This window comes from Mauremys reevesii, linkage group 3, assembly GCF_016161935.1.
Source record: "Mauremys reevesii isolate NIE-2019 linkage group 3, ASM1616193v1, whole genome shotgun sequence".
NCBI lineage: Eukaryota > Metazoa > Chordata > Testudines > Geoemydidae > Mauremys > Mauremys reevesii.
Window position 1 is genome coordinate 199,885,356 of NC_052625.1, and position 72,089 is coordinate 199,957,444.

Consider the following 72,089-nt stretch of genomic DNA (forward strand, 5'->3'; position numbering starts at 1 on the left):
AAGCTAAATATGTACTTAAATGCTTTGCTGAGTAGGGATAGCGTTTAGCACATGCTTAAAGTTAAGTATGTGCTTAAGGGCTTGGCTGAATCAGGGCCTAATAATGGAATTGTTGGAAACAGAGGATTATTGCATCCTTCTTAGCCAGTATATGTTATTTGGGGCAGGAACTGTCTGTGCGTGTGTGCTACTGCCTAGCACATTGTGTACTTACAGATAATAACTTGCTTCTTTCTAACCTGTGTGCACAGCTCGGCAGCCATCTAGCATTAAAAACCACCTTGCAGCCAGGAGAGAAAATAAACGGGCATGAAGTAAGTTTTAGCCTGTACGAGTGGAAATTGCAATTCCTCTCGGAGATGTTTATCAATAACAGTTAGCGCTACAGCTACGTAGCATCTTCAAAGCACTTTACAAACAGCAGCCTGGACTCCCTGGGCTCACCAGTGCTCACTTACCCAGTAGGGGACAAGAATTCCCTCCATGGCAGGAATGGCTGGGTGGGGTTCTCTGGCCTGTGCTGTGCAGGAGGTCAGGCGGCTTGGGGATCATAATGGTCCCTTCTGGCCTTAAAAACCTAGGAATTAAGCCTTGCAGTGTCCCAGAGGGATGGGTGATCATCATTATCCCTCGCTTTTAGATGAGGCACAAGGAAGTGACTTGCCAAGCACACAGAAAGACATTGTCAGAGGCAAAGTTAGAACTCAGGATTTCCTGGCTTGGAGTCCTGTAGTCAGCCAATGCCTGTCTCAACGGGCCAGACCCTGCTGCCTTGACCTGGCTAAAACGCCCACTGGGGTCAATGGGGAAAGCTCTTGAGTTCAGACAGCTGCTGGATTTAGATAAGTACATCAGAATGGCCATCCTGGATCAGACCAACGGTCCATCTGGCCCAGGATCCTGTCTTCTGACAGTGGCCGATGCCAGAGGCTTCAGAGGGAGTGACTAGAGCAGGGTAGTTTATCAAGTGATCCATAGTTATTTTCCTGCGAGTTCAGCTGCTTTCTTCATTCTAGCCTAAAAATGCCAACATTTATTATCCTCTCAGGGTTGTAACTGGAGCATTGTACTGCAGAGTCACCCACCCACCCCTTCTCTCAGCCTAGCAAGCGGATAGCTGAGAGCCTCCTTCTCCTGGAGGATCCCCTGCCATCCTCTGCTAACACCCTTTTACTTCACCCTGCATCAGACTGGCCATCAGTCCAGTGGAGGAGGGCTGCAGCCTGCTCCCTCTGGAGCCTGCCAGGGCCACCCTGAGTTAGCTGGAGGAATCACTGACTCTCTCCCGTCTCCCAGGCTGACCCCTGCACTCAGAGCTCTGGGCTGGTTGCAGGGTGTTCCTCCTCCACCAGCATGTCAGGCTAGTCCCTCTGATATGGCATCAGGGCAGCCTGTCTCGCTAGATCAGTCTGGCTCTGTATAAAGCAGGGTTCCTGCTCCTCTGCCACAGGGTCAGAGTTTTACAGATCTCATCAAGGCAGCAATTTGTACCTGCTCATTTGCATTTCTTCCCACCCTTTACCAGGCAATCTTCAGGATTATTTAGCATCTTCTTCCAGCCTCTGAAACGCCACCAAAATCAGGGACATCCTGTCATCCTAAATCAGGGACATCAGAGCTCATTTCCCCACTCCAAGCAGTGTTTCTAACTAAGAAGGAAAGCAATATCTGCCACGTGAATGTCTGCAGAGCACACATCCATTCCAAATAGATCCCACACAGACTGACTGGTGAGTTGACATGATGCACTGCAGAATGAATCCTTTTTGGATGATTCCCTGCTTTTCTGCTGCAAACTATTCCAGGTGTGTTGAGATAGAACACACCTGCTGCATGGGCTGGTATGTTCTAACACACCCAGGATGCTTCATGTGCCATATACAACATGGCCTAACATTCCAGCGGCAGTGATTGGGTAACAGAGATATTGACATGATTGTGAGTACTGAAGAACACAACATTTACAAAGGGAAGGCCATTAATGATTAGCTGAGGTCTACAGACGGTAAGAAAAGGTTCTGAACTACGTTAGCTCTGGTCACTAGAGAGCATGAACTGGATGGTAGGACTCAGTAAAGCAGATATATAGACGACCTTGAAACAACCGGGATGATCCAACAGAAGGGAATGAAAGCTCTTTCACATCTATTTTTATTAGTCGGTTACATGGTAGGGGGCAGTCCTATACAGCCACCTATCTGGGGGATGCACCTTATATACTGTCCCTTACACTATGCTTCTCATTGATTCCATATGCTGGCACTCTCACGGAGCTCTAATCACAGGGAAACTGGTTTCTGGCTGTTGTTGTAGGACTCACAATTGGTTTTCATGCTTTTTAACTAAAAAACCCCAATCCCAACAATGTTGAATCCAAAGCAGGATGCTGCACCCTGAGTGTATGTAACATTCCATGTACCGTACCATACCTAGATTTTCAAAGCATGCAACATCGGCCTAATTCTGCTCCCATTGAATGGGAGTTTTGCCATTGATGTCCATGTGAGCAGAGTTAGGCCAGCACTGAGCACCATATAAAATCCTACCCATAATGCACCACTGAACACCTTTGTCGAAGAAAAACTCAGTTCTCGCTTTTTTTTTTTTGCAAAAAAAAAAATCAAATTTATTATTAAATACTCTAGAGACAAGAAGAGAGAGAGGTCAGAAAAACTGGGGTTGCCCTCCCCAGATCTCTTCTCTCTTCAATTACAAAACATATAATATCTTTCTAGCAGACAATGACAATGGTTATACATAAGCCTATTCGCTATCTTATTTGTCTGCAATACTAGAACAAAAAACAAGACTGCAATTCACAAGGTCAATGACTCTTTCACACACATCTCTGTGTACCACACCACTTACAGCATGCAGGGTCACGTTAACTTCTAACATACATTAAGATCCCTTCAAACCTATATTAATTAATTCTTGGCCTCCACACCTTTCTCCTTGTATACTTGTATTCCTGTTCCTACTGCAGTCAGTGGCAAAGCCTCCGGTAATTTCAATGGGAGCAAGACTGGCTTATTGAATGTCACTGTATATCCATATGGCATCAGATTCCTTGTGTCACTACTTGAGTATCCTTCCATACTAAAACGTATGTGGTCCGGAAGTGTGCAAATTCAAATACAAACCATTGTACCAGCTTTCCCGTCAAAAATGTTCTGTCTTCTTCCTCTGTACCAGATACCTACCTTTGTAAATGACAATGTGATAGTGCATAAATGGTATTGACATTAACAACTACAAATAAATATAACCCTGAGCAACAGAAATTGCGCGCAGTAGGGAGGAGATACAATTCATAATCATTAGAGCTGAGTGAATAATTCACTCAGAAAATGAATTCAGTGATTTTTTTCCCCTGTTATTCTCCTCAACTGTCTGAACAAATTGTGAAATTCTTGAAACTATTCCTGATTCGATATTATTCATGCAAATTGTTTTGGTTTAAAGCAAATGGTTTCCTTTGTTTGAAGTGCAAATACACAGTTAGGCTGTGTTGTTTGGTGACAATCACATGGTATTTCCTCTGTTCCCTCATTGGATAACTTATGTAACTAATGGAGAGTGCCTTTCAAATGTTGACATTTACAATTATTAATTTGTGCTGTGTTGGTTAGTTAACTAAGTCACTCAATCAGGGAAGTGAAAAACGTTATGGGGCTGTATAAAGAATGGAAAGAGTACAGAAAGCAAGTGTTACAATTGAACACACAATCTGACGTTTGCTTTTGGCAGATAATCAAGTATTGAAGCTAAACATTTGCTTTGAAAACTCACAAGTTCACAGAAAGTTGAGCACAGTCGAACCAGAATTCTCTTTCAACATCAAATAATTAGTAGAAATACAAGGGTTTGCTCATCTCTGATAATAGGCAGCAATTATGTAGTACAGATCCTCAAAACACGTTATGAATATGGACTTACCAATAAATGTGCTTAACACCCATGAATAGGGCCCAACCAAATTCATGGCCATGAAAAATGCATTATGGACCGTGAAATCTGGTCTCTCCCTGTGAAATCTGGTCTTTTGTGGGATTTTACCCTATACTATACAGATTTCATGCGGCAGACCAGCATTTCTCAAATTGAGAGTTGCAGGGGGGTCACAAGGTTATTTTAGGGGGGGTACAGTATTGCCACCCTTACTTCTGCGCTGCCTTCAGAGCTGGGTGGCCAGAGAGCAGCGGCTGTTGGCCAGGTGCCCAGCTCTGAAGGCAGCGCCCCACCAGTAGCAGCACAGAAGTAAGGGTGGCAATACCATACTGTGCCACCCTTACTTCTGCACTGCTGCTGGCAGCAGCTCTGCCTTCAGAGCTGGGCTCCCAGCCAGCAGCTGCTGCTCTTCAGTTGCCAGCTGTCAGGAAGCACCATCACCAGCAGCAGTGCAGAAGTAAGGGTGGCAGTACCACAACCCCCCTCCACACACAATATCCTTGAAACATCCACCCACTTAACTCCCTTTTGGGTCAGGACCCCTACAATTATAACACCGTGACATTTCAGATTTGAATAGCTGAAGTCATTACATTTACGATTTTTAAAATCCTGTGATCATGAAATTGACCAAAATGGATCCTGAATTTGGTATGGCTCTACCCATGAGGAGGGGGAGAGTTTTAGGGATAGGGAAACAGAGGCAGAGAGTGGAAGTGACTGTTAGCCACGTCTCACAAGGGAAGTCATGTTACTGCCAGTATTGGAACTTAGGAGTTCCTGCTCCCTCATCCTGAACTCTAGCCCGATACAGCGAAACAGGTCACTATCCACTAAAGTCAATAGGACTATTCTCTTGCTTCAAGATAGCACGTCCTTCTGTGTTTTGTTGGATTGGGACAGAATGTTCAGCACCTTCTTGCACTGACCTTCTCCGCTTTGCTGTGGGATCAAAGTAGAAATAGAAAGAACTCCCATTCCTCAACAAAAACCCTCCCCCACCCCCTCAAGAGCATAAAGCTAAGGCTAACTCTTTTGTTATGGCAGAAGTTTACCCATCTGAGGCCTTCACCACCACGGAAGCTCCAACCAGGGCTTTAAATGGAGCAAGTGGCTTTGTGTGGATCCTCACTAGGGTGAATTTCACCCTCCCATGTTTTATTGTTGTGTTAGGGCAACCAGACAAATCTGTAGACAGGGAATTGTAGTGGGGAGGACTGCCCCACTCCCTGTGAGAGTGGGCTGCGGCAGGCCAGGGCGCCTGCGCAGACAGAGAGCCAATTAGCGCCCAGTTTGGAGACAGCCAATCAGGGCCAGGCTCAGACATCTATAAAGGCTGCTCAGGAAGGGAGCAGTCAGTGTGTCCCAGGCCTTTGAGAGGAGAAGGTCAGTCTCCAAAGGTGGAGACTAGCACCGTGGACAGTGCAGTGCTGGCCAAGGCTCGGGGAGGCTAGAGAGCTTGAGCCCATCGCCGCCAGGCTGCAGGCCCTGAAGGGAAGGGCCTAGCGGGTGCAAGGGGCCATAGAGGAAGCGGCCCAGGGAAGCAGACAGATGAGGGGAGAGAAGGAGGACAGCGAGGCTGCTGCCAGAGGGTCCCTGGGCCGGGACCCAGAGTAGAGGGTGAGCCTGGGTCCCCTTCCCCCTTGCAGTACACCCAGCCAATGGCCATAGGGAGCGGCCATTATACTACGCCAGATCCCTGACAAGAGGGACTGGACTCAGAGGGTGTGGTTGGACATAGTGGCTGGAGTGTAGGACTGCTGATCACCAACCCCCGGAAGGGGGTGCGGATGGACTAAGGGGCACTGCCAGAGGGTAGTGGCCTTGAAGACGACGACGCTGAGCAGGCAGCAACGCGGGTCCAGAGACAGCAACAGAGGGCAGAACGACGGACGGGACACCACCAGCAGGAGGCGCTCCACTGGACAGAGCTAATTCCCGGAGTCACCAGCAGGAGGTGCCAGGTTGTGGGGCCCACCCCGTTACAGAATACAGAAAGATTTAGGAATGATCTGGAAGCTTTATAGACAAACACCCATTGAGAAGACCATGTGTTCATCAGATCCATCAAGGAATCAAAATAAGCCCCGTGCGCTGATCAAGGGCTTGGATTACTTAAGACAAATGCCTGTCTGTGTACTAAATCATTGCAGATTGTGCATGACCACCACATGAAACATCCCTTCAAGATGTCCCCAACAGCCTCCAGTCAGCTACAGAACACATTATAAAACAGCAATTTAAGTTACCTGAAAATCACACCTTCTATTTTGGGGCTTATTTAATAGATTACAGGCTCTTGATTGAAAACGTAAAAAAATTGTTCTTACGGGGCACTTTGGCAAAATGATTGCTATAAGCGCATTAAAGCTTTTGCATTGTCTTTGACATTTCAGGTTAGTAAAGGATTATATCTATAGACCGTGGTAATCCCTGTATACTTAGAAAATACATGCACGACTCTCCAAACGTCAGACATCTGCCCCATTGTGCTGCACATCTGCCATTCCTGCGGATTTTTGAACAATTTTCTTTGATGAGCAGGTTTACTTCAATGCACGTCTACAAATGAGAAAAGCTCACATTCCCGTCTGTGAGTGTGTCAAGTCTGCAGTTTTATAGCTTAACATTTTTATCCAAGAAAAACATGCAGTTGGTCTATTTGGACATCACTGTTCCACATGCTTTCTATACATATAAATATAAACCTTTAGTTAAAATATGTTTTTGGAACCAACCTTTTTAAAGTAAAAAGTAACATACAATTCTTAAAACACTAACTGCAGCTTGGGCGTAGAACACAAATTATTAGTTTAGCATTTTCAGCAGCACAATACCAGCCAGCCCCTATTTTTAACTATTGACTAATTACCAGTAGATCTTAATTATATGGTGTGCGGAGGCACTAATAAGTTTACAAATCTGCCAACAACACTAAACACATATGTCTTTACAAACATTAGCTTTTTTTCCCCCCTTTAATCACTATGGCAACAGAAGATGCTGGAAAAGGCTGTAATTGTGACTAATTAGAACGGCGCCGTCTTAGCACACATCTCTCACAAGGGTGGAGGAATGGCCCAAAACAAAATGGGGAACGGGAACCAAGTGAGCATCAGCGGAGCTTGGAGCTAGACATGGAAAAATGGGGGAAAGGGTGTCTTTAAAGCTGCTAACCACTCATCTTTTTTGCTAAGAACTTGCACTCCGGTTTCACGGGGACATAAACGTCTGAAGACGTTTTATCATGGAGTTCTGCTTAGAAAATGATGGCACAGCATGGCCCACGGTTTACCCTAGTACTGAAAAAAGGAGCAGATGGAGAAATACATGTGAGTTTATTGACCCTGAATCCTACCTGAAAATGTCTCATTAGCCACAGCGTGATTCTCCTTCCCTTGCTTTTACTGGGTATACCCCTAGGGTGAAACCTCGCCCCCACCCTTCCCCCAAGTCAATGGGGGTTTTGCCAATGTCTTCAATGGGGCCAGGATTTCACCCCAACTCCGCTTCAGTGGAACTGTTTGTGGTGTAAAGTACTCTCGTATAAGGAAGAGTGGCAGAATTCGTCCCTATGTGATTTTACTGTGCATATTATATCACGTGATTCGCAGTCTGTATGTTTCATGACACAAGGATCAGAAGCTCCAGGAGAAAAAAAAAGAACAATAATCAATTATATTATAATTACTGGGGCTCAGAACATCTAAATGCCTTTGAGGATCTGGGTATTCAAAAGTGCTCCTTCACCCAAAGAACCCTGATCCTGCAAAACACTTACTGCAGGTGGGGAACTGTCACTCACCTGCAGGGGGGCAAAGCGGGGGGAGGAGGGGAGGGTTGGCCCTTGAGCAGGGCTGGGTGGCATAACAGCAGAGCCCCTTCCAATCCCATGCACCAGTTCTCAATGTCACTCACACGTGGGGCGGCTGGACAGTTAACCTGGGCCCCCTCCTTAGCAAAATTCTGGTTGCCCCCCCAGCTCACCTGTGTAGTCTCACTGGCTTCAGTGGGACCACTAGTGAGACCAAAGTCATGCATGTGATTAAAGAATTTAAATTAGATCAATAATTTGCATTATACTTAATAGATCCCAGAATCTTAGGCTTATATCAGGTTTTGTGTTCTGCAGGAGCCTTAGATTGCACAGGCCTCATGACAGTAACCACTTACTCACATGAGCAGGCCAATTGACTGGAATGGGACTACTCATGTAAGGTGCGGGTGACCAGACAGCAAATGTGAAAAATCAGGATGGGATTGGGGGTAATAGGAGCCTATATAAGAAAAAGACCCAAAATCAGGACTGTCCCTATAAAATTGGGACATCTGGTCACCCTATGTAAGGTATGTAGGCTCCTAACTTCCATTGACATCAATAGGAGTTAAGTGCATAAGTACCTTTTGAGGCTCTGGGCCTAGGCATTCATTAGCATAAGGAATGGCTCCACCATCTAGCCTTATACATGGACTAGAAAGCTATTTTCTCTACCAATTCAGGCCTTCCCCATTTCTCAGACATTGATACATTTCTGTTTCGAATAGAAATAAAATACCAGCTTGTGGTCAGCTTCTCCTTGCACTGGCTTATCGTGTCAGAATCTCTTGATTTGCACACCAGCCTCAGCCACAGATCGTGGTGGGACGTTGAGACTGCTAGCGGTAGCTATTTAAAGGCCACTGCTCCCTGCATATTACACTAGTGCTACTGTATGCTGCAGGGGCTTCTGGGAGCTCCTTGTTATCATTTTGCTTCCAAACCAAACTGGAGTTTGTGGAGGTTTGCCTGTCTCTGACAGAGTCACCCCCTCTTTGGATGCTGTTAAATCTCCTTCGCTAGACAGGGCTTCTGCATTACAGAAATACTTTTGAAGAGCAATTTGGTTTTTGCCTTTGGAATGTAACATACATCAAATGTCAAGTAATTCCCATTTTTTTCTGCTGGGCAGGAATATGCCCATACTCTTTAAAAGACCTATTTCTAACTACGCAAATTGACCGCTATGCTCTGTTAACACACACAGCTATTTGTCAGGAACAAAGTTTGCATATTTCCAGCATGTGGCAATTAATATGACCCTGATCCAGCAAAGTAATAGGACTGTGTAACCCACACACCTTCTGGGTGTGGTGTTGTCCCCCATGTAGTGACACCGAGACCACTTAGAGAGAGAGATAAAATAAGCCTGCTCTACAGCCTTAGCTAACAGCCAGTTGGCTTTTAGCTCATGTGATAGAGGCTCATGCACTATGCTCCAGAAGTCCCCAGTTCAATCCTGCCTGCTGGTGACCAGAGTCTGTTGGCTTTATAAGTGCTCAGGTGCACGAAGTTACTCATATGAGTAATTCTTTGCAGGATCTGGGGCCAAATTTGTCAAGTTCCAATGACGACTTCTTTGGTTGCGTTTATGAGAAAGCATATTTATTTAAAGTTAACTCCTTGGCCCAGCCCACTTGGCAAGCATGTGTACCTGCCCCTGCTACACAGGGTTTATTGCAGGTTCAGTAGGCTCATTTTTGCGGGAGGCACTAATTTAATGTTGCTTGAGGAGTAGTGCAAACTCTGAATCAGAGAAATATCAAAGGGAGGAATTTACAGCTGAGGATTTTTTTGAAATGTAAATTGTTTCAGTTATCTGCCGAGGACAAAGTTAATCTTTGTAACCCCAGATATAAGCAAATGATGAAGGATTTGCATTCCCATGTTAAAAATTTGGGGCTGGATTTTGTTTCCATTTACATAAACGTTGATCCCCGGGCCTAGAGTATCTCCACTGAAACCAGTGGAAGAGACCCCAGTTTCATGACAGTGTAAACGAGAGCAGATTTCTGCCTTTTGTATCGATTTTCTATACGCAGTCTGTGCCGTAGGTGATTGAATGTTTATTTTCACGTAGTGGAAGAGAGGGTGCTGTTGTCAATGGCATTAATGAATTATGGAAGTAGTTGTCACCTTTCAGACTTTTTCCTCACTGAATCTTTGTTAGCAAATACCACACCTTACAATGAGTGTGGGATACAATTGAAATGGGTACAATTCTTTACTTCCAGTGGTGAAATTACAAAAGCAAATCCACACAGAATCAGCATAATTTTCCTGAATAATTTAGATTAATTATGGACAAGCCACACATTTGCTTTTGCGGTAGCAGGCTGAACTCGTTACTCTGACAACTTGAGGAGAAATTTCGGTTTCTTAATTAATGGTTTCAGAAATACTGTACCCGGCAGGAGATGGCGGAAACTAGAACAGAATGGTCAGATATTGTAGGGATGGGCATGGTATTAAAAACTTTGATCAGACGGACAGACACTGCAGATGAACAGAAAAAAATGAGATGATGACAAACAGAGCATGACTGAACTGAAGCATAATAATATATAATACTTAACTCTTAGGGCTTGTCTACACAGGGAAATTGACTGCAGCAGTGTAGACAAGACCTTATGTAGCATTTTTCAACCATAGTTGTCGAAGTGCTTTACAAAGGTGGGTAAGTATCATTCTTCACTATTTACAGATGAGGAAATGGAGACACAGAAATTAAGTGACTTGCCCAAGGTAAAATTAATGAAGGACATAAAAGAACAGAGAGATGTGTGTGTGTATTCATGGTGGCGTAGGGTAGGGGATTAAAAAAGAACATTTCCTAGTCCCTAATCCAGAGGTTCTTAATACCCATGGGAATTTTTACTAAAATAAGGACTATGGGCTTAATACTGCTCCCAGTGAAGGCAAGGACAAACCCCCGCAATGACTTTAACGGGTGCAGCATCAGGCCCAAACATTTTAGCTCTACTCAGAACACAGGGAGGGAAAAATCAGTGTTTTGTACATGGAAAATGTCTTCTAAATGGAGAGTGATGGGTGGACCACAGTGAGCAGGAGAAGCTTCCGAGGTGTATAAGAGAAGAGCTGAGCCAGAGAGGTGAGAATGAGGATCCTGGCCTTGATTTGGGACAAGAGAGGAAGCCAGTGAAAGGACCTGGGGATGGGTGGGGGGGGGCATGACACGGTCAGAGTGGCAGGAGGGGAAGGGGATTCCCACTACAATATTTTCAAAGAATGTGAAAAAGAGACAGAGAGGAAAGTTAGTAACCTAGGTGTGAGACAGGGCTGGCAAGAAGGGAGAAAATTATACCGGGGTCCCAAGCACAGCCCTTCCCCCCCCCCCTCAAAAACCATTTGTAATGTCAGTGTAAATAAAGCGAAATGGGAGGGGGTGGGGCCCCAGTGATTATGGTGTAACCGAGCCCCAAATTTCTCTCAACAGGCCTGGTGAGAGAAGACTAGTGCATGGGCCAATGTTTCACCAACAGGGACAAAGAAGGACAGGCAGACTTTGGAGACACTGTAGTTACTATAACTGCTACAGCTAGCAACTATTTTCTTGTTTTCCAAGAGAGATCCAAGCAGGTTAGGCTTCATGCAACATCCTGTCCTTATTTGATTTACTAGAAAAGGTCATGAATTTAATTAACAGCTCTGCAGCTGCAGTATTAATTATGGGACAACGCTTGATTCTGTCACTTGCATGGGGCTGGTTGGGTTTCACCACATCTTCAGTTATTAACATGGATATGGGGATGAGTAGAGTTCACTGTCCAGAGGGATATCATTTTGATTATGGTATAAAATCCTGTTCCATGGTCCAAATTCCACTCAAAGATAAGTGTGGGCAGTTCCAAGTTGGATCAATCATCTTGAGGAATGATATCAGCATACGACATTCACAACAGCTATTGACACAGCAGCCAAGTCGACCGCTTCCATGCATGCAGTGTCAACGTGGAAGGGAAGACGCTCATCTGTGATACTGATTGGTCTTCATTCAGTTTCACTTACTGAGAAGTTAGCTGTGCTCTGAGGGTGGCAGCCAACCACCTGTGAGAACCAGTCATGCACTTCCTAGCCAATTGAAGCCAGTGGGGAGAGATTAAGTCTATTGTTCATACTGCCCTTCAGGAGCTGTTAGTGGTCATTAGGCCCTTGCTCAAGAAACTACCTTGGAAGTTAACAATCTCATTATTTACCCACCTGCCTCTAACCGTCAATGTTTATGGCAAGTAATTGAGAAGGGGGCTGCACAGCAACTCCATCTATGCTTGGATACCTACCGTTTCTCTGATCCCCGTCATTCCAGGTTCAGACTGGGGCATACAACTGCAACTGTTGCTCAGTAGCTGCTTGTCTCCTTCTAGCAACGGAAAGGGAGAAGATGGCCGTGGCAGTCCTCTTAGATCTGACAACCACTTTAGGAACTGTTGACCAGATTATTGTTAAGTCCCTTGCAGTATCTTGTGGAAGAGGTTGGAGGTGTTCTCCAGTGGGTTTGTTGCTTCTTCTCAGACAGGTCCTGCATGGGAAGCGGGTGGTGCTGTGCAATTGCTTATGCGCCCTAAAAGCCCTTCATGGGGGAGGGAGGGTGTCCCGATGCCACACCCAGGCTGGAGCTCCCAGATGCACCGAAGGACACACTCACTGCTACACTTCCCAAGGGGTGTAGCATACATTCCCCTCCACGGCTGGCCAACTCTACTGGCTAATGTAGAGGTGGGTGAGATCACACTTGCTTCAGGGAAACTTGTGCCCCAGGAGGCACAATCAAGGAGCTGTGCTTAAGCTCCAGTTAGTGAGGGATGGGGCTGGTGGGCAGGGGTGGGGGAATGGGACGGGGCGACTGCAATTTTGGCTAGGTGGTGAGGAAGGAAGGCTTCTTGCCGCTTTCCTCTCCCGCACTGGACAGTCCAGTCTGGCCCTATGATTGCGTACCTGATGTCGCTAAAATTAACTGATTGTACAAGGAAGGTATTGCATGAAAGCATGTTTCTGAAGCAGAGATACCGGTTCCTTCTGAGGCACTATAATGAATGAAAACTGTTGCCGCTCTCAGGAGATTAAGAGAAGAATGAAAATAGCTAAATAAACTGTGTCAGCACCGTGAAGATCCAGATAATCAGAGCAATCGCAGTCTGCGAAGTTTTGGTAACACTCACAGTCACGTTTCCCAAATTTACAGGAACTCTTAAATTCACCAGGAGTTGTACGGGTGCCCTGTACAATTAACGGGGACAGCTAGGCCCCTTAGAACGCGCTCCACAACAGTCACTAGGCGGGAAGCCCCCTAGGTTAGCCAATGGGAGACGCTGACCAGAGGGGGGGTGTGCTAAGCTCTGCCCCTCTGTCAGAGATAGGTGCCGAAGTCCAGGTTGAAGGTCCCAATGATTGTTCCGTTGTAGATAAACACTGGGGTAGGGCCCCCATGGGTGAGCTGGGAGACCCCGGGACCAGTCCCCCTGCTCCAACGTCTCTTGCTGTCTTTATCCAAAGTGGAACAGATTTCAACAGGAGAGACTGAGGGAGCCTCATATCAGAATATCCCAGAACTCAGTGATTAGAGAACTCTCCTGAGAGATGGGAGAACCCTATCCAAATGCTTTCTCCCTCTCTCGCAATGAGGTGGGAATTGAATTGGGGTCTCCCACATTCTAGATGGGTGCTCTAACCAATAGGCTAAACGCTATAAGGTGAGCACCTCCTCTTCTGGCCAGATTTTGAAGGGGGCCTACCGGACTGGGACCCGGACGGCAGCTGAGTACTTGTCTTCTTGTGATTCGTGAATTGCTCTGGGGCTTAGGCAGGAGACGGTTTCCTGGATAGCTAGAGCAAGGCAGCAAAGTGCATGCCCAGAGGGAGAAACCTTGTGCCAAGGGAACTTTTACTCTACACAAGGTAAGTGCTGAGTGACTTTAGGCACCTACCGACTTCAGTGGCAGTTTTGTGGCTCACAGTGGAGGCAAAACTGGGACTTAGGCGACTAAATCCAAGAGTTAGGTGGCTAAGTCTGTGGTTTAGACACCTAAGTACCTTCATGGATCCCACTCCCACTGACAGGGCCAAGGCTAGAACCCATTTTACCTGACTCTTTGGCCTATCCTATAATCCCAAAACAATCCTTCTTCCTAGGAAAGCGAAACTCCCTCAAAACCAGCAAGTTTCACCTCACCTCGTAAATAATTTATATGGGATGAAGTGAACTGAGAACCAGTCCCCTGTGCTGACTGCTAGCCTGCATGCTGATCAATTATTTTAAGACACCAGTAGAGGCTAATACAGACTCATTAATCCTCAGTGATATGCTTAATAATCAAATGCATTTTTTACATTAAGAGTCAAGGACAAGCCTATAACATTAAAATGAAAGGCATCCGGAAGCACCATGCTTTTTGAAGCCTTAACCAAATATTCTTCTGATTCCTTTGGATTCGGTTCTTAGTATGACTGAGCTGGATTTTTAATACATAGTGGTTTGCCGCTGCTGTGTCTTGCCTAACACCACCAAGTGTTGTTGAAGCAGTGTTATTATGGTGAGGCAAATAACAGTATAAACAGCACCTTGTTAATACACAGATACTCTCCCTATGAGGTATCTGTTCTTCTTGATGTGGGCATGTGGCACTCAGTCAGGCAGATAGAAGCTATGTAGGTTAATCGACAGGTTAATTGACCACTGGGTGTCTTCTAAGTCAAAGTCATACTGTATCTGTTTGGTTTACCAACACCTCCAACTTTCAATACAGCAGAGATTCTCTCTCTCACCACGGAAGAGTGAGCTGGATTCTCCACTGCCTCATGCCTGAACAACAGAGCCCCCTGCTAAGTTCCAGCTGAAGATGCGTTATTGTTGGTGCTGATGCACGAGGCAGAAATAAGAGTTTGATTTTCAGACGTTGTACTGAACTGAGCTTGCAGTGCCATCTTGTTTCACTTGTAAACTGCGTGGGGCTCCCTCAGTCTCTCCTGTCAACCTGTAAACTGAGCAACCCTGGAAATAATTGAGGGGAAAATTATATGATGCACAAAGATGTCATTTTTCTGACCCTTGCTACAATGTTTAAAATAAACTTTTTAATTATAATTATCCATAACATTAGCTGGACTCTGGGCCAGCTCCCCAGCTGGTGTAAATGGTGTACACCAGCGCAGGTGCTGGCCCATAGATGGCAAATATATATATCTACAGAGACAGATTACAAGTGATTTCCCCATCACCTTGCTTTTTAGCTTTAAACAAACACCAGTAACATAATCAGGGCCGAATTGTGGCTAGCCCTGTGCAGGTCCCCAAGGGTGAAGGGGCAAAGAGTCTCCCTAGCGCCCGGCTGCAGCGACCATCCACAATGAGTTTGTAGAGTGCAGCCACAGTTCCTGGCTAGTGTGGCCCACATAGCTAGCCACATGGGACTGTGTGCCCCTTCCCTCCCTCCCGTGGCACAGGATGGGGGAGAAGAGAGCATGCTGCATCCTTTATCAAAGGTTGACCGTGCTGTTGCATCAATGTGCCCTGCCTTGGAATCTCTGGGGGATTCTGCCTGAGTCAACTAAAATTCCTCCCAGGCTTCTCCTGCATTCTCTCTCTCGTCTTCAGTCCCACAGTGAGCACGACATCTGCCCCAGGTTCCCCTTCCAGCATCTGTGGTTTGGTAATCACATCTTCCTCTTTTATTAAATGTTTTTCTCTTCCTTGTTTGCAGTGTTGTTGTAGCTGTGTTGATCCCAGGATATTAGAGATACCTTTTATTGGACCAAGTTCTGCTGGTGAGAGAGACAAGCTTTCGAGCTACACAGATTTCAGAGTAGCAGCCGGATTAGTCTGTATCTGCAAAAAGAACAGGAATAATCGTGGCACCACAAGTACTCCTGTTCTTTTTGAAGCTACACAGAGCTTCAGGTGTGGAAAAGGTACTGAGAGGGTGACAGCTAAAATACAAGGTGGCATAGATTGTTTAGCATAACTAGTTAACACAGGCTGTAAGAGGCTATGCAAAGTGAAGTAGCCTGTTAAACAATTCTGCAGTCATAGAACAAAAAAAAAGGGGGGGGGCTGTGAGTTACAGACTATTGTAATAAGATATAAATCCAGTGTTGTTATTAAGAGCATGATTTTTAGTGTCTAGCAAAGTTGTGAATTTAAGCTCCCAGGCTCGTCTTGAAGGTGTCATGCAGGTTTCCTTTGAGGACAATGTCAGAATTGGAGTGATGGTTTTGTGAAAAGTGTTCACCCATTGGTGATATGGTGTTTTTGTCTTTTATCATTTTTCTGTGCGAATTCTTTGTTGCTTTTGAAACACCCTTTGGAGATGGGGGGAAAACGGACTATACACCGGGAAACCAGTGAAACAGAGAGCTGTCAAAATGCACTAAGTAAATAATGGGACAAAAATAGAGAGATTATTTATTTTCTCTAATCTCTTTTGGGTAATTTTAGGTAGCAATAATAAGTAAAACAGTTTCAGAAAGAAAGAATTTTTAAATCAAGTTTCTCTTTATGCATCAATAGATAGGATCACTTATTAGGAAAAAATGTCTCTGGATGCTGTCAGCTGACAAGAATGTCCCTGTTCTATGGTCCATCATGCTTAGGGGGAAGACAGGCTATGTCTAATGAAATGCTTCCCTAAACATGGCCACTAATATACGGTAAGTGATAGTTTTCTCCCCCTCCTTAGTGCTCCTTTTGTCTCCTTACCCAACACTTGACTTCATGCCATCTCTATCCCCCTCACTCCTTTGTTGACTTGGAAGATCTTTTCTCCTTTATGCAAAACAACTTCCTACTCCTCCTGCAAATCTCTCCTTAAAAACCACTTCTCTCGGTTAGCCTTCCACTGTTGCCCCCCCCCCCCTTCATTGTTGCCTGCCTGTTTCCCATGCTGGATCTTAACTGTTTGAATTGCTTTTGTGTCAGTGAGATTGTTAAGGGTCTTGGCCTCCTTATGTGTCAATAACATGCAGCAGGCACCTATAGTGCTATATAAATAATGAACACAACAGAGTACTTTCTGTGCATCCTTTTTAAAACGAAATGTAACCAACTGCAATATGGTATAAAGTAGAAGTGTTTCCACTCACCTTTAAGACTGTGAAACAGTTTAATCCACAATAAAGATGCTTCTCAGCAATAACAGGTGTCAGGATCCTTAGTCCTCAGAACTGGCCTGCTGATTCTCTGGTTTGCTTTTCAATTGCAAGGCGGAAGAATGATCCCCAAATATAAGCATTTCTCCTCTGAGTGTAAGTTAATTTTTGTCAGCCAAGACAGAGGATTAGGGTCTCAGTGTCATTCATTTCCATATTCATAGTTCTGCCTGGTCTCATAACAGAGCTTAAGTCAGCAGAAAGCAAGAAAAATCTTGTGGCCTTTGAAGTCTGTAGCATGGGGTCCTGCAGTATTCTATCATGTTCTCTTTGTTCCAAGAATGTTTAATACTATTGCTCTCCACCTAAAGAAATTTTCATTAGGTTCTCATGTAGTACTAATGACCTCTGACCTGACCCCATACACAGAGCGAGTGACGGCCTAGCCAATATATAAGGCTTTTCTTTTCACTTCCTATCCTCAGGTTCTCTCTCCAGTGCCAGCTCATCTGACTATTTCAAGAGCAGCAGTATGTTTTAGAACTTCATGGAACTTTTGAACTTCCCATGAATCATTTGAAAAGGGCCGCAGACTTGTTTCACAGATCCCTTTCCTACCACACTTCGTTTAATATTTACTACAGTTCTCTCACTAGTCTCAAGTTCAAGCGATTTCTCTCCTCTCCTCCATTAGCATTTGTGAGCCACCATGGCTGAAGTATTATCTTTTATTGGACCACTTTCTGCGTGTGAAAGAGAAAAGCTTTTGAGCTTGCAGAGAGCTCTTCCTCGGCTCCGTGTAGCTGGAAAGTTTCTCTCTCTCACCAACAGAAGTTGGTCCAATAAATGATATTACGTCACTCATGAATATAATGGGTCCAGCACAGCGACAACAACACAGCAAACTTTGTTTGTACTTTTTCTTAGTTTCCTCCCCTTGAGATTAGCTTTGCGGTGCGCAAAATGACACATTACCACCACATTACCTGATCCTTTTGGCAAATCTTCTCTGGTATTTGTCACCAATGTGATTTCAGGAAGAGAGAGAACCGAACATGCAAACACAGGTCTTCGGAAAGAGAGAAGCACCTGCCCACAAAGAGAGCAAGAGAGACATGGAGAACTAGAAAGGGAGGGCATGCCTATGGAAACAGATGCAGAAAATGGAAGGGGAGAGTATACCAAAGGGGAACATACAGGCCCGTACAGAAAAAGCAAGAGAGGGAAGGGAGGAGAGACTACAGGAGACAGTGAACTTCCAAGAAGAGAAAAATGCATCTGAGCATACAAAAGAGCCAATATAGGGATGAAAGATCAAACATGGAATAAAAGCAAGTGCAAGTAAACAGAGGAGATGGAACCAATGGCTAAATTTCTCCACAAAATAGGTGTAAAGAGAGGTGCACCCAACCCCAATCCAGGAAAAGACTAGGGGTCTATCTTTCATTGTAAACAGGTCTTTTGAAGCATCCTGCCTTTCATGACCAAGGTCAAGGCTAAGGACAGGAAAACCCTGCCCACTCTGGGGGTGGAGCTTCCCCGGGCTCTGCCTATAAAGTCTGAGCAGGGAGGCGGCTCTTTTGTTTGCTAAGAGGGGGGGGTGTTTTTTCTTTTTTGAGAGGTGGTGATACTGGCCCAGGATTGCTTGGGATCGTTGGAGAGGAGGATGAGCTGGTTGGAATGCCTGCTCCAAAATATTGGGGGTAGGCTGGTCAGTGTCCTTGGCAATGAATGAGATGGCCACCTGGTAGCCCCCAAGAGGTGGAGGAAAGGGTCCCCCTACCCACTCAAGCTAAACAGCAAGTGATGGACTAAATGGGGGAGCAGAAGGCTGGCTTTATGCTTAGGTAATAACAAGGGGATTAGGAGAACCAGGTGATGTGAGAAGCACTGGAGGCTGAGGTGCATGGCTTTGGGGTGCCATGAGGTAGCTGAGGCTGATTTGTGAAGGCACCATTGGGGTCTGGGATGGTGGAGGTAGCTGGGGGCCAAAGAATGGCTGAAACCACCTGGGAGTATGTATTTGGGGGGGGGACAAGGGGTGGCTGAGGTGCTGGGGGACACTAGGGACTTGGGGGTAGCGGGCACCAGGGGAGATGGTGTCTAGGAGGCAGGGGAACTGGGCTCAGGGACCTGGTAGCCTGCAGTACCCTGGTTTGGTAATGGGGTGTGGGCAGCCTGTGCAGAAGGTCCCAGGGCATCGCTAGGGGTGGAGAGTAGCAGGGCATCAGAGGTGTGGGGCTGGGGTCAGGGGGACCTGGGTGTGGGGGGTGTAAGGTCCCCCAGTGTGGGAAAAGGCAGAGCAGAGAGCGAGTCCCATGACTGGGTCAGAGAGGGGCAGGTCTGCTGAAGTTGGGCAGGGCAAGTTAGTGGAGCTGGGGAGGGAGCAGCAGGGCTGGGGCTAACATTACTGAAACAGTAAGATGTGGGAGGGAGATTGCTAGGTCCCAGGGCTAACATTACTGAAACAGGAGGTAGTCTGGCTGGGTCCCTGGTGCCAGGAGGAACGGAGCTGGGTGCTGGGGGGATCCTGAGTGCAGGGGTTAGTTGGAGACTGGGGGAGCAGTAGGTCCTTGGTGCAAAAGGGCTGGGGTAGGGGGTCCTGAGCTCAGGGGTCCTTGGTGCAGGAGGGCTGATGTGGGGGTTCCCAGGGGAGCTCAGGGGTCCTTGGTGCAAGATGGCTGATGTGGGGGTTCCCTGGGAAGCTCAGGGGTCCTTGGTGCAAGATGGCTGATGTGGGGGTTCCCAGGGGAGCTCAGGGGTCCTTGGTGCAAGATGGCTGATGTGGGGGTTCCCAGGGGAGCTCAGGGGTCCTTGGTGCAAGATGGCTGATGTGGGGGTTCCCAGGGGAGCTCAGGGGTCCTTGGTGCAGGAGGGCTGGGCTTGGGGGTCCCGGGGGAGCTCAGGGGTCCTTAGTGCAGGAGGGCTGGGCTGGGGGTCCCGGGGGCGCTCAGGGGTCCTTGGTGCAGGAGGGTTGGGGTGGGGGTCCCAGGGGTCCTTGGTGCAGGACGGCTGGGCTGGGGAGGTCCCGGGAGCTCGGGGTCCTTGGTGCAGGAGGGCTGGGGGTCCCGGGAGCTCGGGGTCCTTGGTGCAGGAGGGCTGGGCGGGGTCCCGGGAGCTCGGGGTCCTTGGTGCAGGAGGGCTGGGCGGGGGTCCCGGGGAGCTCGGGGTCCTTGGTCCAGGAGGGCTGGGCGGGGGGGTCCCGGGGGAGCTCGGGGGTCCTTGGTGCAGGAGGGCTGGGCTGGGGAGCCTGGGGTCCTTGGTGCAGGAGGGCTGGGCGGGGGTCCTGGGGTCCTTGGTGCAGGAGGGCTGGGCTGAGGGGTCCCGGGGGAGCTCGGGGGTCCTTGGTGCAGGAGGGCTGGGCTGGGGGGTCCCGGGGGAGCTCGGGGGTCCTTGGTCCAGGAGGGCTGGGCTGGGGGGGTTCCGGGGGTCCTTGGTGCAGGAGGGCTGGGCTGAGGGGTCCTGGGAGCTCGGGGGTCCTTGGTCCAGGAGGGCTGGGCTGGGGGTCCTGGGAGCTCGGGGTCCTTGGTCCAGGAGGGCTGGGCTGGGGGTCCTGGGAGCTCTGGGGTCCTTGGTGCAGGAGGGCTGGGCGGGGGTCCCGGGGACGCCGTGGGGCAGGGGACAGCGGAGGCAGGGTCTGCTGCTGCTGCGGCCGCTCCTGGGCAGCGCGGGAGCCGCGCTTCGCCGGGCGGGCGCTAGGGGTCCCCCCTCCATCCTGCGCGGGGCCCGGCAAGCGCCTCCCCCGGAAGCGGCGGGGGGGAGCCCGGCGAGGGGGCCGGAGAAGCGGGGCGAGCGGCGGCGGCGGCGGTGGCGGCAGCAGCAAGATGGCGGCCAAGTCGGACGGCGGCGGCGGGGCGCGGGGTCGGCTTCGCCCAGCTGCACAACCTGGACGAGGCGGCGGCGGCCGCGGCGGGGGCGGCGGCGACGGGGCGGACGAGCAGGGCGGCAGCAGCTCCTGCACATCTGCCACTGCTGCAACACCTCGTCGTGCTACTGGGGCTGCCGGAGCGCCTGCCTGCGGAGCCTGCTGGGGCGCGCCGGGGGCCGGGCCGGGGGCGGCGGCGGGGGCACGGACCCGCTGGCCCCGGGCTCCTCCTCGAGGGGCCGCCGCACTCCCGGGGGCCCGGCGGCGGGGGCGGGGGCGGCGGCGAGCGGCCGTGGCTGGACTGCCTGTGGATCGTGCTGGCGCTGCTGGTGCTGCTGGGCGACGTGGGCACGGACCTGTGGCTGGCCCTGCACCACTACGGGCGGCGGGACTACGTGTGGTGCGGCCTGACCCTGGCCTTCGTGCTGCTGCCCTCCGTGCTGGTGCAGATCCTCAGCTTCCGCTGGTTCGTGCAGGACTACACGGGCGGCGGGCTGGGCGCCGTGCAGGGCCTCAGCAGCCGCGGGCCGCCCATGATGGGCGCCGTCGGGCGCCGGCCGGGGGCCGCCGGCACCGCCACCCCGGGGGCCCAGCGCCTCTGCCGGCTCTCCGTCTGGATCTGGCAGGCCGTCATCCACCTGCTGCAGATGGGACAGGTCTGGAGGTACGGGGGGGGGAGGAGAGAGAGAGAGGGGGTCGCCCCCCACCAACACCCACACACATACACTGCGGGGAAGGGCTTGCAGAAGGGGGTCAGCCCCCCACGCACACGGGAGGGGGAAAGGCCTGGGGAGGAGGGGTCACCCCTGCACCTACACGGGGAAGGGCTTGAGGATAGGGGTCACCCCTACTTACATTGGGGAAGGGCCGAGGGGAGGGGGTCATGACCCCACTTACAGTGGGGAAGGGCCGAGGGGGAGGGGGCGTCATGACCCCACTTACAGTGGGGGGGAAGGGCCGAGGGGGAGGGAGCGTCATGACCCCCCAACACATTGGGGAGAAGGGCCGAGGGAGGGGCGTCGCGGCCCCCAACACATTGGGGGAGAAGGGCCGAGGGGGAGGGGGCGTCATGACCCCCCAACACATTGGGGGAGAAGGGCCGAGGGGGAGGGGGCGTCATGACCCCCCAACACATTGGGGGAGAAGGGCCGAGGCGGAGGGGGCGTCATGATCCCCCAACACATTGGGGAGAAGGGCCGAGGGGAGGCGTCATGACCCCAACACATTGGGGAGAAGGGCCGAGGGGGAGGGGGCGTCATGACCCCCCAACACATTGGGGGAGAAGGGCCGAGGGGAGGGGCGTCATGACCCCCCAACACATTGGGGGAGAAGGGCCGAGGCGGAGGGGGCGTCATGACCCCCCACACATTGGGGGGGAAGGGCCGAGGGGGTGGGGGCGTCATGACCCCCCACACATTGGGGGAAAGGGCCAAGGGAGAGGGGGAGTCACGACCTCCCCCCACACATTGGGGGGAACGGCCAAGGGAAAGGGGGAGTCACGACCTCCCCACACACATGGGGGGGGGAGGCCTGGGGAGCAGGGGTGTCATTCCTACACATGCATACAAGGGGAGCAGCAGGTGATGGGCCTGGGGAGAGATGGGGAAGGGAGGATTATGGGGGTAGAGGTGACTCCCAGGCAGAGGAGATGATGATGATGTGGGGTGGAGGTCATTCCCGCACAGGGAGAAAGAACTCTGTTGTATTGCTCCTGTGCCAGAGGGGAATGTTCCATGAAACATAGCTGGGGTTGGGAGGTGAAACTGGTCAATCCCCACCAGGGTTAGCTCAAGGTATGGGGAAAAGCAGTCCCCACCACATATGGACATAGTTTGAATGGATTATGTGGTGTAAATAGGGATTAGCACATTTCTGCCCCTGGGACAATTTCTGGGCCTGGATCTGGGATTGGGGGGAGAAGTGGGTTCACATCCTTACCTGCATTCAGGGTGAGCTCTAGGGTATGGGTCTGCAAGTAAGGGAAAGAGGGGAAGATGTATCCCCCAGGGTTAGTCACACTCAGCAAAGAGGGGGAAGCGGGTCGTTATTTGGAAGAGGGAAAAATGTAGTGAGATGTCCTGGATAAATCTTTGGTAATAGGAGAGAGACACCACTTCAGCAGGTGTAGGGGAATTGGGGAGTGTTTTTAGATCTCTGGTGTAAGGGACTAGAGGTCAGAGATGGGGTTTGTTCCCTAGAGGGAAGCTATGGGTGTGTGTGTGGGGGGGGCGAGGAGGTGAGAAGGTAGGAAAGACTATTCAAGGGAAGGATTTGGATAGCAGGGGAAGCGGGGATAGGGAAAGGAAAATTTCCAGGGTTGGAGTGGAGGTAACTGTTTTGGGGGTGAAATCTCCGGGATGACTTTGGAGGTCAGCATACCCCCAACAAAAATTTGGGAGGGAGCATGAAGGGGTTCCCTAGAATGAGCTTGTAAAAATGAACTCCACAGAGATAGGATTTTGGGGAAAGAGGTGATCTAAGGATAATTGTACCGAGCTATTTTGCTACATGTCCTCTAGGACAACTCTGTGTGTATGGAAAGGGGAGACTTCAGAAGTGAGGCTGGAGGATGAGAGGCATGGATGAGAGAGGATGGCATGAAATCCCCAAGTTGAATGCGGAAGTAACAAGCATCCAGATCACAGACAGTATTTGGGAAGGAGATTTGGAGGAATAGGGGTCCGATAGGGCAAACAAATGGTTAATTTGGCCTCTTCACATATTTTCCAGAAGAGGCTAGATATGTGGGAAAAACTAATGAGACATTTTATGTGATGGGGCACAGGGGATTCAAAGGGCTTGTTGCTGATGGGGTTAATTTTATCCCTGCACTGAAATCTCCAGGATAAATCCTGTAGATAAGACATCAAAATGGATTTTAGAGGATTGTATTTTTGTTGGGATGAGGGGGAGGAGGCAGCAAGGGCTGGTGAGATAGAAGGCAAGTATTTTGTGGATGATGATGTATGAGTAATTGAAGGGGTTAATTTTGCTGCTAAATGAAATTTCTGAAAAAGTGGCTGAAGTTGAGATGGAGACAGCACGTTTGAGGGGGTTTGATGTTTCTTCTTAGCGTAAAAATCCTGAGGTAAAATGGAGATAGCACAGCAAAGACATTTTTTTTTTTGAGGAGGGGGGCAGGGAGGAATGTGTGGGAAGGTTCTCTGGAATCGCTACCTAGGAAATAAGCTGGTGAAATCATGCAGTGCAACAAACAACATTTCTGTTCTGTTGTCTTTTCAATGTCATTTGCACTTATTTAAGACACATTCCCCCTCAATGGTTGTGGATATTTTTGCAGCCATGTCTAGGATGCGTGGGTGGGGATGTGTTAGGAGGAAGAATCAGTTCACAAACCTTTTCGCCTCCTTCCGCCAGCTGTTATCCCCAAATGCAGATCACATCGGCAGAAGCAGCTTGGTGCAGATGCTCCTTTGGCAAATTGGGGGTCTCTCATCATGCAGCCAAGCAAAATAAGCGATTATGTATTAAAACCAAATCCACAACACATTTGAGTGAACAGTGGGGGAAAAAAAAACAAACTATGCTGCTTAGAGGCTCTGGTTGTGCATGGAAGAGATGATGTGTGTGTGGCTTCTATGAAGAAAAGAGGCTTAAGTTGCCCAGATTTAGCAGTGACTTTTCACTGCAGAGGAGGATTTCAGTGCTGGGAATGTGCAGGGCTGGGACTGCTGACACAGGGACTGGGAAGGGGCTCTCCAGACCAAGTCACGTTAACTGAAATAAGAGAGCTCACTGTGATCCTGCCTATTACCTGAATCACATTCAGATCTTGCTAAACAGTGCAGTGGACTGAAGCTGGATCTCAGTGTCTGACTTAAGAAAGCAGAGAGAGCTACGAGTGAAGGAATTTGTGAACTAACCATTGTGACTATTTCGAGGGTGTTTTTACGCTTCTGGCATGGCTGTTGCGACTGTCATGAAAATTAATCTTGAATGCAGTGATGGGACTAATACTGGAAAGCACTATTTTAGCAGTATTTGCCTGCAGCTAAATCGTTTCATGCTGGTAAGAAGTTTATGTTAAGGGAGGGAGCGGGGCAACTTAAACAATGTAGGATCAGAGTATGATGCGCTGGGCTTAGGTTTCTTCATGAGAATGGATATGAATTGTGCAAATACAGTACGTAGTAAGATCAAAAATAAATGTTGTGCAGAAACTATCTGTTGCCCTGCAGCATGGAGGATAGGGGGAGTAGTACTGAATTGTATAGAGATGCCGTTCTGAATTTCCCAGGGCTCTTTCTTGGTGAATGTCACATAATTTGTATTTAATATGTGGGGATCAAATATGGTTTGTCATCCTATAGGGACTTCCTTTCCTAAACATTGATGAGACTTGCAAATAAAAAGATTCATAGCTTAAAATTCCTACAGCAAGCATACAAGCTTCTATTAGAATGAATCTGTTGGGTTTTTTTGGGCGGACATTGGAGCATTAATATCTCCATTATGTCTTGGAATTGTGGAGGCAGTATCTAGCAGTTTCAGTACAAATGAGGGAGGCCTTTTTGGAGATTTGTCCCTTATTTGGTATTTTTGTACTTGCAAAATCACATGCAGAATTTAGGCTTTGCCAAGAGAGGTTAATGAAAGCGTTGATGGGAGATGGATTAATTTGGATTTCCAGATTCACTCAGTTTGCTTCTTGCTAATATTTTTATTGTCCCAATCATTGCATGAGCAATATGGTTTTAAGCTCGTATCATTACAAATGTGCTCATGTAGCTATTTCTACCTTATTTTAACAGTCTACAGTTTTTACTTTTCATCTTAATTTCTTAGGTAATCTTGAAGACTAGAACATTTCAGCCAAACTGTTGAAGTAAAGGATGCCAGTCATGCATATTATGCTCTTTTGTGCTTCAGCACTACAAAACTGCAGAAGGGATGTTCATTGAGGAAGAATGTTGCAGTGCTGTGGTGTTACTTGAAATAGACTGGATGCAGGGTTATGCAGGGTTGCCTTTAAAACTTCCCAGGGTTGTTGCTTCCACTGAAGTCATTCATCTGTGTAAATTAAGGAATAGACATTTTGACTTGAAATATTTAGCATCTTGGCTAATTAGCTGTATTAAAAGTGCTCAACAATATTATTTTTGTATCTGTACCTCTTTCTAATCACTGTTGCAAGTAGGTTAGTGGGTCATGATTGCATTCCTTAAAATGTACAAGGTTTAGTGTGTAAACTGTGAAACTTCATGTAGCACTATACTATTAGGTTAGATCTAGGAATATACCAGTAAAGTCCAATGGAATAAGAGTAACCTGAGACTGACAGGTCTAAAATGAAAGCTGATCAGTTGAAAATCCTATTCCATTGTATCTCACAGAAATTCTCAGAAATGTTACCTTACATGTAATGCATTCAAATAAGTTTTTAAAACAAGAACAATAAATGTACATGTTATGAAGAATACTGGACTGTAAGAAAACCTTGTGGTCCTCTTTCCCTTGACATTAAAAATTTATGTTCTACATGTGTTATGTAATCCCACAATCGCGGTAAAGACTTGACTGTTTTCTTCACTAGTTGATATACCAAATGTGGGAAACTCTCATGTTTTGCAGAAGGTTGTGTGGGATATGGAAAGATAAATATTATTTGCATAGGTTATCAAACTAATCTATCAAGGAGCTAAGTTTATGCTTCAACAGTTGGTTTAAATGGAATATTTGCTGTTAATGTGTGCATGATAAATGAGGATTGTTTTAGTTACATTAGAGAATTTTGCTCTAGAATTAGTAGTGTGACTTAAACACTCGCTATATTCAGGATACAGTGGATTAGAAGTGTTTCTAAATTATGTCTGCAACTCCTGGGCTTTTAGACCATGTCTGGGTTGTTTAAGATGGGAAGATACCTATCTGTCAAACGACCGGGTAGCTGGAAGTACCCATCCATGAATCTTGTCTGATTCTTCTGTCTTGAGTACTCAGATTTCTAGACATTTTCTGCACATTTGCTGTCTTTTCTGGCAGACTTACATATTTTGCTACTTTTCTGGTTAGCTTGTCTGGCAGCTGAGTTCTTCCTCTTTAGGATAAGCTGTGAAACCCTGGCTGTAGCATAGAGTTCTGTCAGGCTCTGAAAATGCCCGACAGAGGGAAGAAGCACTGGGGTAAATGACAATGCTGTGACAAGTCGAGTTGCACATAAAACCAGATATTGCAGAGAGAAATTCCCCTCTTCCATTGAAAAGGACCTCTGTGTGAAATGACTCTACAGAAGAGAATTCTGAACACCTACCTCTAATACATAGTATGGGATCTCTCACCTTAAGGAATCTGTCTGCAGACATCATTCACGTTGATTAAACAGCACAAAAGGCATTGATGCCTAAAACAGAGGACATCTAGGCTTTTAAAGGGAACTAATCACCTGAGCAAAAGGAGACTCTGCATTGGCTGTTAACTGGTAGTGAGGCTTACTGCCTTGTTGTGGGTTACCCACTAGAGGGGGGTCAAATCACAGATGTTGAAGCGGATCTGATGATATTCTAGCCTTTGGAGAGAAGAGTTTTCCCTAGCCTTATCAAAGGGTGGACTGCACCTTTGCCGTGTGTTCTGGACTAACTCCCCTCCCATACAATCATATAACATCTCTTTGGCAGCAATGTAATTTGCATATGTGGAAAAATACTAGTGTGTGTTGGGGGTGGGGTGAGGGAGGTGAGAGACCTTGTTCAAAAGAAGTGATGTGGTGGTGGTGTTGTCTTGAACCTATCGTAAAGAAAAGACAAAACAGAAGCATTTCCTGTCATGTGTGGGACAGAGCCTTGTACTGGGCAAGATGGTGGAGGTATAGTATGGAGAAATCTGAATCCCTCAAATACCTTATTTTCTCTCTTCTTAAATGCTTGCTTTATTTCCCTTGAATCCTGACTTGATTTTTAGCAGCCACTGTCTTGAGAAACGGTAGGGGAGAGAAACAGAAGCTTTATACCATCTGAAAGCTTTCAGCTGGTGTAAAGTTTTTATCTAACAGCTCATGAGAGAGAGAGAGAGAGAGAGAGAATAAAAAATCATGCTTGAATTAAAGGGGAAGGTGAGAGAAAGGAGCTTGTGGAGAATAGTGACTTTTTTTGATCCACTGTCTAGTGATCTTCCATGAATAGAAAATAGTTTTCAAGGTTAATACTGATTTTTTTTTTTCAAGACCAACAAACTTTTTCAAGCATTGGAGCAAGGACTAGAAATGGAGGAGGGGGAAAATTAGATTTCGGACCTTCCTAGCCTGTTAAAATGGACTGAAGATTTTGGTTTTCTGTGAAAGTGGTATTGATAAATCTAAAATTCCCCTTGATTGCATATTCTTTGATGGATCCATTGAAATATCTACTCAGTTCAGTAGCCATCAGCCAAGGTTGCCAGCAGGCGATTGTGGTAGAAGGCTTGGAAGACAGATGGTTACGCTAAAGTGCAGCTCGTTATTAACTAAGATTTCTGAGGTTTAAGCCGTTGGGGAAACCCTAGAACAAATAGTTCCAGAAGCAGTGTTTTTTTTTTTTTTAAAAGTCTTGTTCTCTTCAAATAAAATGTACACAAATGGGAACAAGGCATTCATATGCACAAATGAATAGTTTTCAGATAGAGTTTTGGAAGGAAAAAGGTGTTATTGAGGAGGAAGACCTGCGCAAGAATCCAAAATGGAGCCTCTTAATAAAATCAGTGTGGCTACTACCTGTGCACTACATTTACAATATGCATATACTTGAACTGATCAAGTGTGTGTATATATACACCGATGCTGTGTTCCTTGTTTTAGTAGCACTGTGTATATGATTGTTGGTATTACATAGTGCTGTGGGGCCCTAATCAGATCGGAACACCAAGATCTATACATACATATAGTAAAAGACAGATTCTGCTCAAACAATTTACAAACTAGACAGAAAGGAAGTATTAATAGCGTCTCCCTCCTTTTTAACAGAGCGGGAAATGAGGCACAGAGAGATCGAGGGCCAGATTTTGAACCCATTACTCTTACTGAAGTCAGTGTGAGTTAGTGCTCGCCAGTGGAAGTAAATATTCAAGTCCTACAAAAAGGGTCTGGCTGCTGGGTGTCTAGAGAACATGACCTATGAAGGAAGGCTGAAAGAATTGGGTTTGTTTAGTTTGGAAAAGAGAAGACTGAGAGGGGACATTATAGCAGTTTTCAGGTATCTAAAAGGGTGTCATAAGGACGAGGGAGAAAACTTGTTCATCTTAGCCTCTAAGGATAGAACAAGAAGCAATGGGCTTAAACTGCAGCAAGGGAGGTTTAGGTTGGACATTAGGAAAAAGTTCCTAACTGTCAGGGTGGTTAAACACTGGAATAAATTGCCTAGAGAGGTTGGAGATCTGGAGATATTTAAGAGTAGGTTAGATAAATGTCTATCAGGGATGGTCTAGACAGTATTTGGTCCTGCCATGAGGGCAGGGGACTGGACTTGATGACCTCTCGAGGTCCCTTCCAGTCCTTGAATCTATGAAAACCCAAATCTCCTGAGTTCCAGCCTAGTGCGTGAACCATAAGACTTTCCTTCCTCTGTAATTGTGTTCACACACATTCTGTGTTAGGGTTGATGGCTCAAACCCTAGTCTGAGGATTTAGATACTTTACAAATTAGTCACCTGTCCGCATTTAGGTTGTCATCTCTATTCCCTGAGTATGTTTTCCAGACCTGAAGAAGACCTCTGTGTAAGCTCAAAATCTTATCTTACTAACAGAACTTGATCCAATAAAAAGTATTGCCTTACCCACCTTCTATCACTATTCAATGCAGTCTGATAACAATCATGTATGATGAGATTCCAGGATGGACAGGTAAAATGCTGAACTGATTTGTGTGATTGACTTTCACGTGTCAAGTGCAAATTTGCCCCTGTGACTTGCATTTCCCATCTGCGTTTTCTCATGGTCACTATTTGAATATTAGCTTTCCTAGGGTCCTCTTTCCCGGAGGCTGGCTTGGTTGTAGTGCTTCTGGGACTGGGCTCATCGAATACCTAGGATTTGGGGGGGGGAGGGTTAGATGGAGCACGTGTGTGGATTATGTGTTTCAGCATGGCTTGTCTAGGTACTTGTATAGTTCTCAGTGCAGTAGTATCTGAATGCTTCACAATCATTAATGGACTTCACATTCCTACCACCTCTGAGTAGAGTGGCATCCTGAGTAGAGTGGGGAATTGAGACACTGGGTAGATTTAAGTCCATTGCCCAAATGACCCACAGGACATATGTGGCTGTCAGGAATTAAAGCTACGTCTCCTGAATCCCAGTCTAGTGACCCATCCACTAAAAAAGTCCTTCCTGCCACTCTACAAGTGTCTTCTCTCAGACCATTTCTACACTGCTGAAATTTACCATAAAAATTCCTACCAGTTCACCAGAACCAGTATTAAAACCATGAGGAGCTGCAGGGTAGACAAGGACCCTGAAACTATCTTTACCACCCTTTTAGCTAAACCTGCAGAAAAGCAAATCTAATCAAAATGCTGGTGAAAACAGGGCTGCCTGCCAGCATCTTGTCTAGGCGGCTGCTCCTACCAATTCAGCTGAACTGGTACGGGAGCCAGAGGAATTGGTCAATTTTTTCCCCATAGTGCAATAGTGGGGTCAACTTTAGAAGAGTCAGCCTGTTTGCTCTCCCACCTGAATGATGAAAGGTGGCATTTACAACTATCTAAAGCCAAATCATTTAGCAGCTTTCTCTGGAGTTAAAGGGGAGAGAGGTCTTGGGTTAGCTAGAGGTGGGAAGTTGAAATTTCCTGCCATGTGTGGGACAGAGAAAAAGACTGAGGCTGAGATATTTTGTACTTTTTAAAACCACATGAAAGGTGCTCAGAGACGGTGGGAATGGGTGTGACTTAGAATTCTAGGTAAGCTCTTGGGGACAGGGAGTCTGTGTGCACGTATGTATGTATAGTGGTTGGCATTTTGAGTCCCCCTTCATAACTGATACACATTAGTGAATCCTGTGTGTATCTCAAAAGGTTTGGGAGTGACAAATGTCCTAAATCAGCAATTCTCAATCAGGGGTCTGGGCCCTGTGGAGGGCCGCAAGCAGCTTTCAGGGGGGCCGCCAAGCAGGGCCAGCATTAGACTCGCTGGGGCCCAGGGTAGAAAGCCGAAACCCCATGGCATAGGGCTGAAGCCCAGGGCCCTTAACCCCACCCCCTGGGGGGAGGGAGAGCTCAGTGGTTTGAGCATTGGCCTGCTAAACCCAGGGTTGTGAGTTCAATCCTTGAGGGGGGAACTGGTGTAAAAATCTGGGGATTGGTCCTGCTTTGAGCAGGAGGTTGGACTAGATACCTCCTGACGTCCCTTCCAACCCTGATATTCTATGAAGCCAAAGCCTGAGCAATGTAGCTTCAGTAGAGCCCCTGTGGCATGAGGCCCCAGGCAGTTGTCCTGGTTGCTACCCCTTGACACTGACCCTGGCTTTTATATTCAGAAAACCAGTTATTGTGGCACAGGTGGAGTTTTTATGCATATTGGGGGGAGGGGCTCAGAAAGAAAAAGGTTGAGAACCCCTGCCCTAAATGAATTTATAGAATTACATTGTATGGGAAAACGCGTACCCTGTGGCTCTCTCTGGTCCTTCCATGCTGGTAGGAAGTGGAGGAATATTTTAACCGTTTTGCAACTGGTTCCTCACTGCATCTATGAAGAAACTTGTGGTAGTGCTGGAAATGCATTTTGCCTGCCATACCACACTCAGCAGTAAAACATCTCAGGAATGGTTTGAGATTGGGATTGGAATTTATCCCAGTTATGTCAGAGCCAGGGAAAAGAGCAACAGAGGCTGATACTGTTGAAGTAAAAAGTGTTGTAAGCAGAAGGCATTTAAAAAATATGAACAGTCTGGTGCAAAATGAGTAGTGGGAGGTGTTCCAAAAATAAGGAGAAAGTAGTTTAAAAACATGACTAAAAAAACCCCTTGAATCTTGAATGCCAGAGAATATTGCAGTTAGTTTTGCCAATATTTACAACAGAATTGTAAGCGTCCATTAAAAATACTAAGAGTCCAAGATACGGAAACGAGATTAAGGCAATTGGCAGGATGGCAGGATCCCATAAATAAGGATCATATTTCCAGGGAGGAATTTGGTTATACTCCGAGAACAATGGCTCATAGTATCATTAAGGGAAGGAAATGTAGACTGTTGGTTAGAGCACAGGACTGGGAGTCAGGAATTCAGTGCTCTTTCCCAGCTCCACCACTGACTTGATTCGCTTGCCCAAGGTCACACAGCATTTTCTGATTAGTGCTCTGTAATTTTAATAAAGATATATTTTTATATTCCTTTGCAAGAGGATTTTATCTGGTGTTTAGGTAGCAGAAATTGGACCTGCTCTTCCTTTTTCCTTACTGACTAACCTAAATAAATAATTCCAGAGATCAAAGGTCAGACTTTCAAATTTAGGCATACCCAATTATGACCATATAGTTGCATGTACCTAATTTTATACACACATACGTGATTTGCATGCATAAGTAAAGTACACATATACACCTCTACCCTGATATAACTCTGTCCTTGGGAGCCAAAAAATCTTACCGCGTTATAGGTGAAACCGCGTTATATCGAACTTGCTTTGATCTGCTGGAGCGCGCATCTTCCCCCCACCTCCCCAGCACTGCTTTACCATGTTATATCCGAATTTGTGTTATATTGGGTCACATTATATCAGGATAGAGGTGTATATGTGTGCCTAAATTGGAATCTGGCCCATCCTCTGCATACCTCACCCCCTGGAGAAAGAAAATTCAGTTTGATAACCAGCCCTATTTTAAGGAGCATTTATGAAATCAGCAGGGGATAGGAGAGAAAAGAGAGACCCTCACTCAAACCAAAATTTAATGAACTTCCTGGATTTGTATAAAAGCATTAAGCAGCACGAAGCTCTGTATCGTAACTCTGCAGTAATTTGGGGCCCTTTATGGTTTGAATGGAGGGATAAAATGGAACCTGCAATTACACTAATTCTTTCTAATTGAATATTTTGATTTTACTCTTCCCCTTTTAAAACATACCCGTGTAACTACTAACATTCATAAAGCTGCAGGAATATTTGTTTCCTCTTTTTGGTGAGCAGTGTAAATGTACTTTTTTATTGGACATGCAGTTCATTTTCTTATTGCTAGAAGGGCTTCCCCAGTATAACTGCTTTGGAAAGTGGTGGACAATGAACATTTCTCTGCTCATTTTAACTGTGCTGCCTTCATCACTGGGCTGTCTTAGTTTACCATCTGGCGTAGAGGGGAATGCTGTGCTGCGGATTGAATGCTTTGAGTCCCTGCGTGTGGACCTGACATGATTTTGTCAGGTATCTTTTTAATTAATTTATTATCCACGCAGGGCTTGTCATCAAGAGCTGCAGCTATTTTTTTATATCTCCAGGCCATGTTCAGGGCAGGCAGACAAGATCAGTGACTTCAGCCACGTAGACTTAGTTTGGGGATGAGGATAACAAAAGGACATGCTAAGTCTTGCTTGAACAGAGCTTGGTAAAGGTGAGGAGTTATAGAGTTGCAACTACTTTCTCCCAAGGTCTGTTGTAAATTAATTTAATTCACATCTTTAAGGAGACTATGTCTTAATTTTTTGGAAGCAAAAGTTCGGTATTGTGTTTTGCTGTAATTGGCAGTTGGACAGGCACCCGTGAAAAAGTTAAAGGGCGAGATCCTCGGCTGATGTACGTTGACATAGGTCAGTTGAAGTCAGTAGAGGTATGCCTTTTACACCCACTAAGGGTTTGGCCCAGAATGGTTCTGTAGATAGGTAGTTCATCATTAGAATGGTGAAAGGAGAGGGAGTAGGGTAGGGAGTGGGATGAGAGGGTAAGTTTAATTGATAATTGTATTATTGGATATTTATTATTGGGTTTTGGAAATAACCATTTTCAGTAACATAAAATGAAAGCTTTTAAAATGTAAGTTCATATTTTCAGCTCAAGCATCAAATAGATTTTTTTTGACAAATTAATATAATTGCTTTGTATATTCTCTGTATTAAATCTCTGATTTAAAGAGAATTTTACTGATATTTATTTCATATACACACCAGCGACTGGATGCTATGCTGTCCAGTAACTGTCTTTTAGTCCAGTGGTTCTCAGCCTGTGGTCTGCAGACCCTTTGGGGTCTGAAGACTGTTTGATTTCTAAAGGGGTCTGCACCTCCACTTGAAATTTTGTAGGGGTCCACAAATGAAAAAAGGTTGAGAACCATTGGACTTTTGATTCAATAAACTGCTTATCTCATACAGTTGTCTTTTCATCTAGTGTTGGTGGTGTGTGACTGCTGATTGAAGGCACAACACTGTAATTCATTTATTAATAATTATAAATGGAAATAATTTGGAGCAGCACAAAGCACTGACAACAGAAATTGATCCGCCCTTCTCCCAGGGGAGCCTTACAACACAAGTCGTATTCTAAGCAAGGAAAGATGAGAACTTGCTTCACTTGCAGTGTAAAGTCACTAGCATGTTGTCATGCTAGTGGACTAACTTCAGTCAGCAGCAAGAAATTGTTCTAATCTTTCTTTTCTTGGTGTTTCCTGTGTTGAGGGGAACAATTCTTCCTTCCTTCATATTTTTTAGAAAACAACCAAGAGTGAGTTTGAGAGGAAAGAAGCATTAGTATACTTATTGCTTTGGAAGAGTGTTTACTGATGATGTGCATTAGATCAGTAGATATTAGGATCATGGGTGGTTGGTTTTTTTTTTTTTGCTTTGATTCTGTATCACATCTGCAAATGCCTTTTATTGAAAGAGGACACAATGGATTACTTATAACATTGTTTTCTGGGAAGGACATGTTTTTTTCTTGGCAATTCAATCTTATTTCAGCCTGTTCTTGACACTCAAGTAGGGTAATAATGTGAATATATATTTTTGATGCCAAGAGAAGGATTTCAGTCTCTTAGCCCAGAAAAATCAAATGTATTCTTCTCACAAATGAAACTGAAATCTTTGACTCACAGTCTAGTCTTGTCATTCTCCTTCCGTGCAAGCTACTCTCTTGAACAATAGACCATCCCTCGAGGAATTTCATACTGAGGTTACCACCTATTAAGACATGCCAGAGAAAAGTCCTAGTGCCAGATACTCAGCAGGTGTAACTCTATTTTGTTTACATCAGCTGAGGATCTGACCCCAAGATAGCTTTCAAAGTCTGGTGAGGAAACATTTTTGCCCCAGTTTTGATTTAATTTTCTCTAGTTTTAAGAACAGTGTTTGTTTAATGTCTGTTGACATATGCTTGCCAATGTGGCTTATTGCAGTCTGTCATCTTTGCTCAGTGCTGACAAAATAGATGTATAGCCTTGCCATTCCCCTCCTTAGCTTATTCTTTACCAAAAAAATAAAATAAAAAAATCTTTGGAACAGAATTTATTTCTTAAGGCTCGTGTGTGTGTCAAAATTGCACCAGTCTCGACCACTAGTCCTTTTGTTGGCTGAACTATGTAAACTTTGTGTGTACGGGGCGTTAAGTTCAGTGTGTGATTTCAAGAAAAAGACCTCTTTCTGTATATCCTCCCCTCACCCATAAAATCCTCCTCTCAGCACAAATGTGCCTCAGCTTCTGCACAGTACTACTTTTCTGGTCATGCTGGTGGAAAATTGCTGCTGTTCACCTAGATGTCATAACACTAGATTCTTCCCTCCTCTACAGAAGACAACTGAGGGAAGGGAAAGGATAACAGTAGAAAGAGGATGGAACACAGGGGCGCAGAGGGTTTGGTGGAGAGAGAAACTGACAAATTGCTATTGGGAAATAAACTTGTTTCATAACTTTACTGTTTAGACATAAAAGTCCAGATGGCAGCACTTTTTTTTTTTTTAACCTCCGCTATCTGTGAATATTATTTTTTTTAGCTACATGTTAGAGATGGACTTGAGCCACAAAGTTTAGATCCAGATTTGAACCTCCCTGAAGTTTGAGGGAGAATTGGATCCGGTTTTCTGGCTGGGCTCATCTCCATTTGAAATTCAGGTACATTATCAAGGTAAAAGTGAATCCCCAAGCACATCCGCCTCGCTGATCACACGTAGAAGGAGGTAGAGCACTTGCTGGTGCTCTGATGCTGTGACAATGTGTGATTATACTGCACATAATACATCATCCGTGTGTTATGCTTCCAGCAGGATACCACAATTGCCAAAAGATGATCCTCTTGATTTGTAGGTACTGTTCAATATCAGCTCTGTTCCTAGCCTTTTTAGATTAGGTCTTTGAACACACAGTTTTTTTACTTTTAAATCACACTGTTTAGGTCTTGAATAATAAAATATTAAAGTAAAAACTATACTATGGAAAAAAAAAATTCAGGATGCTCAGTGGGACTTCAGGGAGATTAGGTAAATGTGTTCTGTATTTAATCTCTTATTTTATACCAGTGTCAGTATGAGACCACTTCATTTTACTCCTTTATCAGTATATAAGAATTAGTTAGTGTTTGAAATATTAAGAAAACTACAGTAGCTGATATGATCCTTCTTTAACAGTTATTGATTCCATCCAAAAGGCTCCAGGTAATATCATCACATCATGTATTTTGTATGTCGGGAGTTTAAAACTATCAGCTATTTCAGATTAAAAGTAATCATACGTTTGCAATTTAATTATCAGTTAGCAGGTACATATAACTAACAATTAAGATGTCATAGTTTTTCTAAAATTATGATTGATGTGTGATAGTCATTCAGTGTGAAAATCTCGGTGTTAAATGCAAACATTTTGGGCTATATCAGAACTCTGACTTCAATGGGACTATGCTCACAAATGAACCCTTGGGGGAATTAGTTTATCACTCAGTCCTTGCTGATAATAGTTCATATCTTGGACTTTGCAGGAAGGTCTGCAAAGGCTTAACAGTGCCAAAAATCGGATTAAATGTTTTGTTCCAATATTGGTTCTCAGTCTTGATAACCTGCCACTTATTCAACCAGTCCCTCAATTGGTATTGTTCAAAACACCACCTAAATTGATACTTGATGATGATTTATGCACAGAATGTTTTTAGTCTTATTTTTACTGCATTGGGCTTTAATAATTTCATTTATAAAAATGGATCTTATGGCTATGGCTTGTTCCAAATTTGGGGCTTCGTTAGTGGGTTTTTTTTTTCCTGCTGTGTTCACACTTCACTTGAAATTAATGATTAAATTTTAATTTTGAACATGCAGATCTTGTTAACTCACTTACATTCCACAGTAGTATACTTTGGTTTCTGTGAAGAGTGTTAAACTCTGAGTGGTGTGGGTGAATTAATGTGACCATGTTAATGCTCTAGTGGTTAGAGCTGGGAGTCAGGACTTCTAGGTTCCATTTCTGACTCTTCCACTGACTTGTAAGTCCAGGAGTAGAAAAATTTACCAGACACCTAATTAACAGCTGATATTTAAGTGGAAAGACAAGAGAGGGACATCAGATGTTTAGAGATCAACACTCTTTAAGAGAGTCTAGTCCTCTTTACTCCCTCCCACTGTCTTGTCCACAGGCGCTGCCCCTGCCGCTTCCATTGGCTGTGGTTCTCGGCCAATGGGAGATGCAGGGGCAGTGCATGGGGCGGGGGCAGGGGCAGCGTGCAAAGCGGAGCCCCCTGGCTGCCCCTACACATAGGAGATGGAGCGGGGCCATGCTGCTGCTTCTGGGAGCTGTGTGGAGTGGCCCCCGACCCTGCTCCCCGGCTGGAGCTCCGTAGTGGGACCCCGCTCCCCAGTGGGAACGCGAGGTCTGGCTTAAAATGGCTAGTGGGCCGGATCCGGCCTGCGGACTGTAGTGTGCCCACCCTTGGCCTAAGGAGTTCTAGATTTCATTTGTGAAACTCATCTGTCTTATCAATTTCAGTTAGCTTCTGCTTGGGAAAGTTAAAGGCTGCTGCAGAGACACTGGAGCTGTCTGCAGGTTCAGGGAGTCTACACTTCAGCTGGTTCACATTCAGTAAGCTCTCTTTGCAATCTTGAGAAATGTATGTAAATGATAGTTTAAGTTCTGCAGGATCTGCTGTTTTAGGCTTCCTCTTGTTCACTAAAATTTCATATTTGCCAATGGAATGTTGATGCAAGTCCAAGTAAAATTGGGCGTGTGTGTGTGTGTGTTTTCTTGTTGGAATATTTTATTTTGGGACTTAACAATTGGAGAGACACTGAAAATTCACTAGCTGGTTGTACTTTTGCTCAGTCTTAAATAAAAATGACCATCTTAACAGGAAACTGAACAGACTAACCCCATTAGGCGCAAGACAGTGACTAGTGATCACTCTTACTCAGCTCACAGTGTTAAGTTCCTGCATACTGTGTCACTGAGGAGTTGTTTGTAGAAGAAATGTAACCCTCTAATAGAGATATTTACTACTACTTAATAAAGAATTAAAATGCACGTCTGAGTTAGATGTTTTGCCTGGAACTGACCCTCGTGATCGACAAAAAGATTTTTTTGTCTTGGTAATACTCTCCTTTGAGGATAGTATTAATTGGACGTGTGAATTAATTGAAGACTAAACTTCATTAGTCTGCCATTGTCATTGCATTTATATTCTTTCTGTCCTAAGTCCTTAGTGAAAACATCTGTTAGTCACTCAAACTAGAACTCTGCATTCTGAGGAACAATTTTATTGTCGTTAAACTCTGGATTATATCAATTAGATGTAAACAGCAGTCACCTTTTAAAGAAATTTATTTTCCTCCCAGTCACTTTTATTTTAAAGATGCAACATTTCAATAAGATTCTAAATTTGTATTAACTGTAACGATACGTCTGTATTCTTGTTTCCACAGCAGGTACAGTGCTACAGCATGCTGCAAGAATCCAAAGATTGAGTCTCCTCTTTTAGCATCACCAATTTTTTGTTTTGTTCTCTTTCATCATTATCCTCTGTGGGAGTTTCTGCACATTCTTGTCTTGGGATGGGAGGTATTTTTAGCTTTCTTCAGAAGTGCTCTTGGGATAGGTCAGTGTTTTTTGTTTGAACTCTCATCTGTCCCCAAACCAGGTGTTTTCAAATGTCTACTGCAGTGAATTGCCATATTCATTATTTCCCTTCAGATTGAATTTCTCCTATTTTTGGCTGCTTGTGTTTGTAGTGTTCATAGGACTGAATCGTGAAAAACAGGCAAATGGTAAAGTTGCACCATTATTTTGCTTAGGACAGAACTTTCACTTGTACCAAATAATAGATTCAGTGTTGGTTTTGTCTGAGAAATTTGCAAACTCAACGTCCTTGTTGTCCCAGTCTGGTCTGTCCCGCCCTCTGGATGGACACTAGTCTGCTGTGGTTCATCACTTTGCTAGACCCTAGAAATCATGGTCTTAATAAAGACACTGTATTTATGGCTTGTTACCACAATCTGTAACCTACTAGCCCTCCTTTGACTACAGAGGTGTTGAATGGGCATTTTACCTGGAGTGGTCCTGTGCTAACTACTTAAGTTAAATTATCTGTTCAATCTTGTATTTAGCTCTGACACTCTTAGGCCATGTCTGCACTGCAAAATTATGTCAACCTAACTTACGTCGGCAGACAGCCACCACTGTTGTTAAATCGCTTGTGTGCACGCACACTTGGTTCCTTGTATTAGTGGAGCGCGTCCTCATCAGGAGTTCTTGTATCGGTTGTATTATCAGTGTGCGGCATTGTGGGATGGCTTCTGAAGGCCAGTAACAGTCGACATAAGCAACAGAAAGTTTGAACTGACACTGCGTCGACCTGATTACGTCGACTGTGACTCGACGCCACCTGGGAAGGTGGTGTTACTAAATTGGCATCGAGAGGCACTTACGTCAGCAGGAGCCAAATGTAAGTGAAGACCCTTTCACAGCTAAGTTGACGCAAAGCAGCTTACATTGACCTCACCCTGTAGTGCAGACCAGTGGTTCTCAACCAGGTGTCTGAGGCCTGCTTCAGGGGTCCGCCAAGCAGGGCCAGCATTAGACTTGCGGGGGCCTAGGGCAGAAAGCTGAAGCCCAGGGCTCCAAGCCCTGCCGCCCAGGGCTGAAGCTGAACCCTGAGCAACTCAGCTTCACAGGGCCCCCTGTGGCGTGGAGCCCCGGGCAGTTGTCCTGCTTGCTACCTCCAAACGCCAGCCCTGGCTTTTATAGGCAGAAAGCCAGTTGCTGTGGCACAGACGGGCCACGGAATTTTTATAGCATGTTGAGGTGGCCTCAGAAAGAAAAAGGTTGAGAACCCCTGGTGTAGACCAGGCCTTAGTACCGTTCCCAGACCTGAAGAAGAGCTCTGTGTAGCTTGAAAGCTTGTCTCTTGCACCAACAGAAGTTGCTGTAATAAAAGATATTTCCTCACCCACCTTGTCTCTGTTGTGATTGGATCCCAATGTGCTTCCAAGCCCTTGCACAGTGGCAGATCACTGCTCTCAGCACCTTTGTCTCTCAAGCATACTCTCAGGGGCAGGCCCCATGTCTGACACTGTTTTGGGGCAGTGGGACTTTGAAGTCTGGCCTCTTAGAGCCCAGAACTAGTGCTGCAAACCTCCGTAGCACCCAGTTGTTAGACACGTTCCCCTCTAGAGAGCCCCAGCTGTGGGAGCTCTGGTTTACTAGTTACACGCTTCAGGCGTAACATGGCAGTAAAACAAGAAACTGGCGTAGTAAAGGAAATTCTTAAGCAAAGAGACTTTTCTCTTAACAGCATTAGAATATTGCAGATCTTTGGAAAACAACAAACTCCTGAATGCGATTCCCCCATTCTGAGCCCACCACCTCTATTAGGCCTGGGTTGGTCCAAGTCTGTAAGCTAGGCAGCCCTTCCAGCCTTTGTGGCCTGGCTCTCTTGCTTCTGGCAGTGGAGTGGCTTCCCTTACTTAAAGAACCTCTTTTAAACCCTGTGTCCCCAGATTCCCTATGTGCTGCAAGCTATCAGGAGATCAAGACTCCAGTCCCTCCTCATAATGCCATGTCTCTAAAACATAAGAATGGCCAGACTAAGTCAGACCAATGGTTCATCTAGTCCAGGATCCTGTCTTCCACAGTGGCCAGTGTCAGATGTTTCAGAAGGAATTAACAGACCAAGGAAATTATCAAGTGATCCATCACCTGTTGTCCAGTCCTAGCTTCTGGCAATCAGAGGTTTAGGGATACACAGATTATGTGAAAGCAGCAAAGAGTCCTGTGGCACCTTATAGACTAACAGACATATTGGAGCATGAGCTTTCGTGGGTGAATACCCACTTCGTCGGATGTATGTAGTGGAAATTTCCAGAGGCAGGTATAAATATGCAAGCAAGAATCAGGCTAGAGATAACGAGGTTAGTTCAATCAAGGAAGATGAGGCCCTCTTCTAGCAGCTGAGGTGTGAACACCAAGGGAGGAGAAACTGCTTTTGTAGTTGACTAGCCATTCACAGTCTTTGTTTAATCCTGAGCTGATGGTGTCAAATTTGCAGATGAACTGAAGCTCAGCATTTTCTCTTTGAAGTCTGGTCCTGAAGTTTTTTTACTGCAGGATGGTTACCTTTAAATCTGCTATTGTGTGTCTAGGGAGATTGAAGTGTTCTCCTACAGGTTTTTGTATATTGCCATTCCTAATATCTGATGTGTCTGTTGCGTCGCATGGCGGACGTGGACAGAGCTCAACAATCAGTTTGATTGGTAACAGAGTCATTTATTTCTCTCCAGCATACATCTTTATACTTTTGAAGCAGGCAAGCAAGCAATTGCTAATTGGTTAACAAAATACACACAAGCACTGCTATAACTTCATAGGGTAACATCATCCTAGACAGCTTCAAATTTATTATCCTATTATGCCTGCTAGAGAGAAGCTAGCCAAGGCCAACTTCTCATAACAAAACTCACAACTTAATTAACCTAATCTAGAAACCTAAACATCCCAGGTTTCCCACACTATCTCCTAGAAACCTAAACATTCTAGCTTCCCACACTACCAGGTGCCAAGCTAGCAAAATATTTCCAACATGTGTCCATTTATCCTTTTACATAGGGACTGCCCTGTTTGGCCAATGTACATAGCAGAGGGGCATTGCTGGCATATGATGGCATATATTACATTGGTGGACATGCAGGTGAATGAACCGGTGATGGTGTGGCTGATCTGGTTAGGTCCTTTGATGGTATCGCTGGTGTAGATATGTGGGCAGAGTTGGCATCGAGGTTTGTTGCATGGATTGGTTTCTAAGTGAGAGTTACTATGGTGCGCTGTGTAGTTACTGGTGAGAATATGCTTCAGGGTGGCGGGTTGTCTGTGGGCGAGGACTGGCCTGCCACCTAAGGCCTGTGAAAGTGAGGGGTCATTGTCCAGCATGGGTTGTAGATCCCTGATGATGCGTTGGAGAGGTTTTAGCTGGGGACTGTATGTGATGGCCAGTGGAGTTGTATTGGTTTCTTTCTTGGGCTTGTCTTGCAGTAGGAGGCTTCTGGGTACACATCTGGCTCTGTTGATCTGTTTCCTTATTTCCTTGTGCGGGTTTCGTAGTTTTGAGAATGTTAGGTGAAGATTTTGTAGGTGTTGGTCTCTGTCTGAGGGGTTGGAGCAGATGCGGTTGTACCTCAGTGCTTGGCTGTAGACAATGGATCGTGTGGTGTGTCCGGGTGGAAGCTGGAGGCATGAAGGTAGGCATAGCGGTCGGTGGGGTTTTCGGTATAGGGTGGTGTTAACGTGACCATCGCTTATTTGCATCGTGGTGTCTAGGAAGTGGATCTCCCATGTAGATTGGTCCAGGCTGAGGTTGATGGTGAGGTGGAAGCTGTTGAAATCGTGGTGGACAAATAGAATTGTAGAAAGCTGCTGTAAATCTAAGGTATTTACACAGCTTCACAGAGTAGATGTTATTTCCCTTTGTTATATATCCATACAACTGAATAGACCATTTTAACAGTGCTGATGTGCATCAATTGGCAAAGACCATCGTTGTCAGCTTATGATCTAATGTTGTGGTTTCTTCAAGAGTTCTGTCATCTGATAAGATCAGATCACTTTGGGTCAAGCTGGAATGGTATCTAAATTAGCCCGCTTGCTATCTTCTCCTATTGGACTCTGTTGCTCATCATTCTGTAGTATTGTTGCTCTGATGGAGGCTGGCTATGTCTGTACTCCTGTAATCCAATTATTAATCAGTGAATTAGAGAAGTGGTTCTTTGCCGTGACAGGACCATTTAAGAACTGGACATTAATGTAACTAGCTATTGCACAAACCTTTGTCTGATCTTTAATGTCTTACAAGTGTTCAAGAAACTAAAAGCAAAGAAACCCAAGTCTTTGTTTTGGCATTTTCTTCTGCTAATAGGTTGTTTTGATGCCTAGAACTTAAGACTCGTGGAAAATGTATTTCTTTTGGATCATTACCAGCTCTTGGTAACCCATCAGGATGCTGCTTACTGTTGTCGGACACGTACAGGGAAGCACAGACACAACACCCACGTCCTCAAAGAACTCTCCTTATTTCAGGGTTCAGTCAAAATTGCCCTTGGTGAGCTTGCTTCACTATATGGACCTTAACTCCATTACTTGCAGTGCTCAGACTGGAATTGAGTTAGATTACCAGGTAAATGAGCCCCCTGTTATGGACAGTTTCATAGGATCTTTAGGAGAGACTGCATCTCCATCAGCCCAGTGCCCTCTAGCCACATGCAAGGGCCACTGGTTCGTTGCTAACCACTAGGAGGAGTATAACCTCCTGAGTCAGCCCATGCCATTTTCTGCAACATTTTGACTTGTTCCTTGGGAGGCTTCCTATCCACGTGCTCACCATGTCCATCCCTGTTTAGATTCAGATTGGCCTGGATCCCTTCCTACCGGATGCGGATCACACATACGTAGCATTAAATCTGTAGTGCAGTAATAGAATAGAAATATTTTAATTTGTTAGTGCCTACTGTACAGAGTTTTTCATAGCACATTCATTGACTATACAGAGATGCACTGTACTCCCAGGTACGTAAAAGTGATTTTTTTTTCTGATGAGAATAGTAAGAAGAAAAACTTCAAAGTCAGAAGATGAAAGGGAATTTCTTAGTCCACCGAGGGTATTCAGAGTTGGGCAAACTTTATTCTGTGTTTAAGAATTTTATTTTTGTTTTTTCCCCCCTATCCTGTATGAATAGGTGAATGAATTTTTAAGGCTTGAAATTTTGAACTGCTCTCATGGGCAGACTTTGAGAAAGACATCAGTTGGTGCTGTCTCATTCACCGATCTTATAAATTCAAAGTGAAGTGGGAAGTTCATTGAAACCGTTAAACTTTGTACACATCATACTGTTCTGCTGTAACTGAAGCAGGGAGTCAGAATTCTATCCCATGGGAGATGCAATTTACATCTGGTAAAGAAATACTTTCCCCACAAATTGTGGGACAATACCTATAACTTTAAGAGTGTAATAGAGCATTTAATTTAGCCTTGTTCTCAAATCTAGACAGTGTAGACCTGCAGGGCCAAATTTCCACTGGGCAATACTCTATTGATTTCAGTGAGGTTATGATGGCTGAGAATTTGGCCCCTAGTTTTGGATATGAAAGGGAAAATTCTTAAAGGTCCTCACAGTTCCCAAAGGTCTATTTTTGAAACATTATTTTTTTTTGTTGGGAGGGAGGTAATTTAGCTTGAGTCTACAGTAAAATGAGTGGATGGGTTGAAGAGGAAAGAGGAAGGTTGGGCAAGTGCCTTTGTACACCATTTTTTCCCCTTTTATTATCACACATGCCTGATACTTCATTGTAAGTAGCTACTCAGTTATTCACTGTGGAATGTTATTCGCCAAAATGCATTACTGACTTTGCAGTTGAAGCACATTACCTGCGGAGGATTTTAGCTGTTAGGTTATAGTAAAAAAAAAAAAAAAAGAAAAACTAAATGTTTAATAGGACCAAATAAATTGAAAAAGAGTAAGTGTGTTTTAAAAGAAATAATGTAATGTCTCTGTTGTATCTGAGAGGCAGGGCTTGAAGTAATAGGGTCTGGTATTCATTTATACAAAAGCCTTGTCTTCACTTGGAAAAAATGGTGTGCTCTTACCACATAGTAGCTAGTGCATGGTAAATAACAGGAGGTAAGATCATAGGCCTGGTCTGCACTGAAAAGTTATATCGGCTTAGCTGTGTTACTTAGGAGTGTGGGGAAAAAACATACCTCTGATCAATGTCGCTATGCTGGCATAACCTCCACTGTAGATACAGCTATGTCAGTGAAAGGGCTTCATTTGGGGAGGTGGTGTTTCTACACTGACAGAGAAACCCTTCTGTCGGTGGGAAGCTGCATCTACATTATGGGGCTATGCCAGCATAGCTACGTTAGTATAGTCTCTGTAATGTAGACATATCCCTAGTGAAGTCAAGTCAATTGTAGTTGACATGTTAGCAGATAGAAGTGAGTGTTTCCCTTAACCTGCTTGTGTGTGGAAACTACAATTACCTTGTCTTGATTGAGATTTATCTCATGTTAGTTACCATGTGGCAGCTAGCATGTGACAAGAACACACCTTTTTTCCTAGTGTGGGCATACCCTAGAGATACTTTACATAGTTCTAGCAGTGTCAAAGTGTCTCAAAGTAGTTTGAGGCTCTTTACACTGCCAAAGAGGTATAGTATGCCCTTGGTGTTAATGAGAATCAGGCCCTTTGACTTCTCAAATGAAAGTCTTTTTAATACAATTTCACAATGTTGTTTTTGCTTTAGGTCCTGTTCACATTAGAGGCATTTGCCCTTGTGTAACTACATCACTATTATTATTCTGGTGCAATTCCCTAATACAGGTGCAAGCAGATTTTGCACCAGCACAGCTTAGGCTATGTCTACATTATGGGTGCAGCAGTGCCACAGCAGCTATGCTGCTATGGCACTATAGTGTAGACACGTCCTACAGCAACAGAAGGTTTTTTTCTGTTGTTGGGGGCAATCACCTCCCTAAGCAGCAGTAACTAAGTTGATGGAAGCATTCTTCCATCAACCAGGTTGCGTCTACATCAGGGGTTAGGTTGGTATAGCTATGGTGCTCTGGCATCTGAATTTTTCACACCCCTAAGTGCTGTAGCTACGTTGATCTAAATTTTAAGTGTAGACCAGGCCTTACTTGGATAGTTTACAGGATTATGTCAAGGGTTCTGCATTACACTGGTGCAGGATGTCTATTTTGGGGGGTAGTTACACTTGTGAAAATTTCTCTTGTGACAATTGTAGACAGTGCCTTAATGCACTGCTGATTATCCTTGAGAGATGCGTCCCAGTAGGGCTGTAAATTATCTGCTAATGGATCATGAATACCATTATAACACCAAGCAGTTCTAGAAATCTTAAGCTCTAGACACTTGCTATTGTCAAACTCTTAGGCCTTGTCTACACTAAAGGAAAAAGTCGATCTAAGCTGCGCAATTTGAGTTACGTCAATAGCGTAACTGAAATCGTCATAGCTTAGATCTACTTACCGTGGGGTCCACACTACGTGACATCGACAGACGCTTTCCCGTCAACTCCCCTTACTCTTCTCGATCAGGTGGAGTACAGGGGGTGAGTGTCTCCTGCCAGCATAGGGCTGTCCACACTGGTGCTTCTGTCTGTGAAATTTATATTGGTCAGGGGGTTGTTTTTTTCACACTTCTGACCAACAAAAGTTTTACTGACAAAAGTACTAGTGTAGACATAGCCCAAGATACATTGTTTCTGAGTATCTTGGGTTAACTTGCCTCTTCTTGAGAAGAGGGCAAAGCAATTCTTAATGAACAGAAGGGGTCAGGTGCCTGGTTTCATATCTCATCTGAAAGATGGCAATTCCAGTAGCACAATGTGTCCTAGCAGACTAGGTATAGCGATTTTGAGAGAAAGGAGTGTTATCTCCTGAATTTCCAAACCTGATGGGCTGTCTGTGAAGGTCTCCCACCCAAGTACTAACGAGACTCAACCCTGTTTTGCTTTTGGATCTGAGGAGATCACAGGCTGGAGACCGATCATCTTTGAGGCTATAAAAGTATTGTAATATTACAATTACAAGTGTTCCTTAGGCCTTTGTTACATTTGTTAACAGGGATAACACTAGAGATGAAACCTAGTATGTTAAGTTGTCAGAGAAAACTAGATATTAATAAAAACTATTGGCGATAAAACGGAGTAGATGGAAAGCTGGTGCAATCAATATAAGAGTCTGAACAATCAGCCTATTTAAATTAATGTGCAGATTCACGGTGGCTATTTCTGATTGTCTTGTTACTACCTGTGGTCATTAATGCTGTGTCAATAGACCTGAGTGTTACTGAGGCTGTGTCTATGCTGAAAATAGGTGTGCTTTGACATTGAGATAGCTATCTGTATGTAAAATCCTAGTGGAGACCACCAAGAGTTCGTTTTTACCTTAATGAAGCTATTAGAGGTGAGCCTAAGATGAGGGATATAGGGACATAGAATTAATTATAGAAATGAAGGGCTGGAAGGGACCTTGAGAAGTCATCAAGTCCAGCTCCCTGTGTTGGCGCAGGGCCAAGTACATGGAAACCATCCCTGAAAGTGTTTGTCCAACTTGCTCTTAAAAACCTCCAATGATGGATGTGACGGGGTTGGGTCACAAAGACCCCCTTGGGACTGTCACCTGATGTGCTGAGACGACCTCTGAGCCCGTTTTCTCTGCCAGTTTGGTCCTTCAGAACCCTGCCTTGCTGAGCCAGACACGCCAGTCTGCTCCAACACAGATCCAGGGTCTGAACCATGCCCCCCCCCAAAGCTGCAGACTTAACTGAAAACAGCTTAAGAAGTGCTCCCGTCTCCAGCACCCAGACACCCAGCTCCCAATGGGATCCAAACCCCAAATAATCCGTTTTACTTTGTATAAAGCTTATACAGGGTAAACTCATAAATTGTCCATCCTCTATAACACTGATAGAGAGAGATGCACAGTTGTTTGCTCCCCCAGGTATTAATTGCTTACTCTGGGTTAATTAATAAGTAAGTGATTTTATTAAGTATAAAAAGTAGGATTTAAGAGGTTCCAAGTAATAACAGACAGAACAAAGTAAGTTACCAAGCAAAACAAAACCCGTAAGTCTAAGCCTAATACATTTAAGAAACTGAATGCAGGTAAATCTCACCCTCAGAGATGTTCCAATAAGCTTCTTTCACAGATTAGACTCCTTTCTAGTCTGGGCCCAATCTTTTCCCCGGTACAGTCCTTGTTCCAGCTCATGTGGTAGGTAGGGGATTTCTCATGACTGCAGCCCCCTTTGTTCTGTTCCGCCCCCTTATATAGCTTTGGCACACGGCGGGAATCTTTTGACTCTCTGGGTCCCCACCCCTCCTTCTAAATGGAAAAGCACCAGGTTTAAGATGGATTCCAGTACCAGGTGACATGGTCACATGTCCTGTGAGACCCCCCCAAGCCTTCATTCTTCCTGGCCTAACTCACAGGAAGGCTTGCAAGTAAACAGAGCCATTTACAACCAATTGTCCTAGTTGTTGGGTGCCATCAAGATTCCAAACCACCATTAATGGCTCGCACTTTGCATAATTACAATAGGACCTCAGAGTTATATTTCATATTTCTAGTTTCAGATACAAGAATGATACATTTATACAAATAGGATGACCACACTCAGTAGATAAGCTTTGTAATGATACCTTACAAGAGACCTTTTGCATGAAGCATATTCCAGTTACAGTATATTCACACTCATTAGCATATTTTCATAAAATCATATGGTCAGGGAGCCTGCATGTTACTGCAGCTGTGTGTGTCCCTACCTGTGTGAATGCTGGTAGAAATGTAGGACCGGGAGTGGGTCTGTAACTTGTCACAGCAGCACAGTGAGAGAGGGAGCCCAGGCTGGTGGGGCAGAGGGCTCAGTGGTACTCCAGTTCCAGGTGGCACGTGAGGGGGGAACCCCTCACAGTCTCATCTGTCGATTTTATAAGCATACTGTCCATTGTCCATTAATGAAAATATTGCATAGTACCGGAGCTAGGACTGACCTTTGTGGGACCTCACTAGATATGCCCTTCCAGTTTGACAATAAGCCATTGATAATTACTCTTTGAGTATGGTCTTTCAACCAGTTGTGCACTCATCTAATTTAATGTAGCCTGCTTTTCCCTAGTTTGCTTATGAGTGTGTCATGTGGGATTGAGAACATAAGTCTGGCTATATTGGGTCAAACCAATGGTCCATCTAGTTTAGTATCCTATTTTTTTGACAATGGGCAGTGCCAGATGCTTCAGAAAGAATGAACAGAACAGGGCAATTTATCAAGTGATCCATCCCTGTCGTTCAGTCCCAGATACTGGCAGTCAGAGGTTTAGGGACATGCAGAGCATGGGATTGCCTCCCTGACCATCTTGGCTAATAACCATTAATGGACTTATTCTCCATGAATTTACCTAATTCTTTTTGAAATCCAGTTATACTTTTGGCCTTCACAACATCCCCTTGCAAGAGTTCCACAAGTTCACTGTGTGTTGTGTGAAGAAATACTTTCTCGTGTTTGTTTTAAACCCGTTTCCTATTAATTTCATTGGGTGACCCATGGGTCTTGTGTTGTGTGAAGGGGTAAATAACACTTCCTTGTTCACTTTCTCCACACCAGTAGCATACCTCCGCCCCCTCCAGTCATCTTTTTTCTAAACTGAACAATCCATCTTTTTAATTTCTCCTCATACGGAAGCTATTCCATACCCCTAATCATTTTTGATGCCCTTCTCTGTACCTTTTCCAATTCTAATATATCTTTTTTGAGAAGACGTGACCAGAACTGCACGCAGTATTCCAGGTGTGGGCGTACCATGGATTTATATAGTGGCATTTTGATATTTTCTGTCTTATCTATCTATCCCTTTCCTAATGGTTCCTGCCATCGTTAGCTTTTTTGGACTGCTGCTGCACGTTGAACAGATGTTTTCAGAGAACTTCCCATGATGATTCCAAGATTTTTTTTTTTTCTTGAGAGGTAACAGCTAATTGAGAACCTCGTTGTTTTGTCTATATAGTTGGGATTATGTTTTTCAATGTGCATTACTTTGCATTTATCAACATTGAATTTCATCTCCCATTTTGTTGCCCAGTTACCCCATTTCGTGAGATCTCTTTGTAACTCTTCACAGTCAGCTTTGGACTTACCTATCCTGAGAAATTTTATATCGCCCCAAACTTTGCCACCTCACGGTTTACCCTTTTTTCCCCAAGATCATTTATAAATACGCTGAGCAGCATTGGCCCAGTGCAGATCCTTGGGGGACCCTGCTATTTACCTCTCTCCTCTGTAAAAATTGACGATGTATTCCTACCTTTTGTTTCCTATCTTTTATCCATGGGAGGATCTTCCCTCTTATCCTAATACTGCTTACTTTGCTTAAGAGACTTTGGTGTGGGATCTTGTCAAAGGCTTTCTGAAAGTTCAAGTACACTACATCCACTGAATCAGCCTTGTCCACATTTGTTGTCCCCCTCAAAGACTTCTAATAGATTGGTGAGGCATGATTTCCCTTTACAAAAGCCTTGTTGATTTTTCCCCATCATATTTTGTTCATCAATGTGTTTGTTTGTGTCAAAAGTCAAGATATTGCATGTCTACTGCTTCATTCTATCCTCTAGGTCAATAACCCTGTCAAAGAAGGAAATTCGGTTGGTTTGGTATGATTGGTTCTTGACAAGTCCATGCTGGCTATTCCTTATAACCTTATTATCTTCTGCGTGATTGCAAACTGATTGGTTAATAATCTGTTCCAGTATATTTCCAGGTATCAAATTTAGGCTGACTGGTCTTTAATTTCCTGGGACCTCTTTGTTTTCCTTTCTAAAGATTGAAACTATGTTTACCCTTTTCTAGTCCTCTGGGACCTTACCCCTTTTCCCAAGAGTTCTTAAAGATAATTACTAACAACTGACTTTGACTAGTGACATGGAGGTGTAAAAATTACTTGTTCTGCGTCTCCACTAGGATTTTACCTTGTCATAACTAACGTGTGTTAAGTATCTCACTGTAAACACACACCTTTTTTTAATTGAAGACCTAGCCGGAGCAGCTAATTTCACTGTGTGTAGGTCCTTAATATGGTGATTTGCTCAAGAAAGAGATGAAGCGAACCGGAGCAAAACTTAAAATTAGTGTTAACTATGGTGATACTAACTATATCTCTTTTTTAATCTACCATCACAAAAGAGCTACCTAAAGATAAGTCTTTTCCTTTACACAGGAATGGTTGGGGTGTTTTTATGAGCAGTAGCTGATTATAATTTATTCTGCTGTTACATGGTGTCTCAGCTACTTTCTCAACATCTGATTTTTATCAGAGGTTAATGAAGTGATGGGAGGCCAGTGCCCGAAGGTTACTACTGAAAGTACTGTGCATGTGGGTTTTATTACAGTGGTGTTGTCAGAAGCGAGCTGGGATATGAGAGCAGTCTAAGCACTTATTATCTGCATCCACTCCAGGTAAAGCGAGTGTAATGGTACTGAATGGTGGAGGTGATTGTTAGCTCTGCTTGGTAGAGGTGTGTTTGTGAGATATGTGGATTCCTTTGACATGTGACAGAGCTGTGATTGTGATATGAGATCTATGTTTTGTACCCATGTGTGTGTAAAGGAAAGAGGAGCATGTGTACCTGCCCACTACTGAACCTAGCCCCGTTCACAAGTAGGGAACTTGTTCCCCTGAAGTCTTCACTCCCTGGTACATAAATGTTTCTGTTGCTGTTACTCTCCTGTTCCTATAACTTGACTCCCATGCAGTGACTAAAGTGAAGGGAAACTGTCTTACGGTGGAATGGTGTTCCTGGCCATGTTTCAGAATGGTTGTGGTAGGACTCGCAAGAGAAATCAGACAGGGCTTTTGTTACAAACTATTGAAAGTTTTATGTTGGGGGAGAGAGAGACTGATCCTTGTCCAAAAGACGTGACCCATCTACAAGACACAGTGAGGGGTCAGAACTTGTAATGTTTCTGTACCATACATTACCCATTTTCAGCCACGAACTTGGCTCCTCCCCACCCAATATGGCAAAAATTTTGGTTAGATTGCCTGCTGCTGACGATTATGCTGTGTTCATAATAAACCTTCCCATGAACAAAAACATGCTATGATATAACAGACAGCTTGTAGCAAGCAACTTGTGTTAGTAGCGGGGCATTCACCGGGGCAGTGGCATCGGAACATTCCCTCGATCTACCCAGGCAACCATAAAGTGGCTGCAGAGAAACCCTCATGTTTTGTTGTCTGTTTTCCTTCATTGGGGCACATGAGTAGTGTAATCCTTCCAGACTGCACATCTCCACAAATGAAGAAGTTAACATGTTCTTAAATACCGTTCACAGTCTGGGTCCCCCAAACCCTATGCACTACCTTAGGTAAAAATTGATCAACTGACACCATTTGGACCCGCTTCACAGGAATAGTTTGATCTCTAGCTCTATGCAAAGTAAAAAAACCAAACCAAAACAAAAAAAGTACATAGAAGCTTTGAAGAACTTTTTTTTTTTTTTTTTTGCAGTGCTGACATCTTCATATATCCTGGCTCAAGTGATCCCAAATTTCGGTCACTAACCCTACTCTGCACTTCCACAAGGCGTAGCAAATTTCAAGAAAATCTGTGCAAACATGCAGATTTTAGAGAATTTAAAAGCACTGTGCATTAAACAGGAGGGATAGAGGAATGATGAAGGAAAAGCATTACATTACGTATCCGTCTGTAGCATAGGAGTTTCTGAAAGGCATGAAGTGACCTGTTCATCTCCATGGGATGTTCTCACTCAGTAAGAACAGACTATAGAGATGAATAAAACCTGAAACAATAACTCAGAGGTGTGAACTGCTTCATTTATCTCAGCAGCTGTTCCTTTCCCCCTTCTGAGTGCTTTATAGCCTGTGATATGCATGAAGTATGCCTGTTCTCAACACCCCATCCAAAGGGGAACGACTTCCCCAGGTCCTGGCTTACATGGGGGCAGTGAAGGGGGCCTCAGACCTTCCCAGAATCAAGCTCACGTGAGTAGGGCTACCCCTGTAGATTGGCATGGATCCCCCGATCCTGGCACACACATGGGGAACAGCAAGAGGGGCCCAGACACCCCAAAGGGGCAAGGCCCCTCATATCCCCACTCATATAGGAGGACAGGGAGGGGACTCAACCACCCCAGAGGGGCAAGAGCTGCTCCTTCCCCCATTTGGGTGCACACAGAATGGAGACTGACAGGTGCCCCTGTTCCATTTCTTCCCTCATCCCTCTGCCACTCATCCTCACATCCCCCTTTCCAGTGTCCTGGACACTGAGGCACAGAGAGGTTGACTTGGCCAAGGACAAATGAAGGAATCTGTGTAAGAGCTAAGATTAGAACTCCAGAGAGTCTGATTTCTATGCTGGTTTCAGAGTAGCAGCCGTGTTAGTCTGTATCCGCAAAAAAAACAGGAGTACTTGTGGCCAAAAAGTTTTTTTCCTCCTGCTAACGATAGCTCATCTCAATTGATTAGACTCTGCCTGTTGGTATGCATACTTCCACCTTTTCATGTTCTCTGTATGTATAAATATCCCCTGTCTGTGTGTTCCATTCTATGCATCCGAAGAAGTGAGCTGTAGCTCACGAAAGCTCATGCTTAAATAAATTTGTTAGTCTTTAAGGTGCCACAAGTACTCCTGATTTCTATGCTGTGACTGGTCCTAAATCACGCTGTATTCATTATAGACATTTCTGTGGTGCTCATTATTGTAGTATCCCAGCACGTCAGAAACAGATTTATCAGCAGAATGACCCTGTGAGATAGTGAAGTATTTATTTCTACTTTGCAAAAAACAAAGAGACAAATGAAGTCAAATGGAAACAATAAATCCTTAGCACTAGGTAATTATTTTAAAACTAGTTAAACATTCTTTTGTTAAGTTTAGAAGTGAAAGAGCAGGGAGTCAAATATATGGGTTTCTTAATGGAGTGTATTCCTCTTTTCTGGTGCCAAATGGGCCACAGCCCATTATGTAGTTATGGCAGACTGCAGAGGTGGGTAATGGGAAATGGGTAAATCAGAGATCATATGCTAGTTATGGGGGAGATGATCCTTAACCCATTTTCATGTGTGAAGAGTGGTGTGTTTAGACCAGGGGTAGGCAACCTATGGCACAGGTGCCGAAGGCGGCACGTGAGCTGATTTTCAGTGGCACTCTCACTGCCCAGGTCCTGGCCACCGGTCTGGGGGGCTCTGCATTTTAATTTTAATTTTAAATGAAGCTTCTTAAACATTTTAAAAATCTTATTTACTTTACATACAACAATAGTTTAATTATATATTATAGACTTTACAAAGAGACCTTCTAAAAACGTTAAAATGTATTACCGGCACGTGAAACCTTAAGTTAGAGCGAATAAATGAAGACTCGGCACACCACTTCTGAAAGGTTGCCGACCTCTCGTTTAGACATTCAAGCACTGCGAACAGCCTTTGATTAACTATTTTTGTTTTGTTCTTGCTCAGAGGTTTAATCGGTGTGATTAAAATGCTTAGCTGCCATGGAGATAAACAGTGTATCAATTAGTAAATAAGCACATCTAAACAGATGGGGTAGGGAACATTAGTGTCTCCAGTTAGTTGGGGCTATTGGAGTTTTACAGGAGGTGAGAATAACTCTTTCACCATGAGAGAGATGCTGATATAATGAATCAGTTAGAAGGATCCATTCAGACCGAGGATGAGTTCTCCTGCAAGAAGGGAGTTTATCAGAGCAAGAAACAGAAGTGCGACAATGATACTAAGGGACCAGCAGTTGGGGAAAACACCTTATTATACTTGCGAACACTGGAAGTTTGATGGGGCAGCTGTGGAGACCCAGCAAACTCAGAACCCCACCATGTCATTTTTATAGTCGCTTATTTTATTTCAGCTCTGATTCTTTAAGTGCAGCATTTACCATGGGTCTTAAACATGAACAAAGGACTAATGTTTAAAGCAAGATAGGCGCAAGGAGGTCACAATTAGGCCACTTTAACAGTTCTCTGAGTTCTTCCTAATTCTGTATCTGTTTTTCTTTGTAGCAGCAAAAGCCTGAACAAAAAATAAAAAAGGTAGTTTTGGGGGTGGAAATGTTTTTGCCTTGTGCCTCTAATCGCTAGCAGGATTTCCAATTTTCTGTCTAAGCAACAAACTTGTTAAATCTTTCAAAACTGCTGGTTCAGGAACTCTGCTCTCACACTGATACGTTTGTTTCTTGCTTATGTCCATCTCTTTGAAAACTAAGGTCGCAGTGGCACAACATGCACAGTATACTGGAGAAGAGCTCCAGGTGCCCAACGCAGTTTGCTGCTGACACTGCTCAGAGTGCTGCATGATGCAGCTTTGTAGGGATGCCTATATTGTGAATACAGTAACTTCTGCACGTGCTACTATAGCGAGGCACCATGTGCTCCTGGATTTTGTGGAAATCTGCTGTGGCAGCCTGGAAATTTTGTGGCAGCTTTGCTTAAACGAATTAGTGAATTAAATATGAAAACAATTGATTCCATTACTCCTCAGTTGCCTTGGTTGATATGAAATAGAATTTTTATTTTATGCTGTCCCTTCATTTTCTGTTTTAGACGTGCCAAAGGTTTTTGCATTGGCAACACATAATTGTATCATAGGAGTGGGCAGGGGGAAGCTGGATGATTGGTTTCTGGGGAACAGATAATGAAGGTTGTGGCAGCTGGGGAGAAATGGGAGATGGTTTGGGGTAAGCACATTAGCTAGATAAAATGATCAGCAGTAAAACAGTTAACAAGGTTAGAACTTAAGAATGGCCATACTGGGTCAGACCACAGGTCAAGCTAGTCCAGTATCCTGTCTTCTGACAGTGGCCAATGCCAGGTGCCCCAGAGAGAATGTACAGAACAGACAATCATCAAGTGATCCATCCCCTGTCGCCCATTCCCAGCTTCTGGCAAACAAAGGCTAGGGACACCATCCCTGCCCATCCTGGCTAATAGCCATTTCAAGTGCCACCATCAGAGTTCAAGAAGTGAGAATGAAATGAATTGGGCAGTTCACACCCCTTAAAGATAGTGGGTGAAATCTTGGCCCCTTTAAAGTCAATGGGAGTTTTTCCAATGACTTCAATAGTCCTAGAATTTCGCCTACTGTTTTGGCTGCATTCCGCCTCAGAAAGACATCATGTATCAGTTTACATGTGCTTCTTCTTTGAGTGCTTGCTCATGTTGATTCCATTGTAGGTGTGCATACGCCCACATGTGTGGCTGTCGCAGACTTTTGCTGTGGTGCCCTCTGGAGAGCCGCGCTCATGGCGCGGTATATCAGGCGCCACCAGCCCTGCGCCCTCTGTTCCTTCTTATCGCCCAGGGTGGTCAGTTGGAGCACTTCTGTCCCTTGCTTTGCCTAGTGGTCAGTGGTTTTTCTTCTGGCCTGCTAAACCCAGGGTTGTGAGTTCCATCCTTGAGGGGGCCATTTAGGGATCTGGGGATTGGTCCTGCTTTGAACAGGGGGTTGGACTAGATGACCTCCTGATGTCCCTTCCAACTCTGATATTCTGTGATCTATGATTACATCAACAGGCAGGGCAGCACCAGGTCTTTGGCCCTCTTTCGGGAAGCGCTCAATCTTTGGGGCTTTTGTGTATGTCACGACATTCATCTGGTGGCTGCCCACCTGCCCGGAGCCAAGAACGCCCTGGCAGGGCGGATCGCCTCAGCAGGATCGTATCGTCTCGCCACAAATGGTCGGTCCACCCAGAGGTAGTCAGTCTAGTCTTCCGAAGTTGGGGTACTCCCCAGGTGGACCTGTTGGCGTCCAGATAGAACAGGAAGTGCCACATGTTCTGTTCTCTGCAGGGCAGGGACAAGGGCTCCCTGTCTGACGCCTTCCTGATCCTGTGGTCGGGAGCTCTGATGTACACCTTCCTGCCACTGATCCACAGGGTCCTGCTCAAGGAGAAGTGAGATAAAGCTTTGGTCATCCTCATAGCCCCAGTGTGGCCTTGTCAGCACTGGTTCGCCATGCTCCTGAACCTTTCGGCAGCCACCCCGTTACAGCTGCCTCTTTGGCTGGATCTACTGTGCCAGAACCATGGCAATCTGCTGCATCCAAACCTGGCGGCACTGCACCTGATGGCCTGGTTTCTGTGTGGGGAGGAGCGGCAGTGTTTTGCCAGGGTCCAGCAGGTCTTGCTGGGCAGCAAGAAGGCTTCCACCAGGGCTACCTACATATCAAAATGGAAGCGCTTCACGTGTTGGGCCACGGATCACCATATCTGAGTGGAGGAGGCACCCCGCAGGATATCCTGGACTATTTGCTACAGCTGAAGCTCCTGTTGCTGTCCTCAATTAAGGTACAGCTGGCAGTCATTTCAGCTTTCCACCCTCCGTTTCAAGGCAGCTCGGTCTTCACCCATCCCATGACAGCACAGTTTCTGAAAGGTCTAGAGTGCATTTACCCGCATATCTGAGACCCAGTCCCTCTTTGGGACCTGAACATGGCGCTCTCCAGGCTAATGGGGGCCCCCTTTTTCAGCCCCTGGCTTCCTGCTCCCTTTTGCTGTTACCCTGGAAGGTCTCCTTTTTGGTTGCTATAACCTCGGCCTGTAGGGTATCTGAGATCAGGGCACTCACGTCAGAGCCCCCGTATACGATCTTCTGTAAGGACAAGGTCCAGCTGCATCTGCACCCGACCTTTCTGCCCAAGGTCATCTCCCAGTTCCACACGAGTCAGGACATGTATCTTCCGGTCCTTTGCCCAAAGCCTCATGCGACGGATGAGGAATGCAGGCTGCACATCTTGTACATTGGGCGGGCTCTGGCTTTCTACGTAGAGAGAATGAAGCCGTTCCATGAGTCTACACAGCTGTTTGTTGCTGTTGCGGATTGAATGAAGGGTTGTCCAGTGTCCACCCAGCGGATCTCATCCTGGATCACAGCTTGTATCCACTACTGCTGTGTGCTGGCAAAGGTGCCCCCGTCATCGATTGTGACGGCCCACTCCACTAGGGCACAGGCCTCGGTGGCGGCCTTCCTCACTCAGGTGCCGATCCAGGAAATCTTCCGTGCCGCGACCTGGTCTTCCGTCCACATGTTTGCTCGCACTATGCGCTGATCCAGCAGGCTCAGGCTGATGCTGGTTTTGGCAGGGCAGTACTACAACCTGCAAGACTGGGAACTCTGAGCCCACCTCCTGGGATTCTGCTTGTGAGTCACCTACAGTTGCACTCGAAGAAAAAACGGTCACTCACCTTTTTGTAACTGTTGTTCTTCGAGATGGGCTGCTGATGTCCATTCCATTACCCGCCCTCTTTTGGAGTTGTCGGCAAGAAGGAACCGAGAGGGCACGGGGCTGGCAGCACCTGATATACTGCGCCATGAGCGCGGCATTCCAGAGGGAACCACAGCCGGCCCTACAGGTATCACTAAGGCAAAAGTCTCTGATGGCCACGCACGCCATTCCACTACAGTGGACATGAGCAACACATCTCGACAAACAAGAGTTACGAAGGTCAGTAATTGTTTTTTCGTGTTGGAGGTTTTCTTCACAGCTTTCAGTGTTGAAAACGTGGGTGCTCTACCCCTGCTCTGCCCCGAGGCCCCCACTCCACTCTCTCCCCCGGTTCCACCTCTTCCTGTCCCCATTCTGCCCGCTCCCCTGGGGCCCTGCCCTGGGTCTTCCTCCCCAAGGCCCCTGCCCGTGCCTGCTGCTCGCTGCTGTCTGCCTTCCCCCAAGCCCCTCCCTGAGCCTCCAATCAGCTGTTTGGTGGCACCCCTGATTAGCTGATAGGGGACATCACCCAAGAGCTGTGGCTGATGTGTGTTGAGCACCCACTAATTTTTTTTCCATGGGTGCTCACCGAGTCCATGCCTGTGGTTGAAAACTTTTTTTGTTTAAATGAAAGCTTAGCTTCTAGAGCTGGATTCTGAGACTGTTGAGTATGTGGCCGGGACGGTAAACAACATAGAATGGGAGGGTTGACTTTTAATAAAGATAGTGCTGCAGAGCTCCAAATGAACAGTTTTCCAGACACAAATCACATGCTTAATGAACTCAAAGGGAATGAGTTCCTGGCTCCCAACCCTGTTCTCAGACCTCTCGGCAATGCTGCATCTCATGGGACGTCACTTCCTTTCTCTCAGTATTTTCATCTTTTTTCCGCTTCCCAAAACAAAGTTTTTAGCCTCCTGCATCTGTTGTCTGTGTAAATCCCAGTGATGTGATCGATTTCCCCCAATCTCGCACAGAATGTCCATCCTTGTCTTAATTGTTCTAGTCTGTCTCACGGCTTGGCTACCAGTGCAGGTTCTGTGTCGTATAAAATGAATTACCATGACTCCTTTGCCTCTCCTTTCTTTCTGCCCTCCTTGCCTGTTTTTCGTCTTTTTCTCAGTGCTTTCAGGGCAAGTATTCCTGTGTGAGTCTAGCCTAAATAGGACTAATTAAAAACGATGTAGGATTTTTCTGAGGGTAAACCATGGCATTCCCATGCTCCAGTGCCACATTTTAAACCAATGAAAGTATGGGTTTATCCAGCACTCCTGAAAGCTGGGGGGGAAAGGCACTGTTCAAACACACGAGTGTATAGCAAAGTCAGTACAAATCCCTGATTATACAGTGACCAGTGTTCCAAAGGAATCACAAATATTTTCTTTTCAGTGTGTTAATTTTTTTCAGAAATGACTCTATTATTATTGCCATAAAAATGCCGACATATTTTATGTAACGCATCAAACATGGCGTATTCATTTTGCAGAACTGAATAACATTGCTCTGGCCAATTGTTCAACGCAGCATTTTGCTGCGTTCTCTGACATTGCTTCATAAAGATGTTTTCATGAGGCTTGATTCAGTGTGAATCCCAATAAGGGCTGACTTCCCAGGAAGGCAGCTCATAATGCCAGACTTGGCAGGTCTTGTTCAGTAGCCATTAGATATGACTTCAGATCATTTAAATCCTGAAAATAATAAGCACCTGTGCTGCTTGAGGTATCCCAGGCTGGCATGTTTCTGTAGACCTGTGTTCTGTGAATTGATTTGCCCATCAATTAGGATAAGGCAGTGCTGTGGGGCATGTAGGCAGGGAGTTAAGGAAGGTAGGTCTGGCAGGTTCAGTATTCTGGCACACACAAAGCTGGCAGAGAATAGAATGAAAGCGTTGGCTGTCAGCCGTGGTTAGGGTCATCGTGATATCCATGTGTTCCCTTGGCACAGTTGTAAATCCACAGACTTGCATACCTTGCAGCCAGAACATGAAATCCTATTGCCAGTCGAATGAGATCTTTGGATAGAATTTCTTATTGTAATTGGCTTAGCTTGAATTCATATTTGCACATGAAGATTTTCCACGGTGAATGCTGGCAAGAAAAAGCAGAAAAGCAGTTGCAGTCTGGAAATGTAGTGTTAGAACCTTCTCTAGAATTGTAGAGTCTATTCTTGAAGGTAAAGTTTTGATATAAGGGAAGAAAATGGTCTCATCTTGTGACATTTCATCAGATGAGGCTCAGGATATTGAGTGTCACATAATTCATTAAAAACTACAATGCGCCAAGGTTTTTCCTCTAGTATGGAGGTAGAAATGTGGTTAGTCTTTGTCAATTGTATTAAGTTTGCAGATGTCATGGAAAGAGAGTTTGTTAATGATGAAAAGAAATGGCAAGCAAATTAATGCTTAGGAAGAACTTGATTGGCATTTTTATAAAATATTGGTATAATTTTCTTTCAAGGAAAGTAAAACTAAGTCATACATGAGAGCCTAAAAAAGGTTGTGTAAAAGAAGTGTGAGGCAGTTTTGCATAATCTTTTTAAGAAGTGAATATCAAAATTTTAAAGTAGAGGCTTGTTTACAAGTCATCTGAGAGTTTTCTTTACATGTCAAGACCTGAGTTCAGGGTTCTGTTTTTCCTGATGCAGCTGGTGACATCACTGACTTGAAGTACACTAGCGTAAGGAATGCCACACTATGCATTATTTTAAGGTGCTTGTAATGGATTCGGAGTTGTCCCGTTGTAATTAATGAATACTGTATGTTGGGCTGGTTGTTGTGACTGTCTGAATTATTGTCTTGGTTTAACTTAATGGGAGATTGTCAGGAAAAAAAACAAAACAGGTAGGAATGACAAGAATGGCTCGAGACAGGCACCTCCCAGCAAACACTTGAAAGTCATTGAAGGACAAAGTCAGAACTATTAGCTTTGATTTTGCTTCCTCTCCAGCCAACCTACAGAACTGGTTTTGATCAGGACAGGAAAAGACCCACAAACACAGAAGATGAAAAGAACTCTGGCAGGATAAAAAGGGACCCTTTCACAAAGGGGCTGTAGTCATTTGTGCCTACATTACATCACAGGATGGGAGAGTTTTAAGATAGGTGAATTCGTCATGCGTCTGATGAAGTGGGTATTCACCCACGAAAGCTTATGCTCCAATACGTCTGTTAGTCTTAAAGGTGCCACAGGACTCTGTTGCTTTTTACAGATCCAGACTAACACGGTTACCCCTCTGATACATGACTACTTCTTCTTATTATTCACTCCCTGTGGAGCATAAGGCGCCAACCACTCTCCTCCATTCATTTTGTTCTTGAGCGAGACAGCAGATTTCATCCCACTTCATTCCCATACCTTTCATTTCCTCTTCAGTGGTCCTTCGCCACGTCCCCAATGGTCTACCTCTCCTCCTCCTTCCTTGTGGTGTCCATCGTAGGGCAATACGAGGGTGTCTGTCAGCATCCATTCTCAACACATGCCCCAGCCACCTCCATCTTCGTTGTTTGGCTTCATCCACTATATTGTTGATGCCCGTTAATCGGCTCACTTCAACATTGGTGATACGCTGCGGCCAGTGTATGTTAAGAATTTGCCTAAGACACCTTCCTTCAAAGCCTCGAAGCCGACTTTCTATCTTCTTGTTGGTCCTCCATGTTTCCGCCGCATAGAGCAACACAGATACAACACTGATACATGAATGCAGATGGTTAATTTGAAAATCCTTTTTCTCTGCAAGCTTTTTTTCCTGCTGCTAAAATAAACAATGCTTTGGTTTAAGAAGGCAGTGTGATCCCTGGATACCTCTGGTCACAGAGCCCTGAAGGGAAGAACTACAAGTGCCAGAACTCAGGCATGCCTCCTGCAGAGTGAGAATGGTTGATGCACAGGGTAGGGCTAAGTGTGTGTGAATTTCAGACCTTCACCCAGGAGAAGTAAAGGCACTCAGCCTAACACCTGAGGGGGTGTGCTCAGAGAGATGGGAAAGGAGACAGAGGAGCAGCTAGCCCTGTAACCATGACGCTGTTGATGACATAATCTTCTGTAGCAGAAGAAATATAATCCTGAACTCTGATCTTGGCTGGTAAGTAAGCAGGAAACTGATTTTTCAGTTGTTGTTTTGTACATTTCAGACATACTTATCTATATTCTCAATAATTTGGGATTTTAAACTGTTTTGAATTTATTTATAATAAGGATTTCAGTGCACCGTTTCAAATGGAGAGGCTTTTAGATTCCTATGTCTGAGACAAATTTGAGTATTCAAAAAGAAAGAGGGCAGGACTGGCTGTTTTAAAACCAAACTCTCCTAACCATTGCAAGTGATCGTGTCAATTATTTCAAAAGTCTGGTAACAGTGAGGTAACGAAAAGGAGATTTGATTGCTGAGGCAAATGTAATTTACAGAGCATTAAGTTCTGTCCAGAGCTGCATTCTAAGTCAGTAGATTGCATTCTTCTTGTGGTTTCCATTGCTGTGCTACAGAGACATGCAGCCTTATTACTATTCAGGTCAACTAGTCGGGGTACCATAATATACCACCTACTGCTCCCTGACAGCTATAATTTCCATCCAGATTAGAACAAAATGTCTGCATACAGAAACATATAATTACTCTGGCTATTGATTTTTAGTTGTTTAGAATATATACAGTGAAAAATAGTGGTGGAGTTTGTATGTCTCCTATTCATTGCAGCAGATTTGGGAACTTGACCTCACCCCGAGAAGACGACAAAGTTTGTCACCTAGACTGAACAGTTCATTGTTCCTTTTAAATGAACCTGCTGCAGAGGGAGTTTCTCTCTCTCTCTCTCTCTCGCAGTATTCTGAATCTGTGTTATCTTTCTTGGAAGAAGCTAATAGCAGGGTTAGGGCTCGTAGGATTTAGTGTCGCTAGATAAGTCGTGTTTTATCTGTATATAATATATTCCATCTAGGCCTTGTCTGCAGTAATTCTCTCACCACTGGTCTAGTACAGATGAAGCTCAACCAACAATAACCGTGCAAGTCCTCAGGTAGAGGAAGGATGATTTTATGGACATGCAGTCTAGATCCCCTTTAGAGCAGTGCTTCCGCTGTTCCTAGGTAAATGCTGAGAACAAACGTTTCTGTAAGTGCAGCCTAAATGCTATAGGCCTAAAGAAGAAGGTTTTAGTAGAAGAGATCAGTAGGGCTGACAACTGAATTCTGCTTTTCAGAGTTTTATGTGCTTTGATTCCCACTCTGTTTCTGAAAACAAACTCCTCTTAATTCTGCACTCGCAGAACATTCCTCTTCTCCTGAACTTTTCAACAGTGTAAGTGGCTGCAGAGGACTGGTAGATTTGAAGTTGTTTTCTTTTTGTTCCAATGATATGCTAGGGGGAAAAATCCCATGTTACTTTAAGCTTCTTAAGCTCAGCTCCTGACCATGGTCCTCAGCATTGTCTTGAGCACACCTTACGGGTACCCGTCCATCTATGTTGTCTAACCTGTTAGCTCTCCTTAGAAGTCCTTTACCGCTTCCATGAGAGACTCTGTGAATTTACCCAAACAGTGTAAGAGCTCAAGGACTCTATTAAACAACATTTATTAGAAATAGAGAGAAAAATCACATTAACATAAAATAAATTGTCTGAAATCGTAACTAGTCTTAAATGGGGGGAGAGCTACTATGGCTAGGCATAGTCTGTGAAATTACACTGTAAAAGAAAATGCATCTGTCTCTTTGGTTTCAGTCACCCAACCTTTCAAGCCTTCTCTATGCCAGAGAAATGAACCAGTGGAGAAGTGCTGGCATTCATACCAATGGGTCTACATGAGCCACTCTATTTTGGGTATAGGTTGCAGTTTTGCCATGCATCCAAGTTAGTGTTGAATGACACATGTCAGTGGAACTAAGGTCTGCATACACATCCCACAGTTCCTGAAAGCAGGGACATGTTTAAACTGTAAAATAAACAAATAACATAGGCCCTGTCTACATTAAGGAAATAGGCACCCGTGTAACTACACCAATGTAGTTACACTGGATCTGATTCCTAATGTAGACACACTGCACTGGCACAAAGCAGGGTTTACACCAGTGTATCTTAATTTGGTAACACGCCAAAATAAACGGTACCAATGCAGTATCTGCATTACAGGGTTGCCTGGCCTCTGCCCCAAAGAGTTAAAAATCTAATTTCAGACACAATAAGTGAATGTAGCAAACCATAGGAAGGAAGCATAGGGAGGAGAGCAAGGGTAGTAGTAATATAAACACCTGGTCGCTGTTCTCTGCATGACTTGATGGTTCTGGATCGGTGAAAAGGGTTTTTGTTAGTTTGCTTTTAAAATATAAGGAATTAAATAGCAACAATCCCCATAGTCCTCTCTGTAGCCGTTACCAGTTTCTAATTTTTTTTTTATAAGCATCGTGGTTGTTGAGGGAGTGAAGGAGTGGCTTTATGGATTAGTTCCCTTTGCATCTTCTGCTGAAGAATTTTGACCACTGCCAAAGGGAAGGGACTCACCTAGATGGATCACTGGTCTATTTTGATATGGCAAGTTAGTCTCTGCCAGAACATTGCTGCATATTGTGCATTTGGTAGGGTGAGATATAGAAAAGGACCAATAGAGGGGGCTATTTCTGGATCTAAGAAGGTTTGAATCCACCTCAGTCCGATTAAAATCTTCATTATGGCTATTCATCGTTTTATGTGCAGCATAACATTAACATAAAAACCACCTCTGATGCTAAATAAGATCAGAGATCAAGCATAGTTTTAGTATTTGCATTTACTCATTTATGTGAAGCATGTTAATGCCACAGGAAAATACATCAATTACATTGAAAAGTCTTCCTGTATATCCAAGTCCCCCATCTCATTTAGATAAATGACAGTTGAGTGTAGCAATAATTTAAGGCAATTATAACCAAAAGTCCTGCTAAACATGATTTGTTTGCAGTGGGATGGTTGCAACAAAATAAGCACATAGTTTATGAATAAAAAGATAGGATGAATGCAGCTTTCAAGTCTCTGACCTATGTACAGTTCTCTGTACTCTTCAGAAGTTCTCTAGCTAGTCACCGCTGCTCAGCTTGTTGTCCAGTTTTTGGTTTTTGTTCTGGGCAGCTTCTTCTGAAGGGATTTAAAGCGATTGTTTTCCCTTAGAGAAGACATTAGGGTAAGAGCTGCTAAAATGTATGCCAGTGGGTTTTGGAATTCATGCATTAGTATGTCGACCTAGGCCCCATGTAAATGTACAGTATTAGGGTGCAGTGTTTCTGTGTCATCTGAAAACAGACATATGCTAGATCATAAGTTGGATTGAAAACCACCTTTACAGGAAATAAGAGGCTTGGCCTGTCTGGCTTCTTTTGTTAAAAATGGAATGTCCATAAAAGGTAGGAGCTTGGAGTAAATCTTTAAACCAGGGGTCAGCAACCTTTCAGAAGTGGTATGCCGAGTCTTCATTTATTCACTGTAATTTAAGGTTTCGTGTTACAGTAATACATTTTAACGTTTTTAGAAGGTCTCTTTCTCTGTCTATAATATATAACTAAACTATTGTTGTATGTAAAGTAAATAAGGTTTTAAAAATGTTTAAGAAGCTTCATTTAAAATTAAATTAAAATGCAGAGCCCCCCGGACTGGTGGCCAGGACCCCGGGCAGTGTGAATGCCACTGAAAATCAGCTCATGTGCCACCTTCGGCACACGTGCCATAAATTGCCTACCCCTGCTTTAAACTCTAGATTAGTGATTTCTGAGGTGATCAGTTGTGGCTGCTAAAACAATGCAGCAAAAACATTCATAGGTTTCTAAGAGAGCTATATCATATTTTTCAATGTTTATTGCTGGAAATAGAAGGAAAACTGTAATCTTATTGCCAAGAATTACAGTACTCCAATTATTTCACACATAGTAGAGTTAACCTATGAAATTCACCTCTGCATGAGGTGGTCAAGTCAAATAGTGTGACTGAGCTTTGAAAGGAAATTTTTAATTTTTATGACCACTAACTTTTGCAGTTCTGCATGCTAACCTAAGGTTAGTTAGCTCTCCTTGTAAAAGGTTTAACCGATCACTTGCAGGGTTTAGAAATGAATTTTCCCTCCCATGTACAACACTATGTACATGATGTAGAGTGGGGTTGAGGAGATTTTACCTACTTTTGAAGCATCACACATTAGCCTCTACCAGAGGTCAAACAGGGCTGTATGGATCATGGTGTGATCCACTGTGGACAAGTCCTGTGTTTCTTTTCACAAGACGAAGCAGCATTATCCATATTTGAATATATTTATTATTATATTGTAGTAGCACCTGTGCTAATAAGTAGCATGACCTTTGTCAATTGTATCAATCTAGCTACATCAAAATAAGGGAGGAACCTTCCAGGTCTGCATTTCTACTAAAAGCACATTCACGGTGTTGTGTTCTCTCCACACACACACAACCCCCACCACCCCCGATAGATTTTACTGAATCCAGACCAGATAGCTGTATCCTCCACATAGAACTAGATAGAAATAGCTCAAAACAATCTTCCACACCCTGGGTGAGAAGAAGGCATTTCTAGGCAAGCAAAATGAATAGAAGATTCTTACTAAGGACACGGGGAAATGTGTCTGGTGGTGGTGTTTGCTAATTTAGAGGCAAAGCGCAGGCTTAAACTTTGAATTAAATCCAGAAATATGTGCTGAATGCCCCCCCACACACACACACACACTTTCAGCACATTAATGTACTTTAACCAAGAATTTTTCAATTCATACTCCTCTCTTTTAAAATCCACTGATCTTTCCTGGTTTGCTAAAATCGTCCCAGAATGCATCAAGGTGACATCCCTGATAGGATTGGTATCAGAGTATGAATTCTGGGGTGTTCGTCGTGAACTGGAAAGTTCAGAAGTTTTCACAGAGGGATGAGAAATAGGATTTCCAGTTTGTAGGAATGTTTTATGAAGCAGACGCTTGTTTGGGGTTGTCATTTCTAAAGTAAGATATGAGAAGGTGACCTGACCCAGACAGAAGGGAGATGTCCCTGTGCTAATGTATCACATGGTGAATTGAATGTGAAGTGCTGCTGTCAGATTGGTGTGTATTTATGAGCCATACGTGTACGTCTTGTTTCAGTAACTGTTTTTAGCCAAGGAAGCAGGCATGAAAAAGCCTGGTGTCCTCAGAGCAGCTCAGGTCTGTGGGTTTGGCTGAGCTAACACTTCTAGGACTGGGGCAGGGTCTCTGATCTGGAACTTGATTTCCCTCCCGCTACGCTGCCAGTTGTTCTTTGTTGTGAGGCCACCCCTTGTTCCAGACTTCTGCCTGAGATGGCTTATTGTGAGTGACATATCGTTAGCGAGGGATGGATTGTTCAGTGTTGACACTGGTCAGCAAAAATGAGTTATCGTTCAGCCTATGGAGACTTTTATACAATTCATAATGCATCCGAGATCAAAACGGTGGTGTTTGCTGTTAAGGAAGACACCTAAATTGGGAAATAAGATCCATGTGTAGTGTGAGAAGGCTGCTTGTTTAGCAGCTGTTCACACAGAGGGACTCTGCTTAAGCATTTCTCTGTGTTTTGGGTGGATCCGAAAGCTCTACAGCTGAAAGCGGGGTGGGGAGGAGGATTTTATTTCAGCAGGGATGTAAAGAGTGTTTGGACAGGAGCTCTGAGCCTGATTCTCCGCTGCCTTGCACCTTGTGTAGGAATTTATATCTGCTATCAAATGTTTTTTGCATCACTCCCACTCTGCACAGGTGTAATGGCAACACATGGTGGAAGGCAATGGAGAATCAGGCCCTTTTAATGTTTATGTCTAAAGACTCAGGGCCTGATTCTCATTTACTCTGTCGCCACTTTATGCTGCTGTAGTTGCATAAAGGGGCCTTAAATTGGGTGTGAATATAATTTATTCCCAATTCAGCCCCTTTCAACTGCCGAGTGGCCTTAGTGTAAATGAGACTCAGACTCTCCATTTTCTTGTACTTTCTTGCACAATTGAATTTCCTATTGTTTATGATCTATTGAAGAATGACACAGTCAGATACACTAGCCTTTAACCAAACTCTGTAGCATTTTCCTCATTACCCTAACGCACAGTAATGCCTGGGAGACCTATTGCAGAGTGAACAGAGAATAAAAAGGCAAGGGTAAAGCATCACTCTGTTCTTTTACTGTGATAATTTTAATTTAGTTTTAGTTTTAAATATTTAAATGCATGATAATGTATTATGTCCGCAATGCTATAAATGTGCACAGGCCTTATCAGACAGTTTAAGAGGAATGATCCCTGCGCAAACTTCTTACTACTAAATATACTATAGAATATTTTGTAAAAGTAATGAAGGCTTAAATAATATGAGACCTCACTATGAGGAGGTTTGCAAATTATAAGGGGTGGCAGTTAGCAAAGAATGAGCTTGTAGGACAGACTACAGTAATTGATGGGACAGAAGGTGCATACAGTGATTGAGAGCTTTTCTTCCATTTTCAGAGAAGCTTTCTAATATATTATTCATCTATGGAGGCCTGCAAGAATGAACATAGATTGCCTTTTATCAACCTGTAACGTGCTTTCTTCACCCAGGAGGAGTATGTGATATTGATACCGAGTTGGTCCCAAGAGAACAATGTAGAGACATTGTTGACAGCTCCATAGTTAAGGCTGCATTGAGTTTCTCAGTTAAAGTGCAACTTGAATTCCTTTGTTAAGGATGAAAAAACATGTACTGTCACCAAAATTATGCTGCTTACTCCTAACGCCCAGGCTTTCCTATAAAGTTGTAAGTAAATTGGTTCAGTTGTAGAAGAGTTAAAACTGTTCCTTTTGGAAATTTCAAGGATGGCAGCTATTGGATTTTTTTCTCTCTCTCAAATAGAAATGGCTTTTTCACTCTTGAATCTTCAGCAAGATGGAAATGGAAACAAAATCTCATGCACTGACTATTTAAAATTCAAAATAAACTGACATTGAGACAATATGTCATTTTTAGAGAGCACTTTTCAGAGAATAACTTTAAAGCATTGAAAGGTTGTAAAACACCTCCTGTTTTGTTAAGCACACTTTTCCATTTTCACTCAGAGAATGTTACGCAATTTAGAATTTCTCCGTCCCAGACTTCAGTATTTTACCAATTACAGTGCAAACTGCTCTAATGGCAGAGACAGAAGATGGTTAGAAGTCAGCTTATAGGTTAAAAACACATTTCTAAGCTCTTGACTTGTTCATCTGAGACAACCCATAAAGCCAAGTAAAGCATAGTGCAAGGGTAGGCAACCTATGGCACGTGTGCCAAAGGTGGCACGCAAGCTGATTTTCAGCGGCACTCACACTGCCCGGGTCCTGGCCGCTGGTCCGGGGGGCTCTGCATTTTAATTTAATTTTAAATGAAGCTTCTTAAACATTTTAAAAACCTTATTTACTTTACATACAACAATAGTTTAGTTATATAATATAGACATAGAGAGAGACCTTCTAAAAACATTAAAATGTATTACTGGCACGCGAAACCTTAAATTAGAGTGAATAAATGAAGACTCGGCACAGCACTTCTGAAAAGTTGCCGATCCCTGGCATAGTATTTTATCAGATGGTAATATGGAGGTCTGTAAAATATATGCTAGGGCAATTAGAACATGAAGGCCTATTAGAACTATCACCAAACCCATTCCAGTAACTGTTTAAAAAGTAAAAATTAATTTTTAAAAAAAGTCTTTTTATGTAACATAAATGGTAAACACAATTCTCTCTGCTTTGAAACAAAATGAATGCAGCATATGCTTTTGCAGACTAGCTTACCATTCTGACATGTTACAGCTCTGTTGTAGTTATGCATCATTACCCTATGCTGTTCTGACATTCTCTATCTCAGCACACTACCGTCAAACAGTTTTAACAATTGGAACCAGTTGTTATGGCACCTGCTGGCATGGTTACAGTTAAGTTTCTGTCAGGATTTCCTTTGGGGCTAGAGTGCTCTGCTGCAAGAGGTGCTTGTTGTCTCAGTTGCCAATGGATTGTGGGGCTGGCAGGCTTACCCCTGGTTAGCAGGATTGCTATTGATCCAAAGGATTGTCCTACAACTGTCAAGGACCCCCAAAAGTTTGTGGCATGTAGCATCAGCTCTTTTCCTGCTCCTAACCGTTCACCATAGGAATACCCACCTGCCTCCCTTGCAGTTAGCTGTTCAGTGAGACAGGGTGAACTGTTGCCTGATTGCATGCAATTCTACCCTTTTGCCACACAGCGAAATGCCTATTCTCTGGTTTGCTAACCTGGATCCATTTTTAGAACTTGCTGTGGATAAATGTGTCCTAGCAGGAGTTTGCCTCCGAGGCAGGCTCCTCCTCCCGTTCCTGCCAGTGTGCTGTTTAGTCTTCAGAAGCGCTGACAGGTTTTTTTAAGAGCTGGTTTCAGGTGGCGACTTTTGTAGCTCTACAGAGGAAAGAGGATATTGTCAAAAACCAAATGAATGAGAGGCTTGCTGTTGCTGGAAGGCAGGGAAAAAGGGCTCTTCATTGTAAGAGAATCATGCTTTTATTTCTTGAGTGCTCCATTTGCTCCTCCTGTGAAGGCCCTCAGAGTGCAGTACAACAGCACTTCTAAAGACCTGCTCAAATATTAGCAAAACTCACATTCAGTAACCCTAGAACAAATCTGAGGGGCTTTGAAACGGGAAAGGGGAATAGCAGGGGTCCAAAAATGACTTTCTAATAGTCATTCATAAGCAAAAATCCTGGGGGAGAAAACAAATTATTAGGAATTTAAGAATGGGGGAGATGAACTTAGGCAAATGTTATCAGTGTGAGACCTGCACTCTAGGACCTGCTGAAACAGTGGCAAGTATGCCTGCCAATCTAAAGTGTTAATAGCAGATTCCTAAAATGTGGGTGGGTTACGATAAGGTGTGGGGTCCCTATAACATAGGCAGGGCCTCTAGTCTACAGTTAAGCACACTTGAAAAACCAGCAGGTCCAAGCCATAGTCAATCTATTACTTAAAGCTTTATAGGTAGCCAATGTTAAGAACCCAAGGCAAGCATAATATGCTCAGAGGTGCTCATGGCAGTGAGCAAAAGGGCTGCATTCTCTAGAACAAGCTGCAGTTATTGGTGAGGGGTTATTAAAAGGGAGTTAAAAAATTCAAGCCTGGTGGTCCACTGTGTTGCTCTTGCAAGGTTGCTGCAGGCTAAATAATGCTACAGCCTTTGTAAATGGTATTGCAAAGATCTGATCTGAGATGTGGCTTCCCATAGAAGGATATGGTCAAAAATAGCACCAGGATTCTTCACCTGCCTTCCCACCCCTCATTAAGCAGAAACATGAAGGACCAAGGATGTGCCTGGTATTAGTCTCAAATGCTCAGCATCCACCTTGCAAAACACACAACTGTAAAACAGCATTATACTTCCAGTGTCAGCACACACAAGTCGGGAAGTGTGCGTGTGTGAGAGAGACTGAAACTCTGTCTTTATCCCCCCCAGGGCAGGCTCTGGTATGCCCCTTTGTTTATACATTGCAGCATACGGAGTACGAAAATCATAGACTAACTGAGATCTGTTATAATGGACTCTATCCACTGTCTGCTTTACCTAGGCAGCACAGAGTTTCAGCCAACACAGACTTTTCTGATGGAATTTGTGGGTTGAAGTGTGATGTGAATATATTAACACACACACAATTGTGGAATCCATAGTTAGCATCTTAAAGCACTCTGCAAATACTATACACATGCTGCTACTCAAGTGCAGGCACCTTTGGTTTGAAGCCAGGCATACCGCGCGCTCAGCAACACACACAGAGAATTTTATCTGAAGAAATCAGGGCACAGCTTTGCTCTGCCAGAAGAGTGACTGTTCAAGGATGGCGTTAGTTAGAGCATCTCTTAGGACATTCTAACACTGCGCGGGAAGAATAGCTTGCACAGAGCTGCACCAGGATCAGTGCAGTGCAAAGGAGAGCCTTGAGCCCCTTTGCCCCCGCCCGCCTTGACTTGTGCTCCAAGGCCAGATTCTCCATTACATTATATCTTCTTTGCACCACTCAGACAGCACAAAGGGGATGGATCTGGCTGTAGCTGGTCAGCAGGAAATTCTCCTGGCAGACAGGAAGTCCTCCAGACATAAATCATCATAGGCAGCTCCTGCACCAACTGCTTCTGCTCCCCACAGTGTAGGGGATGCTCCCGGGGGAGTCAGAGGGCAGAGTGCAGATCCA

At 44.6% G+C, this 72,089-nt stretch overlaps 1 long non-coding RNA gene and 1 pseudogene across 1 annotated transcript; one reads left to right on the top strand and one right to left on the bottom strand.

Moving 5' to 3' along the window:
- Positions 1-12,992: 12,992 nt before the first annotated feature.
- LOC120399971 lies at positions 12,993-21,216 on the bottom strand. Its single transcript, XR_005595434.1, has 3 exons — positions 21,092-21,216; positions 16,865-17,235; positions 12,993-14,777 (listed from the first exon to the last, which is right to left on the bottom strand). It is a non-coding gene; the product is annotated as an uncharacterized LOC120399971 (long non-coding RNA).
- LOC120399965 lies at positions 20,695-26,195 on the top strand (annotated as a pseudogene).
- Positions 26,196-72,089: the final 45,894 nt, after the last annotated feature.